Source organism: Vicia villosa, unplaced genomic scaffold (assembly GCF_029867415.1).
Source record: "Vicia villosa cultivar HV-30 ecotype Madison, WI unplaced genomic scaffold, Vvil1.0 ctg.002403F_1_1, whole genome shotgun sequence".
In the NCBI taxonomy this organism is placed as follows: Eukaryota; Viridiplantae; Streptophyta; class Magnoliopsida; order Fabales; family Fabaceae; genus Vicia; species Vicia villosa.
In genome coordinates, this window is record NW_026705919.1 from 151,225 (window position 1) to 223,313 (window position 72,089).

At 35.3% G+C, this 72,089-nt stretch overlaps 1 protein-coding gene across 3 annotated transcripts; it reads left to right on the top strand.

The window, feature by feature from the left end:
* Window positions 1-7,249: 7,249 nt before the first annotated feature.
* Window positions 7,250-32,978, top strand: LOC131638750 (nuclear-pore anchor-like). 3 transcript variants are annotated; one of them, XM_058909298.1, is made up of 48 exons: window positions 7,250-7,675; window positions 8,248-8,394; window positions 8,488-8,586; window positions 8,869-8,997; window positions 9,106-9,198; window positions 9,289-9,354; window positions 9,532-9,621; window positions 9,723-9,800; window positions 10,050-10,159; window positions 11,631-11,751; window positions 11,857-11,949; window positions 12,811-12,859; window positions 13,812-13,915; window positions 13,989-14,057; window positions 14,792-14,932; window positions 15,025-15,135; window positions 15,226-15,339; window positions 15,630-15,708; window positions 16,949-17,001; window positions 17,683-17,756; window positions 18,964-19,066; window positions 19,148-19,282; window positions 19,388-19,486; window positions 19,556-19,597; window positions 19,683-19,736; window positions 20,236-20,415; window positions 20,507-20,554; window positions 20,837-20,887; window positions 22,491-22,574; window positions 22,659-22,733; window positions 23,315-23,499; window positions 23,578-23,680; window positions 24,683-24,799; window positions 25,568-25,660; window positions 25,944-26,099; window positions 26,190-26,243; window positions 27,775-27,888; window positions 28,024-28,101; window positions 28,261-28,410; window positions 28,514-28,558; window positions 29,211-29,366; window positions 29,458-29,511; window positions 29,627-29,717; window positions 29,797-29,864; window positions 29,936-30,064; window positions 30,878-30,982; window positions 31,177-31,351; window positions 31,514-32,978. In XM_058909298.1, exons 1-48 carry the CDS (start codon window positions 7,370-7,372, stop codon window positions 32,821-32,823), a joined length of 6,180 nt encoding a protein of 2,059 aa, XP_058765281.1. In that variant the 5' UTR covers window positions 7,250-7,369; the 3' UTR covers window positions 32,824-32,978. The 3 variants fall into 3 exon arrangements, with proteins under 3 accessions (XP_058765281.1, XP_058765279.1, XP_058765280.1); XM_058909296.1 differs by having other exon boundaries at window positions 7,251-7,675; window positions 28,514-28,585; XM_058909297.1 differs by having other exon boundaries at window positions 7,251-7,675; window positions 15,031-15,135; window positions 28,514-28,585.
* The last annotated feature ends 39,111 nt before the right edge of the window (window positions 32,979-72,089 follow it).

Sequence of the window (72,089 nt, forward strand, 5' to 3'; positions counted from 1 at the left end):
CTGCTTTTTGAACTGGAGAATCCTACAACAATAATAGCAACATTGTGAGCACAATATGAGTTAGTAACAGTATAGAATAATTGAATGGCTAATTGTTTTCTACAATTGAGATGTTTGGCAAGAAATAGGTGATAAACCATGATTTTGACTCTGTAGTATATAAAGTTGATCTCACCAATGGTATTTCTAGACTTATTCAAAACATTAACAATTTGAAACTCTACTAGTGCTTGTTCAATGTTTTTGTTGAAAAGTGGCCTTGAAATCATGATAATAAATGGTAGTAATTTTGAAAAAGCGGCTTTTACATTATGATGATAGATTATACTCATTAATCATACCTTTTACATTATTTTGACGAATCTAATGATGTCTTTTTCAATAATTAGTTTTAAGTCTTAATTTTCTATAAATAACAAGGCACTTGTAATAACTTCATATACATGTTTTAAATTAGATTTGATGCTTAAGGAAAATAACAAGTTTGTTTCCAGAAATTTTATAAAGGCACTCATCAACAACAATGACTAGACATATTGCAAATAGAAAATCAAAATTAGTTAGTTTTGACTATCATTAATCTAGAGACATGAAAAGTACATATACACCCAGACCCTTCACCTAATAAGGAAATTTACTAAACCAACTAAAACATAGTCTATATACTCACTATCATTATTGAATTCCTCAAATTCTTGAGTAAATTAACAAGAGCATAATTTATTTAACATAAACTTGACTTTTCACATAAGAGGACTTTTCTTTAAATTCTCACTAAACTAACAAATAAAATGAAGAGGATTTGAACCAATGTAGATTGGTCTAGTAATTATGATAATAAAGTAAAATATATTTCTATTGTTGGTATGGTAGGGATAGGTAAAGGAACCCTTGCTAAACTCCTATACAATGATTCTGAAGTTTAATTTCATATTCATTTAACCTCATAATGCATATTTTATTTTAACTTGACAGAATCGGAGAAAAAATGGTCTTGGAAAATTCATTTCAATGCAACAAAAAGTACTATCATATATACATAACAAAGAATATATGGTATGCATTTACTTACAATTTTATCGGCAACAAATTGTGTTTCTTCCGATGTGTACTCTCCTGATGGTTTTGTTCGGCCTCTTATCCATTTCTCATGACGTTTTGGTGGAGATGGAGGTGTAGGATTATCTTCCCACTGTTAGGATTATCTTCAAAGTAAATATTTCCATAATTAAATAGTCTAAATATTAGATATTGAATAGTGCAAATATCAAATTGAATAGTGCAAACAACACACATTGAATCATGCAAATCTTTAGTATTGTAAAAGATATTTATAAATATAATTTTTTTAAATTTTTGTATAACTTAATTATATGAAAAAATAGTTATCATATTTTATCATTTATTTTTGGTTTATTTTCTAATTATTCATAATTATAAAGAATATCTTTCCAGAACAACTCATTATATTTCCATTTTATATTAGCTACATTTTCTAATATATGTGAAATTAATAAATAAATTTATCATTTAAATTAAATTAATATTCATCTTTATTTTATAAACTATTAAATAGTCAATTTAATTGTTTATAAAAAAATTTAACTCTTAAATTGTTATCTATATCATTAATAAAAAATATCACTAAATATAGACTCCATTTAAAAATATATTACGTATATAAATCAAATAATTATTTATACTATAAAAATTAATTATATTAATTTATTGAAGTATATAATTTAACATTTATAATATCTTATTCATATAAATAAATTATTATATCAATATAGTAACACTTTTTCATAATTATCCTATTTTTATATTTGCAAAAAAATATCATATTTTTATATTTGCAATTAATATTATAAATAATATCATATTTTCATATTTATGAAATAAATGTCTATAATGATAAAAATAAATAAAAAACTAAAATTTTAACGGGTTAAGTTCATCATTGATAAAAAATTGAATTTTGTTTCTTCTTTGAAAAGTTGAGTTAATTTATATATATATATATATATATATATATATATATATATATATATATATATATATATATATATATATATATATATATATATATATATATATATATATTCATTTTACTAATTATTTGAATTTTATAATAACTACTTTATAAATTAAATCGATTACATCAACTTAAACACAAATAATAATATAATGAACACGTCAGTACTCATACAAAACACACGTGTATTCATATCAAAATTCGTGCGAACTGATGGTTAACAAACCAGTACCGCATCAATACCCGTACAAACACACGAGCATATACTTTTCTTATTTATATTTGTATTACATTTTGAAAACAAAAGTGTACGTACCACACCGGTACCCGTGCCAACGCACGGGTAACACATCAGCACCGTCTGAATGCGCGGGTAACCATATCAGAATTCGTGTGAACCCTGTTATTTTATTTTTTTACAATTAAAGAAAATAAAAGGAAATATATTTATAATAGTGTATGAATCCAAATATGGGAAAATGTGTTATTTTTTAATTATTTATGTTACTAATAGCTTTGTTTTGGCATTGTTTTAATTTAATATACAATATTTTAAAAATTGCGCGTAATACAGCGGTACCCAGGCAATTGTTTCACATAAAGTTAATGATAAAAATATTGAATATTAATGGGAATATGAAGTTATTGCTCAAATTATTGAATATTAACGGGAACATGAAGCTATTAATTAAAATATTGAATATTAACACGAACATAAAGTTATTAATCAAACTATTGAATATTGACAGAAACATGAAGTTACTAATCAAAATATTGAATATTAATGGAAACATGAAATTACTGATCAAAATATTAAATATTAACAGAAATATTAAATTACTGATCAAAATATTGAATATTAACGGGAACATGAAGTTAGTGATCAAAATATTGAATATTAATGTGAACATGAAGTTACTAATCAAAATATTTAATAATAACGGGAACATAAAATTACTAATCAAAATATTGAAGAATAACATAAACATAAAATTACTGATAAAAATATTTAATAATAGTAGAACAACTTTACTATTGGTTTAAATATTTTTTTACAATAATTCCAAAACAAAAATAATATTTATAATATATATATATATATATATATATATATATATATATATATATATATATATATATATATATATATATATATATATATATATATATATATATATATATATATATTATTGATTCAAATATTTTTATATATTGAGAGAATTATAGGCACCGATTTATTATCTCTTTTAAAAAAATTATTTTATTTTTATTATATATTGGGAACCAATATATGTTTTAATCTTTCTTTCTGTCTTCATATTTATTTTTGCATATAATTTTTATTTAAATATCCTATTTAATTTTCTACAAAAAATAAACGATCTAAAACAAATGAGAGTATGACCCCGGTACCCGTGCGAAGGCACGGGTATCCCACTAGTTAATAATTATGATCACATATATAAATACATAATCGGTGAATAGATTTTACATAGTTATAATATACAATTTAGTTGTAGGTCTTTTTCACCTTTGGTCTTACTCCTAACACCTCTTATATGATACATATATACTTTTTATTTTATATTAGCTCTTATATGGTAAATACTTTCTTATTTTGTATTGTAATTTTTATTTCATTATCTTATTTATCATGTAAGTTTGAAATAATATTTGATTTATGATATAGACTAAAAGATCAAATTACTTTACTATATTCTTTATCAAAATAATTTAGTTATAATGTATTGTAATAATTCATTTAGGGGGATTTTTAATAAATTAATGATAATTTTTTAAAAAGAAATCAATTACAAACATATAACAATGTGTCTACTAAGGCGATTAAATCCATCAGTCCACGATTAAATCCATCAGTCCAAGATTATGTGTAGGTTGGAGTGTTCAACAATAAAAAATTTGATTAACAAGGATTGGGATGTCTGAATTACTCATGTGTATGGATAAAATCTTCGTGTGCAATAGTTATTTTACCTTTGCTCTCTGATGTATTAGAGTTATCATTACTAGATTTATTTATATTTAGCTTCTCTCTAGGCGTAGGCAGTAGGTCCTCCCTTTTAGATAAAAAATCATAAAGTATAAGTATATATATATATATATATATATATATATATATATATATATATATATATATATATATATATATATATATATATATATATATATATATATATATATATATATATTGTTTTCATACTGTAACTTTTTATAATTTGGTAAACTACTCCAAAAAATATTATAGTGTTAATCTTTTTCTTTTTTACCTTATAATATTATTTTATTTAACTTTATATATATTTTTTGGATATCCTTTAATATTTTTAATTTCAAAATTCTATTTTTTTAAAACTGGTCAAAAAATAATTTTATATACAGGTAAAAAAATTGAATATCAACTATAATTTTTTAAAAATTGTTATTTTATTTTTAATATACCCGTGCGAAGCACGGGTCCGCAATCTAGTTATAGTTAATATGTTACTTTCTACTAAAGTGTCCATAATACATAGAAAAGACTTGGCAAAATATCTTGGTTCACTTGTTGCCTATAAAATCTTTCCAATCATATGTAATAATATTTTTCATCATCAAAACCACTAAGATCATCTGACTATTGTAGACATTGAACCTATAAGCTCATAGATCTATATTATCCCCTTTCTGATATATCTCCTTTGGTGCATCACTGATGAAGCTTTTCATATTTGTGTCTTTGGACATCTTGAAGAACTTATAGTCTTTGAAAACACTCACATCCAAAAAGTTTGATGCTAATATCTCTTTGGTAGCAAACTCCTTGTTGAATATGTTTTCTTACTCTAAGTATGATACGTCTTCTGGGACATATGATGGAACGAAAGAACTTAATGATGCTCTAAATCTTTTTGGTGACTTAATGATGAATGAAGAACAAGAGTAGAACTCACCCAAGTTTGCCAAAACACGTCAACTAAAGAGTTAGGTGGAGAAAAGAAGAATTCAAGATGGTATTAGACGAGTGGACATCAAAATACCTCTTATATAGGTATGAGATAATCGATTATATAGCCTTATAATATATTAAGGGAATTAATCTCATTAATCCCGGTGATTAATTAATGGTGGCACGTGTGTATTAAGGTTATCATCAAATAAGCCATTAGGGTTAATCGATTATAGGGTGCAAAATTTGAATTTTCAAAAGTGCCTAATTGATTAGACCTTTAAAGTTAATAGACTATGAAGCCCTTTTTCAGCTTCTTTGGTCTTTTGGGCCTTAGATGGTACTGGGCTTGATTTTCTTTTTCTTCCTGCATCTCTTTCTCACCAAGATTGCACTTTTTTTTGTTGTTAAATATGTCATTTTTGCATGACAATCTTGCTTAATATTTAAATTTATCTCAAATAAAAAATGTTACTGATAATGAAGTAAATTCATTAAGCATATATATATATATATATATATATATATATATATATATATATATATATATATATATATATATATATATATATATATATATATATATATATATATATATAAGATCACTTGCTAGAGGTTTCAATCATATTTTTTAGATTTAATCCTTATCAAGTGTTTTATCTCAAAAAGACTAAAGATATCATGAGAAAACTCCCTCATTAAATGCAATGATGTCGAACCGTGAGAGTTGTCTCAAATATCTCACGAGAGATAAGACCATCACAACGTCTTTAACCTAAAACTTCTAAGAAGTTCCACGATCGTCAGGATCATCAGAGCCATTTTAAAAATACAGTGATAGAATACCATCAAGCATAATCTTGATCAAAAACAATCAATGCATCTTCCTTTTGCTACACTCATACTTTGCACAACTTTCTTTATATTTGAAATTAGCCCCTTTAAAGCTGGAAAGCATTGTTGCAAAACAAATTAATTTTTCAACTTTGGTACCCAAATCTTTTTAGGTCGTGGTGCATTAGTGACTTTAAGAGGTCTAGAGTTATTTCCTTTAGACCATCTCAATTCATTTAATTTTGCATAACATTAATGTTCCAGATGACCGAGTTTTTTTTACAAAAATTGCATTTAAAAGTAGAACGATTGGATTTCTCCCTAGCATGATATATATTACTAAATGATCTGTTAAGTTTATAACCTTAGCCATTTTTATTGTACGAAACTCTTTTGTTAGCAAAATTTAAAAGTTAGTTTATCTTTACCCTTAATAAATTTTCCTATGGTTTCATGTAAACTGGTTACTTCATTCCTTAAATATTCAGAGGTTTTACATTTATCCGATTTTAAAGATTGATTTCTAACATTAGATATTTCTTCACCAAGAATTTTATTGTTATTTTCAAGAAATTCAATATAATCATTAAAATCAACAATGATTTTTTCTAATTTCTCATTATCTTTATTGAGCTTAACACGTAACTTAAACATTTGCTTATAAGTTAAATTTGTTACCTCAGTGTCATTTGAAACAATGTGTATGAAAGAAGTTTCTCTTATGATTTTGAAGCACACATGCTCCTCTGGTCATATTCTCTTCTTTGAGAGGATACTTCATGAGAATCTTCTAACGTATTGTTGAGAATATTGTTAAATACATCTTTGCTGGAGTTTCTCAAGGCTATATCATCTTCATGTGAAAAAACTTCAAACGTTCTTTTTGATCTTTCAAAGCATTTACTTGATGAAGTTTCTCCATCATTTCTCCTCTTAAAGATTCTACCTAATAAAGCTTCCTTAAATTTTTTACTAGATGAATTTTCTTCAAATATTCTACTAGATGAAGCTTCTTCAAATCTTCTACCTGATGAAGCTTCTTCGAATCTTGTATTAGAGGAAGCTTCTTTATCATTTTCATCGGACGAGGACTCTTAGGATGATCGTTCAATTATAAATTAAACGCGTTCGGAGATGCATCTCTAAAAAACACCTGAATTTAAAAAAAACGTTAATTCGGAGAATTGAATTTTGGCAAACTGAAAGACACTCTCATTCATTTGCGCTTATTTTTGAAGAAAAATAGTGTATCCGAAAATACATCTTTAAAAACTAAAGACATTTTAAACTTTTCGCCATAGGTTAGGAAGAACCTATAGAGGTGGGAAAAGAAATTCCCTCCCCTTTTCGAAATCTGAAATTAAAGTGGGCCTGAAGCCCATTAACAAAAACGACTGCAAAATCGACAAAAACGCACAAATAATTTCCCCCTATGCAGAATCCCTTCATTTCGCTTCCTCTTCAAATTCTCACTACTTCCCCCGTTCCTCTAATTTCCCCACACACTCTCATTCACTATTTCTGACCAACTCTCCGATTAGGGCATCGTCGATATGCCGCTCTTCCTCTCCGACGAAGAGTTCTCCCGCCTCTCCGGCGACACCACCGCCGTAGCCGCAAAAGCCGACACCTTCATCCGCGGCCTCCTCAACGAACTCGACACCGTCCGCGCTAAAGCCGATGCCTCCGACATCAACGCTGAACAGAATTGCTCTCTCGTTGAGCAGAAGTATCTCTCCCTCTCTGCCGAGTTCTCCAAGCTCGAATCGCACGCTTCTAACCTCCAATCTTCCCTTGATCAACATCTTCGTGACCTCTCTGATGCACAAGCGAAGAATCACCAATTTCAATTACAATTGGTGCGTTTTGAAAATCTTTCGGAATTGAATTGAAACATTTTCTCTTGCTGCTAGTTATTAATTACTGTTGAGGAGGCATTGCACTTGGAAATTGTAATTAATCGTGTCGTAATTGTAGTTATCACTGTCCTGTTTTGACTAGTTTCTAGTTTTTCGAGGTTCTATATTTAAATGAAGTTTTTGATTTTTCATTTATGGTAACGTTCTATGAGCTTATATGCTATACTGACACCTCTGAAGAAAGGTGTGTCCATGTCAGTGTCGGACACCCACACCAGCACTTGTGATTACATTCAATTTATTAAGTTTTTTCAAATTATTACCAGTATCTATGTGTTAGTGTCAATGCTGTGTCGGTGTGTCAGTGTTTCATAGCTTAGATGACTTGTAATGTCAACTTATATTTGTTTTATAAACTGTTCTTTTTATATTTATTTTATCATAAGAGCATCAGGACAACTTTGTTCAAATTAGTCAAAGGTTTAGAATTTTTGCAATTGGCCGTATTCATGTGTAGAGTTTTGTGTTGCTAGTTGTTTCCATTTTGATGTGATTTGGTTATGGTTTTTTAGGTTGAGAAGGATAGAGAGATAGAGCGGTTAAGGATGGAGGTGAGCGAGCTGCACAAGTCAAAAAGGCAGTTGATTGAGTTGAATGAACAGAAGGATTTGGAGCTTAGTGAGAAGAACACAACCATCAGAAGCTATCTTGATAAGATTGTGAGTTTCTCTGCTTTTTGATGTTGTAGTTTTTTTTTTTTTTTTGGTGAATGATTTTGTATTGATGCTTGTGTTTCAATGGTGTTATTGAAGGTTCATTCGACAGAAAATGCTTCCCATAAGGAAGCACGCCTTAGTGAACTTGAGGCAGAAATGGGAAGATGCCGGGCTGCTTGCACTCGCCTTGAGCAGGTTCATTATAATATTTCTTTAATTCACCATTATATACTGCCTGAGGGGTACATAAGTACTACTTAATTCCTTAGCCGACTCTTGTTTTTTTTCCTTGTAAATGACTGACTTCTAAAGGGATTACTGCGATACAATTTAATAGTGGACATTTTAAATGAGCTGGTCTGCTTTGTTGTTAACTTCTGTTTGTGTTATGTGTTGTGCATTTACTCCTTTTGTCTTGAGTGAACACCCAACATTTCCATTTTTATCTCACTACAGCCATTTAATGCATGTGAACAGGAAAAGGAGATTGTTGAGCGGCAGAATGCTTGGCTTAATGAGGAGTTGACTGCTAAAACTAACAGTTTCTTAGAGCTGCGCAGAAAACATTCAGAATCAGAAACCGACATATCTTCTAAACTCGCAGATGTGAGTTTAATATTATATTTTAAAACTACTATGTACTGTGTAGTGTACTTTTAATTTGTTTTTATTTTTTTGTTTGATTGTAATTTGATCTTTTGTCCTCACTCTCAGGTTGAAAGACAGTTGAGTGAATGCTCTAAATCTCTGCAATGGAATAAGGATAGAGTAAGGGAGCTTGAAATGAAACTTAAATCTACGCAAGAGGTTGACAAAATTCCATTCTTTTTCTCTTGAAATGTGATGTATGATTCCTTTCATCGGAAACCCTCTGATCGAGCTTTTATACACTTGTAGGAATTAATATCAGCTAAAGATGCTGCTGCAACCAACGAAGAGCAATTATCTACTGAACTTTCAACTGTGAGTGATATGGCATACATGAACCCTTTCCAAAATATAAACCCAATTTTTTCCCTTTCAAATACTGCTATAATTTGCTTAGGCATTTGGATATAGCGGCATGACTATCTGTCTACTTTTTGTGTGGCACATTAGTGGAATTTGAATTTTATATTTTTGAATGTATAATGCTAATAGGTCAATAAGCTGAACGGGCTTTACAAAGAGAGTTCCGAGGAATTGTCAAGAAAAGCAGCGGACCTAGAGGGTGCTATAAAAGCGATGGAGGTGGAGATTGCTTTCTATTACACTCTTTTCTAGTGCGTGGAATTTATCATATTAGAGATCGAGTTCTTGAATACTTTTTGGTAATGCATGTGTTTAAGCAGTCGCACCTAAAGCAAGTTGAAGATGATTACAAAGACAGACTCGAGAAGGAATTTTCTGTTAGAAAGCAGTTTGAAAAGGTATTTTATTCTTTTGTATTGAGCAGGCTGTTGTTTGAACAGAATAGTAACTAACTTGAATGTTTCTGTTGGCTGTTATTTTTTGAAGTATATTATTATATGTTGTGCTTGAAGACGATTAGTGCTTCAACGGCATGGGGTTGCTGTTTCATTTTATTTGTGGTTACTGGGTAGATATTGGCCCAAAATTTATCTCGTGTGTGGAAATGTACATATAATCACATTTTATGTCTATTTCTTTGCTTGTAGGAGGCTGCTGATTTGAAAGAAAAGCTTGAGAAGTGTGAAGCAGAAATTGAGGCAAGCAAAAATATGAATGAACTAAGCATTCTTCCACTAAGAACCTTCTCCACTGAACCGTATGTCTCTGTTGATCTTTTTTTATGTTCTGAGGCACTTGATTATACTCATTTTCCCATCTTATTCTTGTGTGTGCTGCTTTTTGCTTAAGTAGCTGGAAATGACAAGCCTTGGGGTGTATCAGAAATAGATAGAATTTCATTCTTGAGAAACAAGAACTGAAGTTTGCAAAAATCTGCCATTTCTTTGAAATATGATGTAACTCTTAGTACATTCAAGTAACCTAGCCTTGGCGAATAACATAGTTCCCACTTCCCACTGTTGATAATATTGAGAAACAAGAACTGAAGTATGCAAAAATCTGCCATTTCTTTGAAATATGATGTAACTCTTAGTACATTCAAGTAACCTAGCCATGGCGAATAACATAGTTCCCACTTCCCACTGTTGATAACATTGAGCAATGATCATTTTCACACATATGATTGTAGTATTAGAATACAATAGGAATTATAATTTATTTTAGAAATAAGGTAGTTCAGAGGTCAAAGCTCCAATTTTAGCAGAAAAAGTGCAGGGAAATATATAAAAAACATAAATATTAAAGAACCAAACCTTCTCTGATCATCGACAACCAGCATGCTCAAAACAACCTTGAATGATTGCCTGCTTCTCCACTGCATCCCCCCCACCCCCCCTTATTTGCTTCCTTGTTACTGATTGCCCGACCCCTCACTATTCATTTCTGATGATTACCCCAGGCCTGTCACTATCATAGTTATCGAATTGAAAGGACCTGTTTGATTTTTGATTTTTAATTGTGTTTAAATTACGATTGTAATCTAATTATGGACTCTTAGACACATAATCAATACAAATAGGGTATTTTAAAGTAAAAACAAGTGACATATGCAAAAAGCACAAGCGGATATATCATATATGACCTCAAAATAATTTGAGATTCAAGTTGTAAATCTAAATTTCCAAAAAGTTGTTGGCCACAGTTTATGGGATAAATATAATTCATGCGATTAATAAGAATGTATCAAGATTCATGGCCAAAAAAGATGTGCACAAATATTTGTACCAATTTGGTTCGAAGCATTCAAATAATCTATTATGACCGAGACAATAATAAGGTTTTGTAATTCTTGGAAATTGAAAGCAGGAATATACAGAGAGTTATGTGGAACAACACAATAGGTTGGACAGTCCCTCTATGTTCAATTTTATCCCTTTGAACTTAGATACTGGTTGGTCTTCACAGTTCAGAAGAAAATTATACTTTTCCTTTTCAAATCAAGTTTTGAAATAGAGTATCTTATCAGTTTATAATCTTGATTAATAGGGATGCTTTACGAAGTAGTAGTGAAAGGTAGTGTAAATTTTCATTTTGTGCAAGACCAGTGTATGTAATTTAATCTCTCATCAATCTTGCTTATGTATTTAGTTTCGAAAACATGCTTAGTCATGTAGGCCTTTATTTTCTCCTAGGAGCATATTTCTCAGTACCTTCCTTTTTTGTTACAGGTGGCTGACATCTGTTGTAGCTGATATTACGGATGAAGGCAATAATGCGATAGTCCCAAAACTCCCTGTTGGGGTTTCTGGAACAGCATTAGCTGCATCACTTTTGCGAGATGGGTGGAGTGTGAGTTATTTGAATTTTACTTTCAATTCTTGACCTGTTTTTTCATTTGATTTGTCGAAGTTCGCACACTTAAATCTTTTTACTGTATCCTTCTACTTGTCGAAGTTGGCGAAGATGTATGCAAAATACCAAGAGGCTGTTGATGCTTTGAGACACGAACAATTGGGAAGGAAGGAGTCAGAGGCAATTTTACAACGGGTATGACTGACGTGGTCATCTTTTTATATAACATTGATAGGAGAGAATTTGGTGCAATCATCATTTATTATGTATTTCTTCATGTCTGTTTGATACTAGTTAGTTATTATGAAGAAGCATTTTGATTGAATTTGATCTATATTTTAAGAGGTTGAAATTTTGTTGAATGAGCCCATATTCCTAATTTCTACCAGCGGATTCACAGACTTAGGATAGGCCTTGGTTGTAGCAAGAAAAAGGAAACAATTCCTTGAGATTTTAGTGACTAGGCTCTTCATAAACTTGATCCAAATACATTGAATTCCCTTCTTTTCTCCTTAAGCTCGAGCTAAATGCAATACAATACATACTCTTCTTCAAATACATTTCTGTCTCCAAACTACTCCAACTACCTAACTGTAGTTAGTTATTCTGTTTACAAGGACCTCATGCTCTTTGATCTCTAGGTTCTTTCTTAGCTCTTTTCACACAACTCTTTGATCTCTAGGTTCTTGCTTAACTCTTTTCACACAACTTTCTGATGGGAGGTATAGACTAATTAATTGGGAAAGTATGCAACATCCGTTTGAATGTGATCGGTTTCATCTCACCTTCAATTTGCATTAAGACCTGAATGCAATCTTAAGGGGCCCGCAGAAGACCCATGACATGATGTTTGATGCATATTAAAAATGAAATAGAATATGTCGATTGTCCAAAATAAGCGGTGCATTTTGTGGCATTTGTTGACAGTATTGTTCACTGTTATCTATGTTTTCATTTTTTTATTCACTATCGTTATATCAAGTTTATTAATACACATTTAAACACAAATATGTATATTTAATGAAAGATACTGCAATCTTCTATGAAAATTTTCAGGTTCTATATGAGTTGGAGGAGAAAGCCGAAGCCATAGAAGATGAGAGAGGTATAACTTTTTGTTGAGTTGACTATGAGTCAGTAAATAGTATACTAGAGAAGAAGATATAATTAATTCCTGTCCACTTTTTTGTCCTTATTGTTGTGACCAGGTCCAATGAGCAATCAAAAGTTAGAACTGGATTTAAATCTTGATTCTTTTTGTTATTTTTTAATTTTTTAATTATATACTCCCTTTGGTCCTAATTATAATAAAAACTATAGAACATTAAAATACATGAAGTTAAATTTTTGTAACTTTTTGAATGTTTTAATCTCAATATACATTTGCAGGAATTTGTGAGACATTACTCCCACCAATATTAAAAAGTCAAACATTTTAAATGAGGCTAAAGATATCTCTTACATCATAAATACATTTGTAACTTTTTCTTCTAAATCGGACCAAAAGAATCTCCAATTATTTTCTATTTGATAGAAACTGAGATTCATTTTACTATAGAGTGAATTCACACACCCAAAGATGCATACTATAGAGGAAATTCTATGACTCATGAACTGATGTTTGACCTTTTCCCTTTAGGTGCACTTTTTTTTTGTTTCATAATCCTATTCAGCATTAAATGTAGAATAGATATTAGCAAAAATATAGTAACTATAAAATAAATAACTTCATTCTTGAATTGTACTTTTATATAGATAGATAGATAGGGAGCTCCAGTAATTATTAAGTTTGGTCGAACCTTTTTCTAGACAAATTTATCCTTAACAACCTAATTCTTTTCCAAAATTTATATCTACACCATAAATAAAGGAACTCCAAAGCTAATTATTAAATTTAGTTGAACATTTTTGTGTATAACTCGTAACAACACAATTGTTTTTCAAATTTAAAATTTTGCTTGCACTTGTTGTCACTGTAGACTGAATGCAAGTATTATCTTTGTCACATTCAGAGCCATACCTGTTTTTGCTAAAATAAATAATTGTCAATCATGCAGTGGAACATGAAAAAATGGCTGATGCATACTCTTTGATGAACCAAAAATTGCAAAACTCCCTCAATGAAAATTCTTACTTGGAGAAAACCACCCTGGAACTAAAGGTTTGTATACCGAAACACAGTTTTATCCACCGTTTTTTGTTGCATTTAGATTTTCTAAGTGTGGATTTTACAGGCTGACCTCAAAAGGCATGAACGTGATTATAATCTTGCTCAGACAGAAATTGACGACCTTCGAAAACAGGTAATCTGGAGTGTCCCTTTCATTTTCTGGTAGTTTACTATGTTTGTATATCCATTTCATCAAGCAGTTTGTTTTAGAGCTTAGTTTGGAGTCTTCATTATTGCTATTTTTGTTGTTGTAATAATATGCATGTTAATGTGACTGCCTAGAGGATACTACCAAGCCTATTCTACAAGGTGGGCTCGGTTACCCAAGTCAATGCGTATTACTAGTACAAACCAAAATTTCAGTCAGACCACTCAGAGTCTTTGTTTTTAGTTTATCTTTCTCCAATCTAGTCTCCTTTAATTGGATTAGGTTCCACTTGTCTTCTTTTCTCACTTGAGTTAAATTAGTCTTCTTCTCTCATGATCAAATTATCTTATTTATGCAAATTCGGTGCTTGTGGTTAATCCTAATGTTCAGTTTTTATGCATTTATGGTAAAGTGCTAACTTTCCCTGAATCCGGGATGTGATTTTGGTACAACGAAAGCTTTCTTTGGAAAGCAACAAATTTCAGCTTCAACTCAATGAAAAATTTGATTTCTAGTTCTTGCTTGGAAGGTTTTCTTCTAGTTTTTTAAGTTGTAACTTCTCATGCCAAAGTTGTTGTCTCTGGATGACAACCATTTAATTCTGTTTACTTGGCAGTGGCCATTGCCATGATTTTAACTTTACAGCCTCTGGTATGATTCAGTTTGTTGACAAACTTTCTTATATTTAAATTTATTAATTGACAATTGAATCTTTACAGGTGACAGTACTTTTGAAGGAATGCCAAGACATACAAGTTCGTTGTGGGTCTTTTGGTAATAATATTAATGCGAATGCAACTAATATTGCCTCAAGAACAAGTACAAACACTGAAGCTGAAAACGTCATATCAGAGCACCTTGTAAGTTTTTTTTTTTTTTTTGATTTTTTTTATCTTAGCTTTTGTTTCTGCATTTCATTTTTGCATGTAATAATTTCAATTTGGGAATTGAGACACAGTTAACCTTCAAGGACATAAATGGACTAGTTGAGCAGAATGTTCAACTCAGAAGTCTTGTACGCAGTCTCTCTGGACAACTTGAAAATCAGGAGGTGGAATTCAAGGTTGGATGGGAATTTTGTTTTTGCCCTCATGCTGCTGAACATAAAGGCACCTAGATTATATGGTTATCATTTTATGCAATTGAATTGCAGGACAAACTTGAAATGGAACTCAAAAAACATACTGAAGAAGCTGCTTCTAAAGTTGCGGCTGTTCTGCAGAGAGCGGAAGAGCAAGGACAGATGATTGAATCGCTTCATGCATCTGTAAGCATTTTTAGTGTTTTTGATTTTAGAATTCTGCAGGAATATTTCAGTGCAATGTTTAGAACCTTGGGAGGGGGTTGGGGTTTTCTATTAAAGAGAGGACCCTGCAGGTCCTGCTGTGATAAGAAAACCAGACTTATAGAACCCTAAATATAATTAAACTAAGTGTTGGTCTGAATGCTCCATTTTATTATGGCCCATTTGTTTTGTAGTATTCTTACTTCTTTTACTTGTTTTATTCTCGTTATTATTGCCTCAGAATTTTTACTTTCAATTCTTACTTCTTGTAGGTTGCCATGTATAAGAGGTTGTATGAGGAGGAGCATAGTCTTCATTTATCTCACACCCATTCTACAAACGCTCTTGCAGGTGACATAATTGTTTATTTGATGCCTCTGGCTCTTAAATCTGTTCCCTCCTCACCCCTTCTGGTGCAATTAATTTGATTTGGAATAGGGCTTGATGGTATTGCCAACCTTCATTCTTCATCTTTGCTAAAAAGTTGCCATTTAGTAAACAGTTTTTTTCAATAAAAGGTTCTATTTGTGTACATCCAATGTTAATAGAAGGTAACTTAAGTTTCACCATAATAAAAGCAAAAACGGGGCAAAGAAGCCTTGGTGACACGACATAGGTTTATGATACCTTATGTTTTTATAGATATCCAAGTCTTGGGGTCCTTAGATTTTCATAATTGAAACTGTGATATCTGAATGAAAGTCATAAGCAAAAACAGCTCATAATCTCTTTGGAGAACATCTCAGTTTTAATCAAGTCAATACGCCAAATTGTTGCTGCTATAACTTGTTTCTCTTTGATGTTTAGCTCATTCATGATTTCTTCAAGGGTTCTTCCATTATAAAAAAGACCCTTGTTTTAATTTTTTACTTGTTAGTGTTACTACATCTGATCCAAAATATAAGACTCTTTTGATAAATTTCCTTGTCCCTTTTTATAGGACCCCTTTTATTTTTCAACTATATTAGTTATTTCTTTACTAACACACCCTAATTATCTGACATTTCTTTTGCAACCAACCGTTAATACTATCTTTGGAATATAAACTTATTCTCTCTCTTGAAGGATAAACTTATTGAAACAAAATCATTTGTTAAAAAATTTAATAGTGCTACCAACTTACCAAGTTTCTTAATTCTTTCAATTTAGGCAACATAGTTTTATATTAACGGAAAGAGTACTATGGCACATAAAGTATTGCTGTTATATTATGAAAATTACCAGTTTGCATTGAATGTTATAGTGTAAATAAGCTTTTAGTTTTGAAAATTACCTGTTAGCATTATTAGAGTGTGTACTAGCAGTAGCATAAAGCAACTCTGCCTTATAAATATAAAGTAAGTTGCAACAGGTTTAGAGAAGTTGTTAGAATGTGTATAAGTTAATTACAATGCTGGCACTAAGTTTGTTATGCTCAATGCACACTCACTCTTTCCTTATAAATAAGGAAACTCACCTATTGTAACTAATTACAAACTATCAATAACAAAATTTCTCCCTCTCTCTCTGACTCAATGACGAAGCATTCTTCATCCTCTCTATTTTTCTATTAAGCATGTTACCTTATATTAGTTATTTCCTGAATTTTCAGCTGCTGCAGAAGTTGGAAGAAACAACGTCAAGACTTCAATTGAAAGTTCACAGGTAAAAAGATACTTTAACAATACTTGAATACAATTATAATCACATACTTCCTTTTGAGGAAAATGCTGCACAAGGTTAAGCTATTTGTAGAGGTCTTATAGATGATTTATAAATAATATGCACCTTGTAGAGTGCCTGTAGAAATCCCTGCAGCTGTGTTGCACTCGAGAAGTGGCTGTTAGCAGGGGAGGGGAGGAGACGGAATATTTTAAATGCAGAGTGTTTGGTTCAATTTTGTTGGAGAGGAGGGGAGGGAAGAGAAGGAGATTAGAATCCCTCGTAGAGTGATATTTTGTTTCCTTCGAATTTGGTTTTTTTTTTTTTTGGAAGGGAGGGGAGGGATGCTAAAATATAATTCATTATATTAACGAAATTAACCTCAATTTTTTCAAATAAAAATCCAAACTTATCCCTAAGAAAATATCAAAACTTTAGGTTTTCTATCCAATTTCTTTCTCTCTTTTTACATTGGGGTTTTCTCTTTTGCGAAAAAAAAAAGTGGAAAAAAAGATTTTTTTAAAATATTTTTTATAATACTAGGATGCGTTGAGTGTTTTAGGTTTTACTATTATTCCTTATTCATTGTATACTTCTTGTTTGAAATTATGTGATGTAACCTATCCATTTTTTTTGTTATAATAATTTGTCAGATTAGTAGTTGTAACCTTTTCATTATTATAGGAAGCTGCTAAGAAGTCTCTTGAAAAAGCTGCAGAGCGTGTAAGATGTCTTGAGGATGATTTAGCAAAGTCTAGGTAAGGTTTTACTAAATTGCTATGATTTTTTATTTTTGTTTATTATGTATTTTACTGTGTCCAGTGCCTCATAATTACTACTTAGGCCATATTGAGTTTAAGCACATCCCTTGAGATCCAGCGCAATGAGGTGCCCGAGGCTGCAATGAAAGCAGCCTAAAATTGCTGCTATAAAAGTGGCCAAATGCAGACTGCAAATGATGCGGTTTTTCAACTTACATTTTCATGCACAACTGTAGATCCTTGATATGCTCTAATACTACCTTATATTTGGGTTAACTCAACCTCACAATATTTGATTGGGGATAAACATACCCCTTCACACTTCACACGTAACACAATGAAGCAGGCTGCATTAAAAGCCCAAATTTGCCACGATTAATGAAGGTAGGAGCAGGGCTGTCTTTAAGGTGGCTATCCAACATTTTAACATTATTCCTAGTCCTAAAATTTTTATTTTTTCTGGTGAAGAAGAGATGCTAGGATTTGGAGTTCTTCTATTAGTAGAAATAGGGGGTAGAGTTTTTCCCTCTCAATATTTGGAATGCACTAAATATTAGGTGTATTTTATACGTTGTCTGGTATAGTGTCAATATTGCGTGTTAAGTGTAGCATTGCTCAATATAATATTATAATTGGCCGAAACCTAGAAATATTCTAATACTACTTAATTAAGAACAGAAAGTTATACTGGTTACTGATGGCTACTTGGTGCTTCAAATTTCCTATTATGTACATTCACTATGTAGTTCTATAGCGGGTTGCCTTATTTCACGATCAGCAACTTCTATTTATATACAATTAGGCCTCTTGTTGGTTAATAGTCTTCAAAAACTGATTTTCATTGAGTATTTCTTTTGATACATTGAATTGAATAGGAATATGTAGATGACCCAAAGAGAAACTATAGAACAGTTTCCCAGCTATCCAGTGTTTTATTTGTTCAACTAAAATAATGAACTAGTTAAACTTCCAGGTTTACATTACATGTATAATGTGTCTCTCATAGTTGTTGACGTAACAATGTTTTTAAAATTTCGGATCTTCTTTGCTAATCCCATGTTAGATATATTTAATACCCTTTTATATTAATCCTATTCTTTTGATGATTCTTTGGATAACCAAAAGTTCATGATCCTTTTACTGCCCTTGCTTTCTTTTTAGCTACATAGCTAATATCTTAGGCTGAACTTTTGCGTATTTTCAGGAGCGAGATTATTGTATTACGATCAGAGCGTGACAAAATGGAACTAGAAGCAAATTTTGTTAGAGAACGGCTCGATAGCTTTATGAAGGAATTTGATTACCAGGCAATTACTTTGTGTAATATCAAGTGTTTTGTTCATGCACCCCTGTATTGTACTAATTTATGAACTTTTTTGAGAATATAGAAAGCTGAAGCAAAAGGCATTTTAGCAAGAAATGTGGAGTTTTCTCAGCTAGTTGTCGATTACCAAAGAAAATTGCGGGAGAGTTCAGAGTCATTGAATGCTGCTGAGGAGCTCTCTCGGAGACTTTCTATGGAGGTTGAGATTTTCTTGAAGTTACATATTTTACTGGTTACATTTTTGTGAACTTTGAACAAAGATATATCCTTTCCTTGACGAACTTATTTTCTGTTGTTATTTCAGTTGTCGGCTTTAAAGAATGAAAAGGAAGTCTTATCAAATGCTGAAAAGAGAGCATCTGATGAGGTTCGCAATTTATCTGAAAGGATGTACCGCTTGCAGGTCAGGATTATTCAGTATTTAATACTTATATTTCTCAAATTTTGCATATTCTTACTCTTTCCATTGTAGGCTACATTGGGTACCATACAGAGTGCTGAAGAAGTTCGAGAGGTAGATTATTCTCCTCAATGTGTGTTTATTTATTACTTTTCCAGTGCTTACTTTATGGAAGTTCTTTCTGTTTCATAATTTGTAGGAAGCAAGAGTTGCGGAGAGGGTAAAACAAGAAGAACATTCAAAGAAATTGGAGGTGAGTTTTCTTCTTTCTTGGGAATATTCCCTATTTACCAGTGGTTATTCTCTATTTTGAGTCCCATTATTGTGGTCTGTTTCAAAGGTCTCTGCTTCTGATTTTCTGGGGAGTTGGTTTTCCAACTTTTTTCTTCTACTGGATTATCCTTTCGGTTTGTGTTCATGTTCTCCTCCAGGCTCCAGCGTGTTCATTCTCCATTGGTCGTCACTTGTCGCCGTTCTTCAACTATCTGCACATTCTTCTAAATCTATATCAAAAGATAATAAAATAAACGATGGCATTTTCTTATATCTACTATCTCTCATGCTACACAATTGTTGATTCTCAGTTATATTTATTTTATATCAATTGCTCCTATCTGTCCTATATAGCTTTTAAAACTTCCAGTATCCCCAAGTCCATGATGTATTCTTCCTTTCCTGATGTTGAACTCATGTTTTATAGTACATATTCGGCATTTCTTAATGATTTTCTTATTGCTATTGTCTTGTGTCAGAGGGAATGGGCTGAAGCCAAGAAAGAGTTACAGGAAGAGAGAGAAAATGTGCGAAGACTTACGCTTGATCGGGACCAGACCATGAAAAATTCTCTGAGACAGGTTGAGGATATGAGCAAAGAGTTAACTAATGCACTGGGTGCACTTGCATCTGCAGAATCCCGGGCTGCTGTGGCTGAGGTATTTTTTTGGTTGCTCTCTTTTGTATGCTTTATTTTTTTTGTTATTAAGTGTTCTACTTGTAAAGAAAAACACTGGTCTCTATGCACAGGCAAAACTCTCAAGTATTCAGAAACAAATGGGTTCCACAAAGGGGAAGGTTTGTTTTTATTATTATTGTTGTGAATATCTTTCTACCATGTTTCCCCTTTTCAAATATCTGAGGTTCATTTTGGTTTTTTGAGTTCCTTTTTGTTTGGAAAATGGAACCTCATTAGTTGCGGTGGAAAATGAAGACGCTTTCTTTTTCTTTGTTTCCCTCCTATGTGGGGGACTTAATTCCAACATATATTAATCGGTGTTTAGTTTGATTTTCCACTGTCGCTTTCCTGTGTTATTTTTTTCTTCTGTTAATTCTAACACCTTGTATTACTGAATACAGCTTGTCAATATGGATTCAGTGGGCGGTCCTTCCAGTTTATCTAATGACGAGGTGGGTGTACTTTTATACATCTTGATTTCACCTCTACTGCTATGCATTTGCTTGTGCTATTTCTTTATGAAATAAACCAATATTTTATGTTATTAAAGTGCATTGTGTTTAGTTGAAAATGTATTGTAGGTAAGTGACAAACCTGTTGCGTAGTCTCTTTGGGGTGTGCCTCATTCTGATTATTTGTGAATAAAATTTGGGTGACTTCCTCACTCGATGAAAAGTTAATACCTACAAATAACAATAACAGGATGTGGACTACGCATCGTTTTTTTTTTTGCAAGCTAAACGATTAATATATTTTAATGGTTGATTTTTCTATCTAGGATGAGACAGATAAAAAAACCATCAATATTATTAATCTAAACTGAAGAATTAACTGCCTGGTTATCTGAGTTATAAATATGGATTATTCAAAAATAGGAGGTATTAAATAAAAGAAAACCATACAGTAGTATTTATTTGGCAGATTCAAAACAAATTAATGTAGTATCTCAACTTCCAAGCATTCTTCCCGTGATAAATTAATTTCAACAAGCACAAGGCTTGAATTGATAAGCTTTGAGCTTGAAGGCTCTACTAAGCTACGTGTGCTTTGAGATTATGAACTTTTAGCTTCTCATGCCTTGAGCTTTAGAGGCTATTATTCATAGCTACTATGTTTTTCCATTCATTTATAGTTGTGCAGGAAGGTTATATGATTTATGCAAATATGGATTTAAAAGAAAATTGTTTCCAACACCAGAAAACTTAAGCTCATATATCAAAAATGATAATAGGTTAAAAAATGCAAGGCCTAAAAACAGTGGTTGTAGTCAGCAAAGGATACATTAATGTAAATTACTCAGGGCAAGATCATATATAACATAAATTGAGATAATAATAGATCTTTAACTATCAATAAGCCAAAGTTTGGAGATTAATATATTATTCTGTTATACATAAAGAAATGAAGATACCTCAATATTTACATGCAATGATTGATCTCTATGGCTTCATATTTTAAAACTTTCTAAAATTTCCATTTTCAACACTTCTGAAAATTATCTTTTTCTATGTTAGCTATCAATGAACATTTATAAATTCATCTCTTACACTGTTGTGCATTTAATTCTTTATAAAGAAAAAAACTCAACAATTTCCAGTGGGGATAATACTTAATTTAGAGAAAATTATTAAATGACTTCAAATAAAATAAAAAATAGCGGGGATATTTTCCCCCAGTTAGCTTAGCCGCCAACTGACCTTGGTTGTAGTGCTCTTTTGCTAAAAAAAGTTCCACTTAAGTTGACTAGACTAAGTATGGCCATAATGGTCTAAGTGATTGTTCTTGTATGGACATGAATGCTGTTGTTCTGTTTATATAGCTTGTCATCAACCAGAAAAGTCTTTGATTGTTATACTGTTGCACAAGGCTTATTATAATTGCAATGAAAGTTTTTCTGATTTATGCTTGACCTGTGTGAATTCTCCCAAGATAAAGCAAATTCAAACTCAAATCAAATGCAAAAATCAGTATAAATAAGTTCAAATGTGCTGTGCATTGGAATGTTAGGCTTGTGTTGTATTTCTGTTTGACATTTACTTTCTTAACCTGCTCTAGGTTACTGCTGAATTGCAAGCAGCAAAAGAAGAGATTGAGAAACTGAAAGAAGAAGTCCATGCTAACAAGGCGCACATGCTGCAGGTTATCATTTTATTCTTTTCAGTCATTTGATTTGATTTTAAAATTTTTATTAAACTAACTGCCAGGTTACATTTTACATTGAAGTATAAGAGCATTGCCGAGGTGAATGAAGATGCATTGAAACAAATAGAAAGTACACATGAGGACTACAAGATAGAGGTACTCTTGCATGGTTGAATCTTGAAATCTAAAACGCCATTTGTTTTTTTTTTTTCAAAATAGGCTTAATTGTATTTTTATTCCGTCTATTTTTGCTAGTGATTCTGGGCCCTAAAACATTTTAGATCAAAATTAGTTCCTCAACTTTTAAATTGATATAATCAAGTCTTTTCCATCACCTTCCTTTTTCCTAATATTAAAATTCTCAACTTCTCTCAATCTGCTCAAAATTTTCACTAATTGAATCAATGAAATTATTTTAAACCTTCTCTACTAAAAATCACACCAATCAACCCATTATATTTCACTGAAAAGTAAAATTCCCAAATTCCAGTTCTCTTCAAAACCTAATAGCACGTTTTACATAATTCTAAAAAAATTTCATTATACGATACAAATTATTTAATGACTCAACTCTCTCAATGTTCTACTACTAGGACTATATTTGCTAAACTTTTGAATTAGAGGGGCTTTGGTTAGCTTGAAAAAAACTAGAGCCACCATAATCCTACACTCCAAACTTGGAGGACTAGATGTCTAATTAAACCTACTTAATATATTTTGTTTGTGAACTCATTTAGGTTGACAATACAAAGAAAGCTCTAGAAGCTGAACTTCATTCACTTAGAGAGAAGGTTTCAGAGCTTGAAAGAGAATCTAGTTTGAAATCTGAAGAGGCGGTATCTGCAACTGCTGGAAAGGAAGAGGCTCTGACATCTGCTTTGGCTGAGATAGCAAATCTTAAAGAAGAAATTTTAACCAAAACGTACATTCTATCTTTGTACTGCATTGAAAAAATTTCCCACCTCTTTGGCTAGATGTCACTAACATTTTCTGCACACAGTTCTCAAATTTCAGAGATGGAAGTTCAGATGTCTGGTTTAAAGGAACACCTGGACAAGGAGCATCAGAAATGGCGTTCTGCTCAAACGAATTATGAAAGACAAGTTAGAACTCGTTTTTTTTCTTCTTTAGATTGTATTGGAGTTGTTAGTTTGATTTGGTTGGCTATCTTGGATACTGGACTGCTGATGCTATTTGTGGACTAATATTTAAATTCAAGTAGCTGGAAAATAATGAACCTTACTTTGGCTTTCGCTATGTTATTTTTAGTTGTACTTTTCCGCGGCTGCTTGACAATCTCAATTAGTCGTGTTCATTAATTTTGTTTCTTAAAGATCTTTGCATCGGCTATTATTTGTTATTTAGGAGTGTGGACTGCTTTCCTGCATCAATTTTTTATTTATGGGTTTCTTTTCTTTGTCTTATTCTCCAATTTTGTGTAGTCTGATCCGCTTACACTGATTTAGTTTATCCTTTTATTAGAAAAGTGTAAATAAGGTTGGTCTTCTTAATGTGCCTGTGCGTTTTTTAATTAATGTACTAATGAAATTGGGTGCAATGTGCTGTTTCTCTTAAAATATGTAAAGAAAGCTATTTTCTCTATTTGCACTCTCTTTTTTACGACCATTCGTCCATCTGTGACTCTTGGTATTGCTTAGATGTGGGTAATCTTAACTCCTTTTTCATCAAAGCTTTCGCACATAAATTCGAACTATATCATGGCATAATTACATGCAAATATCTTATTGATTATTTGGATATTTTTCCCTATGACTTCTGAGCTTTATCCTCCTATTATATGGTCCCTTTTGGATTTCTTTGTATCTGATGATTTTGCTATATTGGTGTCTTAAGTGGGTGTGGCATACCCAAAAACTAGCATCAAGTTTTATTTTTCAACTGGTCTGTTTTATTTAATTTTTGCTAATTTACCACTTTTTGTTTTCATTCTGTTTCCTGTAGAAAACTTATAATAGGGCAATAAGTTTAATCTTTCCATGACTTCTTTCTGCTGCAATTGCTTGTTTGCTCAGACAAATATTGCATCTTCGCTAGATTTGCTTTCTTTTCCCTGCTTCTAATCTTTGATGATTTGTATTTCTCAGGTTATTCTCCAGTCTGAGACTATTCAGGAGTTGACTAAAACATCTGAATTGCTAGCCTCATTGCAGGAGGAGGCATCTAAATTGCGTAAATTAACTGATGCTCAGAAAAGTGAAAATGTAAGATTTTCTATCAATTTAATATTTAAATTTACTATCTGTTTCATTTTCAATACATGAGTATACTATATTTTATTTCTTTCTCTTTTAAGTTCTAAAATTCATTGTGGTGTTTGAGACCCATGAAAGAATCTGTACGTTAAATATCAGTGTTTTTTCTCAATGAAATGTTTGAATAACAGAAATATGTGTATATCTGAACACTTGAAAATCATGATTATTATTTTTTTTTGAATCATGATTATTGATGTTCAAACTTATGGTCAACTATGTAAGTTAATGGGGTATGAGGTGCGGCATCTTGTTATATTCAATAATCATCCATTGAAAATTGAAACTCGATGTCAATTCTTTGTCCAAATAACATGACTTGTAGTTCATAGGTCAATGCTTATATTTAAGCACTTATGCTATAAGTGCTCAATTAAACTGTTTATGCTAACAGGAGCTTAGTTCGTATTTGTATTACTCTTGTTAAGATTTGTTTCACCATCAAATAATCAAATTCTGTCATTAAATAAACAAGTGTGTCATTAAATATTTGCTACCAACTAACCATTAATTTGACAAGATCTTGTAATGTGTTTTAAGGATCACGTGAATCTAAACTCCATACCGTGCGTGCCTTACATGTAAGGCTAGGCTTTTGATAGTGCTTATTGCACACTTCATATATAATCTAAATTCGTCTGTGTCTTAACATATCACTTTTCTTATTGGTTTCCTCATTGTTGTAGACCTAATTCACCATATATATTGTTTTGACAGAATGAACTAAAGGCTAAGTGGGAAGAGGAAAAGGCAAGACTTGAGAAGTCTAAGTACGATGCTGAGAAAAAATACGATGAAATTAATGAGCAGGTTTTTGAAGAATATCTTGTGACTATTTTTTATGTGTTTTAATAAAGAAAGATCCTTGTTTTTCTGGTTTACTCAATTGGATCAAGTGCGCGTGTTTAGGTGAAACTAGATGAGTATTTGACCTATAAGCCTTGAAGAGAGACCTATTTACGATATGTAATTTATATTAAGGATTATTAATACATCGAAGACATAACTATGTAGTCATCACACTTGCATTTTTGTGCTATGTTGGTTGCCACCACTTTATTTACACAATCAACTACATCAATATTTTTTTCAGAATAAAATCCTACATAGCCAACTGGAGGCGGTGCATATTCAACGGGCTGAGAAAGAGCGCAATGCTGCCGGTATTTCATCTGGAAATAGTGGTGATACATTTGGCGATGCTGGCCTTCAGAATGTTGTCAATTATCTCCGCCGTTCAAAAGAAATTGTAAATACCATTGTGTTTCTGATATTGTCTCTTTCTTACAATTATATGTTAATTTCTTGGTTTGTTAATACTATTTTTCTTCTTTCACAGGCAGAAACAGAAGTTTCATTGTTAAAACAGGAAAAGCTGAGATTACAGTCACAGGTAATATTTGTTGTACATTGACATCATTGTTATCAAATTGCCCCGCCATGGCGGTTTTTGGACTTGCCGCAATGGTAAATATCGGCCGCCATTGTGGGTTTTTCCGCAATAACGGCATCGCAAAGCGGCCGGTATGGCGGGATTTTGGCTCTCCGCCATGGACCGCCATCTGCCATTGACAACACTGATAGACATGGCAAGAAAACTTGTACTCACAGATATCAGCCAAAACTCTCCCTGTGTTTGACGGAGAAACCTGCTTTTGACTGGGTTTGCGTTTGGGTTTTCCCCAATTTTAAAAGATGTGGATGAGACGGGCAATAGGGACATTAGTACCCTCCTCGAACCCGTCCGTGCCCCCATTGATAGTTTGGAATACATTTGATAATTTAGAATATTAATTGTTTTAGTTTGCACTCTTTTATTTGAAATATGTTTAAAATTTTAGGATTATTTTAATTTATTATTTCTATTGTATCTTAATGTTCGGGAAAAATTATGGATTTAAAGTAATATACTATTTCAACTTTAAAAATTTGATTCTAATGTGGGGATGGAGGCGAGGCAGGGATACCTGAACCCGTTTGGAACGAGTTTTGGGTTCAATTATTTTTCCTCGTTTGGGTTTGGAGTGGGTAATTCGTATTTAACTAGGATTTGGGTTTGGGTACAAGGAAGGTAATGTCCGCTCCCGCCCCGGTTGCCATGCCTAGTTGTATTGTACACATGCTGTTCAATGAACAGTGTTCATTATATTTCTTATAACATGGTGTGTGCACATCAAACTTAGGTTATTTATTCCTATTTTCCTATCTCTTCCCTTACCTCCATATGATGTTGTTAATCCATGTATTGTTCTCAGTGTATCGTGTTGTCTGACTTGAGCTTTATTGTGAAACCATATTCCTGGCATTAACTGGAGAAAAGACTTGGAAAGAGTTTATGAAGAATGAGCAATCCTCGGCCCTACAAACTGGTTCCATAGGCTAAGTCTGACCATAAACCTTATTTTACATTGGAACCTAATCTGGATCAGTCGAGCCATCCACCATAATATTGTCCACTAGCCCAATTGTGCTCGAAGTAGTAGTATTGGGAATCCCAAATCCCTCGTTCATGATAGATAAAACTTGGAAAGAGTTAATAAACAATTTACCTGAACCTAACAAGTTATGGTTATCTCAGGATAATAATCTCCATTTCTAAATTCTGAGTCAATACTTAGATCGCACTATATGTATTTATAACGTTGTTACAATAAATAGATTGATTGTCTACTGAATAAATACTTACTAAGGAAGCTGTGTACTCTAAGAATACTAACAATCAATATAGAATATGAATATCTACTGGCTTACTTAGTTCTAACACTATTAATAGAAATAACTCTGTACTTGACATAATCTCTTGTATCCAATAAAAAATTTACGAATACATGGAGTGGGTGGTAGCTGTATTTGGTTTTGTGATGTTTGTGATGATTTTTTGACGCCTTTGAAATGGTATATTGTTGACTGACCTGTCTCTGCAGCTTGAGAGTGCTCTGAAGGCAGCAGAATCTGCACATGCATCTCTAGAAGCTCAGCGTGAAAAATCAAAATCATTTATGTTTACTGAAGAAGAATTCAAATCATTACAGCTTCAGGTTGATGGTCCTATTATAAGGAGCTAAATTTATTCATTATCTATGATTATTGATAATACTATAAGAACGTGACCAGTTAATGTTCTTCTAGATCGTTAATAGTTGCTTACTATGATTATCTATGGCTGCTTGTAGGCCAGGGAAATGAACTTGCTTCGTGAGAGTAATATGCAGCTCAGGGAAGAAAATAAGCACAATTTTGAGGAGTGTCAGGTATATAGATATTTATTTACTTACTTTTGGTTTTCTGATTCTGTTATTCCTTCAATATAGAAGTTCGTAGAAGTGCTGTTGATAAGTTTAAAATATGTTATCTCAGTAGTATCACATGATTCTCATGTTGCTGATAAGTTATTTGTTTATTTTTGTTAGAAATTGCGTGGATTAGCAGAAAAGGCCAGAGCTGAGATAGAGAATCTAGAGAATCATCTAAGGGAAAGAGAAATTGAGCTGGAAGGTAATAAAAATGAGATTGAAACACTAAAAGCGGAAAAGGAGCATCTCAACCACAAGGTTTCCGAGGTATTGCCTTTTGAAACGCAAGAAATGTATTACTGAGCTTTACACATTTTAAGTCCACCTTCACTGTTATTTCTAATTTATTTTATCTTTTTTTATCATCAAGTTACTTGAAAGGTGTAAAAATGTTGACGCCGAAGATTATGATCGGGTAAAGAAACTTGTAAGAGATTTGCAGGTTGTTATAGTAATTCTTATTGTTGTTCAAATTCATTTCTCTCACCCTTTGTGGTTGTCTAGCAACATAATTTTTACATGTTCCTTTTCCTCTTATACATGAAATTGTTACTCCCATGAACATACATAGCCTGTTGACCGACACTCTTCCTTTCATAAATTTTAATAACTTAAACTGTTATAAATTCCTTGTTCTTATTATTATTTTGCAAATTTTGGCGTGTTGCATTTCTTTTTACTGTTCCATTATTCCAGTTGTCGTGTTGCCTATGTTTTGACTAGTAAATTGGGATTGCTTAGTCAATTAGCAAGCTGGAACTGGTTATTTGAACGTTGCTGCCTTACAGTTTTTTTCAAAAACAACGGTGCATTTTTTTCCTTTTTGCTGGTCTAAGCTCGAATTGAGTTACAAATAGTTTTTTATTTTCTTAATTTTTTTTTTTGAAGTTATTGACACACTCACACACACTTCTTTTGTTTTCAACTTATTTATACTCTAATCGAAGAAATATATTCATTTCATTTGACTGGATAAACTAATAGATTGGAATGCTCACACACTAGTTTTATTTTCAATTTATTTATTTATACTCTAATTGAAGAAATATTTTCGTTCGAATTGTCAGGATAAACTAAAGGACAGGGATGCCCAGATTGAGGAAACTAGCAAAATTATTTCTGAAAAGCAGGAATCTCTTTCACGTCTAGAGCAAGACCTTTCAAACTGCAAATTAGAGCTTGTGGATAAAGAGAAGAGAATTAACGAGATTCTTAAAATTGAGGTCTTCAACATATTCTATTGTTTCTTTAAATGTTTGGAAAAAAGTTATTTTGTTTTGTTAACAAGCTGTTGTTATATGGTTGTTCGATCAGGCTAACCTAAAACAGGATGTGGAGAGGAATAGGAAACTGCTGGCCCACTTTAAGGTGATTCCCAATTCTTATTTAGAAAAATGACAAGCATTTTCTATTTGTAACTGTATAGTAAATTTTGTTGTTGATATTATTGGTTTCACGTTTGTTTTCATTTCCATACATACAGAAAAAGACTGATCTGTTATCAAGGGAGAAGGAAGATCTAGGGAAAGAGAATCAGCAGCTTTCTAAACAATTAGATGAAATTAAACAACAAGGTAATTGTCCATTACTTTTTTGTACCTCTTCACTATCTGTTGGTTGAATGCATACTTAATACTGGATGGTGTATATTAGGGAAAAGGTCAACGAGTGATACAACTGGTGAACAAGCAATGAATCAAGAAAAGGACACCAGAATACAGGTTAGTGGTTTAGATTGTTTCCCTGTTTTAAGGGCAAAGGTAGACAAGTGATTCAACTTTTTGTTTGCTAGATTCTGGAAAAAACACTGGAGAGAGTGAGAGCTGAATTAAATAAGGAGAAGGAAGACAAATCTATGGAGAAAAATAAACGACTGAAAAGTGAGAAGGCCATAATGGACTCTTACACCAATGTTGAGCAGGTAATTCCAACCTCACCATATTATGTTTTCTTGTCATCTGCTTGTTAGATTTCAGAGAATTAATAACTAATTCTATTTTGGAATATTCTGTTTTTCATTATTAGATTCGTTAATGGAACAGTTCACCATATTATGTTACACCAATGTGTGCAGGTTAGACTGAACTGTTCCATTAACTCTAACCTGTGCACAGTGGACAGTTGGCGCGAATATACTATACTAGCTTTTTGTTACTTATTTCTTATATTCCATATTATATTATTATTATTATTATTATTATTATTATTATTATTATTATTATTATTATTATTATTATTATTATTATTATTATTATTATTATTATTATTATTGTTATTGTTATTGTTATTGTTATTTGTTTCATGATTTTCAATTTATTTAGGTTTGAGTTTATGTATCAAGTTGCTATTATCAATAATATTCAAACTGCTATTATTTCTTTCATCTTTTTATCGAAATCCCATAACCTCAACATGATATTTTAAAGCCTGGGTTGATCTTCTGTTAGTTGTCTGGTTAAAGCCTGGTTTGATCTTCTGTTAGTAGTCTTGTGTTAGGTATTATGAGAAAATTTTGAATGTTACTTTTGCATCAAATAAACTTTATTGCTAAGGAGTTTTCACGAGTTTATGTTGACTCTCAAGTTTGATAACTTTGTGTGGTTGTTCATGTCAGCTCTCCCATTATTACTGATAATTCACTTAATGTGTACAGTTGTGGATTTACTGGCGTCTTATTTTGTTTCCTTTACTTTCTGTCAAGTCCTATCAACCATATTGGTTTATTTACTTTCAGGAGAAAAAACAGTTTACTAATGAACTCGAGAGGCATAAGGATGCTCTAAAACGATTGTTTGATGAAGTCGAAAAGCTTAAGATTATTGTTGGCAATCTTCCCGAGGTAATGATTTAAAAAAAAATGATTTATTGTGCAACTAAGCTAATTTTGAGACTGATTGTAGAACTAAAATAATTAAGTTATTTAAAAATAAAAATAAACAAAAGAAACCATTATTTTACGGGATCAAAAAGTTCAATTATCTTGAATTCATTTTTGTTTTGCTTTTGCTAATTTTTATTCTTTCTGTTGCTTAGGGAACCAATGTTGCTCAGCTTCTTTCCGGATCCAATGTAGATGACTTATCTGCTCCTTATATATCTGCTGTTGAAAATTTTGAAAAGGAAGCTCATGCAGTAATTGTTGAGTTTGGTGGCCGTGCCACTCTTGGAGATACATCAACAGTTATGGATACTTCAGCAGCTGCTACAGGTTATTTTCTGTACTGTATAATGTCGCTTACATCAAAATTGTTTGAAATGCAAGTATTTAAGAAAAGTGTACAAAGTACACGAAAAAATGCAGTTCTCAGTAATATGTTGTAATGATTCTTTTGGTTCTTGTTATACTTATGGAATAACCTCATCATGGCAGGTTCTGTGGTCCATGCTCAACCCCCTAGCATAGTACCCTTGGCGGCCCCTGTAACAAGCAGCTTACCACCCAAGGCCACTGGTGAAAGTGAGAAAAGGTTTGCACTGGCAAAATCTAGTATTGAAACCCGTAAAACTGCCAGGAGGTTAGTCAGACCGCGACTAGTAAAACCAGATGAACCTCAGGGTGACACTGAAATGTCTGATGTTGAAGGACTTGGGGGCAACAAACCTGGACCTTCTAGTGACACAGAGACCCAAAGTAATTTAGCTTCATCATCTCAACCAGTGGCTCGGAAACGTGTTGCTCCCAGCTCAACATCTGAATTACGTGAAGAATCTGTCGCTTCTGGTGAGAAGGGTTCTGATGTAGTAGCGCCCGCATTAAAGAAATCCAAAGGATCAGAGTCTCCCGAAGAGAGCGGCGAAGAACAGCCTGCTACAAACCCTGAATTCACTAGCAGTAATCCAGTTGCTGAAGAATCATTTGAAAGTGGTGAGTTACCACAAGGCCAAAATGAGGATGTCAGTGAGGCTCAAAATGATGATGAGATTGCTGTTGGGAAGGATGAAGAATCCAAAGATCCATTACACTTGGATGGTACTAGTCAAGAGGAATTAGAAGTTGAGAATCTGGATCAATCAGCGCAAACAAAAATGATTTCTGATGAGGTGCAGAGGGATCAAACTGAGGCAGACAACCAGCAATCAACCTTACCTCTCAGTAGTGAGGCAGAAGAAGGTGAGTTGTTGCCAGAAGCCGGAGATCCTGAGGGTGCTTCTGATGCACCTAACATAGAAAACCAAGAATCTCGGGAAGCAACCCCTGAACTTTCTCCAGCTAGGGGTGATGACGATGCTTTAGAGGCCGGTGAGATTAATTCACCTGAAGTTTCTGGTGATGATAAGAATGATGAAGGTGACTTAGTAGAGGATGCCGCTGACGGTTCTGATAAATTAGTTGATGCCAATGAACAAACATCAGTTGAGAGTGGTCAGGTAGCTGAGCCTGCTTCTGTTGCAAGTGAGAGTAATTTGCAGAGCAGCGTTGCAGAGAGTAGTCCCTCTAAATTACCCGTTCCAAAGCAAGTGGCGACCAGTGTCCCCTCGGAAACCGAAGAGGTAAAGCCAACGTCACCAGTTAGTGGTACGGCAACTACAACCACCATCAATTTACAAGAGCGAGCTCGGGAAAGGGCTCAATTGAGACAAGCTGCACAGTTTTCCACCACAACAAGAGCTCGTGGAAGAGCTCCCCGTGGCCGGGTTGTTCGGGGTCGTGGACGCAGACCACCATCTAACGATGCATGAATGTAATGCATCTGTAATAGAATGTTAAACAAAAATATTTGACTTTTGCATTAGGTCTTATAAACTTCCACTAGTCTGGTAAAACAGTTGATTATGAGTAGGTGTAAATCGGCAATCAATCATTATGATGTATATACAATTTTGTTTTGCACTTCTTTCTGCTTTTTAGTTTTATTACTGTGACATATCACTTTGTTGCTGAATTGATATCGATTTGCATGTTTGATATCCTCAAATGGTGATTTTATTAAATGCGCATTCCATTAATGAGATTCTCATGCTAAGTAAGTTTATTTTCATTCTATTTAAATTCTCTCTAAATTAAGGAAAACTACTATAGAAACTGTCAAAAAAAACTGAACAATATTGAATTTATTATATTTTACATATAAAATAATATAATTGATACCTAGTAATCCTAATCAACAAAAATACAGTATGAAGAAAATACTTTTTATTATCATATATAAAGAAATTAACATGTATATATTGCAAAATTTTTAATGTCTGTTTGGAAATCAAAATTTAAGAATTATTTGAATTTAAAATTATTTTGAAAAGTTATAATTACATTTTTTTCTATAAAAAATAAAATTGATATAACTATAATTTTACAAACAAATTGTACAAACAAGGTGGAATTATAAGTAAAGGAAAACTATTAACTTAAGGTTATATTTGGCTGCAAGAGGTATATTATACTGAAATTTTTGTTTATATAATGTCCTTTTTAAGATTTTCACATTTTTCAAAAAATAATTAATTATTTTGATTTCAATAATAAAATAAATGTTATTTACAGATAAATTCATAAAAAAAATAATAAATCTTATATTAATATTTTAAATGGATAAATAATTTGAGACAAATAAAAGTAAAAAATTGGACATGTGGGTATGTTTGGTTAAGGAGAGAAAGTGAGAAGAGAGAAATAAGTAAGAGAGGGTGTGAGAAGAGAGAAAGATGTGAGAAATAGAGTAGATAGATTGTTTGTTATAAGAGAAGTATAAAAGAAATAGAAGAGAGAGAAGTGTAACTATTTTGAAAAGTACAAAAATACCCTTAAATTAAAATATTAATGCAACCATTTTTATTATTTAAAATAAATTTTCTAATAACTCTTTTAAATATATAATGATTATTTTTTATCAATGTAAATTTAAATATTTATTTTTAATTTAATTAATAATTAATAATTATTTTTAAAATTAATTTTTTAAGTTAGTTATGGAATAAGCTAATAATATATACGTTTTTTTTATAAACATTAATATATACGTTTTTCTTTAGCTACAAATATATACATATATTAAAGTATTAATATGCTTTAATCAAGTTTAAATTATAAATTAGTTGAATATATAATTTAATTTTTATCATTGATTAGCAATACATAGTGAAAAGAATAAGTATCACTATACATTATTATACATTATTATACATTATTAGATAAATTGAAATAATTAGTCAGCATTGAAGCATTGATGGATGTCCATGAAATAAAGGGTATATGTGAAAAAAGAACTTAAATAATTGTTACCGTTCCTTTTCTTCTCAAATGTGCGGAGAGAGTAAAAGTGCATGGGATCCACAATATTTAATCTGTCGTCTCTATTTCTCTGATGCACCAAGGAGGAGAAAATATGTATTTCTCACGTTTCTCTCTCTTACATTTCTCTCTTCTTAAAATCACCTCAAACAAACAGACCATTAGTGCATAACAATTAATCCCTTATTATTGTGTTATATGAATGTTAAAAGTATATATTTTTAATAGATTTATTATTGAAGAGGTTTGGCAACCACATAAAGATAATAAAGATTCATAATAAGGATAATAAAGATTCATAATATGTTTTTCAACTGAAGAAATTATTGCAAGGTTCGAAACAAACTCCAATAACTTTGTATTAGATTTAGTAAATTCTTTCTGAAAATGATTTTGCAAAAGGCCAAGTGGACGCAGTTCTTATTAGAATGAAATTATTACAGTCTTTATAAGAGTTCTCATGGTTGATAAATAAATTTGAAATGATATGACCGGTGAACTTAAATTCCTTTCTTGGAACCAAAATTTATCAATGTACGAAAGGAGTCTACACTCATCGAGCAAAGTATACAAAGAAACTTGTTTCTTTTCAAGATGTTTGATTTGGTGGATTGCAAAGTAATGCTCACTTTAATGCCTCAAACATGTTTGCTTGGAAAAAATGAGTGTTCTCAAACATGTTTCACCCTCATTGTTGTGTAGCTTCTTCAATAGATTAATTAGCCACATGGCTTAACACACGCATAACGAAGCGAAAATATACTCGGCTTCAGAAGACGAGAGTGCTACCAACGATTCCTTCTTCGAACACCATGAGATTGGTGTTTCAACGAACACAGAGATGTATTCAATTGTAGACTTACAATCTTTTTTATCTCCACACTAATTGTAATCGGTGAAATCGAGCAAATTGCATTTTTTGCATGTATCTGATGCAGGAAAGAGAATTCTGCATCCAATAAACCCTTTGACATATCTTAAGCTTCTTTGGACTGCTTCCAAGTGAGAAACCTTTGATCTATCCATGAATCTACTGGCAATATCGACACTAAACTCCAAATTCGGCCGCGTATTTCACAAATAGCGCAAGGATCCAATAAACCTTCTAAATTGGGTTGGATCAACGTCTTGCTCCTCTTCATTCTTTGATAGTTGCAGCCTTGGTTCAACTGGTGTAATGGCAACATTACAATGCTCCATTTAACACTTCTTCAATATCTCAATAGCATATCTCTTTTTGATGCATAAGCAGTCATCTTTTGGACTTGTGGAACTCTATGCCAAGGAAGTATGACATGATACCAAGGTCTCTCATCTCAAATTCTTTCATAAGTTCACTCTTGAACTTTGAAATACACTATCCGTTGTTGCTGGTAGTCAAAAAATGTCTACGTATGGACAAAGAATGATCACCCCTTCACTTGTATCTGTCTTCACATAAACGCCATGTTCAGATACGTATTTCTTGAAGTCAATGTTCTTTAAGAAACCATCTATCATTTTGTTCGTAGCTCTTAGAGCTCGCTTTAAAACATATAACACTTTTCTCAAGTTGTAGAATCTTCCTTCTTGGTTTTTCACAGCAAAACTAGGGGATTGTTCTACATACACTTCTTTTTCAAGCGGACCTTTAAAAATGTGATTCTCTCATCCATTTTGATAAATGGACCAAATGTTGTTATTTGCAATACCAACAATTAGCCTTATGGTTTCAATTCTAGAAATAGGTGCAAATACCTCTTCAAATTCTATGCCTTCTCATTGCAAGAGTCCCTTCGCAACTAATCGAGCCTTATGCTTGATTATTTTACCTTTTGGATTTGCCTTCACCTTATAGACCCATCTTACACACACCTATTTTTTTCCTTCCGGTAGATCAACTAACTTCCAAGTATTATTTTTCTCAATCGATTCCATCTCCTCTTTCATAGCACAAATCCACTTTGGATCACTTAAGGCCTCTTCCGTCTTAACGGGTTTGGATTCGATCATAAGCGCAAAAAGGACGAAATCACCATCATCATTGACTTTGTTGTCACAAAAAATCTCATAATATTGGCGTCTTTGAGGCAAACCTATTTTCCTTGTTGACCTTATGACATTTCTTCATTTTAGGCTTCAACACACGACGCTTCCACACTTCCCATTTCTGCAGAATTTGAAATTTCAAACCTGTAACTGATTACAAGCTGCTGGTAACCCGTTACAAGTTGTTGGTAATCAATTTTAGCCTGCTGTTAACCGGTTACAACCTGCTCGTAACTGGTTACAACCTGTTGCAATTGCTTCAATTCGTCAACCACTAGAATGCAAAATATTAACCTTTTAGAGGTTAACCATCCTTTTGTAAACCCTATCTTGCATAGTGATAGCTCTGGGTATGGAGGGGGGGTCCTTTGAATATGGTAGCAAACCTTCTAGTTCTCATCCTGTCAAAAGTACAAATGATTCCTCCGAAGGGGACGAAAGGAGGAAATATGGTAGTCACGTTGTTAAGGTTATGAATTCCATTCCCCTCCTTCTTGTACGATCGTCAATAAATCCAAACCCAAGTGATGTTTCCCGAAGTGAACAGAGGACTCACTATTTAATTAATTCTTTTAGGGCGGTGAACGGTCGCATTCCAGCGATTGGGAGGTTAGGGATCACATTGACATGATTGGTTCAATTGTTAGAACAAGATTTGTTCTGATCAATATTCTTAGTTTTGATGATAACAAGGATATGGATTTTGTGTGAGATAATGTGGTACTCTAATACATTGCAATTTCCCTTTCAGGAAATATATAAAGAGTATGCACAAATCAGCGCTCAGAAGCTTTGTCTCAGAAGGTTCAGCATGCAACATCAGAACATGGTCTGGCAAGACATCAGAAGATGGTCAAGGAAGAATCAGAACATGGGTCTATGGAAGCATCAGAAGAACTTGAGATCAGAAGCAGAAGCACTGAAGTTCTCATGGTATCACGCTCAGAAGCACTTCAAGGTCAGAAGACAAGAAGATGCTTTGCACCAAGCTGTTTGACTCTGATGATATTCAAATATTATATTCACAAACATCAGATCAGAAGAAAGTACAAGTGGCAGGCTACGCTGACTGACAAAAGGAACGTTGGAAGCTATTAAAGGCAACGTCAGTAGACACAGCGTGAACAAGGCTCGAGGTAGTTGACAAAAGCGTGAAACATTAAATGCAATGCTGTACGGAATACGCAAAGCATTAAATGCGCCCAACGGTCATCTTCTCAAACGCCTATAAATATGAAGTTCTGATGAGAAGCAAGGTGGACGATTTGCTAACAATTAACTTGCTGAAACGCTGTTCAAATTCAAAGCTCAGAAACTTCATCTTCATCAAAGCTCACTACATTGCTGTTGTAATATATTAGTGAGATTAAGCTTAAACGTTAAGAGAAATATCACTGTTGTGATTATAGCTTTTCAGAAGCATTGTAAAACTCTTATTTGATTACATTAATTTGTAAGTAACTAGAGTGATCAAGTGTTGATCAGGATACTCTAGGAAGTCTTAGCTTGTGTCTAAGCAGTTGTAATTAGAGTGATCACGTGGTGGTCAGGATACTCTAAGAAAGTCTTAGCTTGTGTCTAAGCATTTGTTCCTGGAGTGATCAGGTTGTGATCAGGATACTCTAGAAGACTTAGTCGCGGACTAAGTGGAAAACCATTGTAATCTGTTGCGATTAGTGGATTAAATCCTCAGGTGAGGTAAATCACTCCGTGGGGGTGGACTGGAGTAGTTTAGTTAACAACTAACCAGGATAAAAATAACTGTGCATATTGTTTTTATCGTTCAAGTTTTTAGACTACACTTATTCAAACCCCCCCTTTCTAAGTGTTTTTCTATCCTTCAATTGGCATCAGAGCGCCGGTTCTAAGGTGCAAGCACTTAACCGTGTTTAGAAAAGATTCAGGAAGAGAAAAACACTTCAGTAAAAGATGGCTGGTGAATCTCAATCAAATCCAACTGCATCTACATCTGGCTCTGCTGAGCAATACAATGGTTATACTAGACCACCAATATTCGATGGTGAAAACTTTGAATATTGGAAAGATAAACTGGAAAGTTACTTTCTTGGTCTGGATGCTGATCTATGGGATCTTCTGTTGGATGGTTACAAACATCCTGTTAAAGCTACTGGTGTAAGGCTTACGAGAAGCGAAATGAATGATGATCAAAAGAAAGATTTCAAGAATCATCACAAATGCAGGACTGTTTTGCTGAATGCTATCTCTCATGCTGAGTATGAGAAGATATCTAACAGGGAAACGACCCATGACATATATGAGTCCTTGAAGATGACTCATGAAGGAAATGCTCAAGTCAAGGAGACCAAAGCTCTTTCACTAATCCAGAAGTATGAAGCCTTCAAGATGGAGGATGATGAAGACATTGAAAAGATGTTTTCAAGATTTCAAACTCTGACTGCTGGATTGAGAGTTCTCGACAAAGGCTACACCAAGGCTGATCATGTAAAGAAGATCATCAGAAGTTTGCCCAGAAGATGGGGCCCAATGGTGACTGCATTCAAGATTGCGAAGAATCTGAATGAAGTCTCTTTGGAAGAGCTTATCAGTGCCTTGAGAAGCCATGAAATTGAGCTGGACGCAAACGAGCCTCAGAAGAAAGGTAAGTCTATTGCATTAAAATCTAATATTAAAAAATGCACTAACGCTTTTCAGGCTAGAGAAGAAGGTCCTGAAGAATCAGAATCTGAAGAAGAAGATGAACTGTCCATGATCTCCAGAAGGGTAAACCAACTCTGGAAGAGCAAGCAAAGGAAGTTCAGAGGCTTCAGAAGTTCAAAGAAATTTGAACGAGGAGAATCTTCTGGTGACAGAAGATCTGACAAGAAGAAGGCTGTCTGCTATGAGTGCAATGAGCCTGGACATTACAAGAATGAGTGTCCGAAACTTCAGAAGGAGAATCCCAAGAAGAAGTTTCATAAGAAGAAAGGTCTTATGGCAACATGGGATGATTCTGAATCAGAATCAGGATCAGACTCTGAAGGAGAGCAGGCAAACTTTGCGCTGATGGCGACAGAAGATGATGGATCAGAATCTACATCAGAATCAGATTCTGAAGAGGTATTTTCTGAACTATCTAGAGAAGAGTTAGTTTCCAGTCTAACAGAGCTTCTTGAATTAAAAGCTCATCATAGTATCAAATACAGAAAGCTGAAAAAGCAATTTGAATTTGAAACTAAGAAGCTTGAGTTGGAAAATTCTGAATTAAAAGAAAAAGTTTTAAAATTATCCAATAATGTTGGATCTCCTTCTGATTCAGAAAAATCCACTCCCAGTCTGAATCATATTCTGAAAGAATATGATTTAAGTTTCAAGAAGTTCTTATCTAGAAGTATTGGCAGAAGTCAGCTAGCTTCTATGATATATGCTGTGTCTGGGAACAAGAGAGTTGGCATTGGTTATGAGGGTGAAATCCCATACAAGCTTGAATCTGTGGATGATATGAAAATATCATACAAGCCTCTGTATAACCAATTTAAATTTGGCCACTCCCATGATATTAAGCACACACCAAGAAGCATGTGACACAACCTAAGAAATATCATGGAACTCAGAATAAGAAGTATCATACTGTTCCTCCTGTTAAATATTTTGCTAAACCCAAGTTCAATCAGAACTTGAGGAGAACTAACAAGAAAGGACCCAAGAAATTGTGGGTACCTAAGGAGAAGATAATTTCTGTTGCAGATATCCTTGGCGGCAAAGAGGACAGAAAGCAAAATGTCATGGTACCTGGACTCTGGGTGCTCGCGACACATGACGGGAAGAAGGTCTACATTCCAAGACCTGGTGCTTAAACCAGGTGGAGAAGTCAAGTTTGGAGGAGATCAGAAGGGCAAAATCATTGGCTCTGGAACCATAAGTCTTGGTAACTCTCCTTCCATAACTAATGTACTTCTTGTAGAAGGATTAACGCATAACTTATTGTCCATTAGTCAATTAAGTGACAATGGTTATGATATAATCTTCAATCAAAAGTCTTGCAAGGCTGTAAGTCAGAAGGATGGCTCAATCCTATTTACAGGCAAGAGGAAGAACAACATTTATAAGATTGATCTTTCTGATCTTGAGAAGCAGAAGGTGACTTGTCTTATGTCTGTTTCTGAAGAGCAATGGGTCTGGCACAGAAGATTAGGACATGCTAGTTTGAGAAAGATTTCTCAGATTAAAAAACTAAATCTGGTCAGAGGACTCCCAAATCTGAAATACAAATCAGATGCTCTTTGTGAAGCATGTCAGAAGGGCAAGTTCTCCAGACCTGCATTCAAGTCTAAGAATGTTGTTTCTACCTCAAGGCCGTTAGAACTCTTGCACATTGATCTGTTTGGCCCAGTCAAAACAGCATCTGTCAGAGGGAAGAAATATGGATTAGTCATCGTTGATGATTATAGCCGCTGGACGTGGGTAAAGTTCTTGAAACACAAGGATGAGTCTCATTCAGTGTTCTTTGAATTCTGCACTCAGATCCAATCTGAGAAGGAGTGCAAGATCATAAAGGTCAGAAGTGATCATAGTGGTGAATTTGAGAACAAATTCTTTGAGGAGTTCTTCAAAGAAAATGGTATTGCCCATGATTTCTCTTGTCCTAGAACTCCACAGCAAAATGGAGTTGTAGAGCGAAAGAATAGGACTCTACAAGAAATGGCCAGAACCATGATCAATGAAACCCATATGGCTAAGCATTTCTGGGCAGAAGCAATAAACACTGCGTGTTATATCCAAAATAGAATCTCTATAAGACCTATTCTAAATAAGACTCCTTATGAATTGTGGAAGAACAGAAAGCCCAACATTTCTTATTTCCATCCTTTTGGATGTGTATGTTTTATTCTGAATACTAAAGATCATCTTGGTAAGTTTGATTCCAAAGCACAAAAATGTTTCCTTCTTGGATATTTTGAACGCTCTAAAGGCTACAGAGTATACAATACTGAAACATTGATTGTAGAAGAATCAATCAATATCAGGTTTGATGATAAGCTTGGTCTTGAAAAACCAAAGCAGTTTGAGAATTTTGCAGATTTTGATATTGATATATCAGAAGCAGTAGAACCAAGAAGCAAAGCTGCAGAAGCTGGCAGTCTCAGAAGCAATGGATCAGAAGATCAAGTTGCTGCATCTTTAGAGAATCTCAGGATTTCTGAAGAACCAACAATCAGAAGATCACCTAGACTTGTTTCAGCTCATTCAGAAGATGTGATCCTTGGAAAGAAAGATGATCCTATCAGAACCAAATCATTTCTTAAAAATGACAATCAGAAGCAGTGATCAGAATCAAAAGGCGTAAAGTCTTTTCATATTTTACAGCTGTCATCCATTATCTGATGGTGAACACGTGTCTGTACGGTTAGTACAAAGCGTGCAGTTGAAAAGACGCCGACCTAGGTAACTGTGTTAAATCATTTCATTTACCACGTTCTCTCACCTAACGTCACTTATCAATAAATGAAAATTGATTTCTCTTGATTCTGTAACTGTTCATTTTCTAATCTTATTGCATTTTTTTTAAATCCGTCTCTATATATTCTTTTCAAATCATCTCATATATCTTTTTCGCTCCGAGTCTCTCTTTCTTCTTGCATACTTTCTTTTGAAATCTTCTTAGTCGCTTCTAAAACCCTAACCGAAAACCCAGAATTTTGTTCTTCCTAGCTGTTCATTTTGTTTCAATGGCTGTTTCTTCATCTCAAAATGTTGGTTCATCTACTCTTCTCCATATTCAAGATGAAGTTAATCAGGAACTCACTCCAGTTGTTGCGTGCTCCATTCCTAAGGATAAATTAGAAGTTCTATGTGAACTTATGGTTGATTTTGATAACATTGAAGAACACGATTTTCATCTCAAAGAAGATATAATTTTTCAAGGATGGACTTCTTTGTTTGCTGAGTTCTGTGGACCAGTCTACCCAGATCTTGTCAAGGAATTCTGGGTACATGCAGTTGTTGCTCCAAAATCCATATTGTCTTTCGTCCATGGAAAGTTTGTGGTAGTAACTGAGAACATCTTAAGGGTGATGTTTGATCTGAAAAACCCTGAAGGAGCTTTTGAAATCGATCAAAGGGTAAATTGGAAAGATGTTTTATCTACTCTCTACCCAGACATAAATGAAACAAAGAATGTCAAGGACTTGAGAGATCTTTACAAAATCTGGACCAAGATTCTTCTTGGGTGTTTCTATCACAGGAAAGGAACACATGCTTCTGACTTCATCAACAATGAGCAAAAATACATTCTGTACTGCATTGCCACTAAGAAGAAGGTTGATGCTATCTACATTATCTTCAACCATATGTGGAAGGCTGTGAAGGAGTCCAGAAATGCCTTCAGAGAAAAAAGTTGTACCATCATTCCGTTTGGTAGAATTATCTCAAATCTTCTGGTTCATTCCAAGATTGTTGAAAACCTGGAATCTGAAGGTATTATCAAAGACCTTGCTGTCACAACTGGGGCCTGTCTGAATGCCTTCACTTTAAAGAAGATGAAAGTGATTAAGGCTATCATTAAGACTCCTCAACCTCTTGCTGGAACAAGAATCAGAAGAGAACCAGTTCTAGCTGAATTTAAAACCTTTTTCAATAGTGAGGTACCAGAAGTCAGAACTAGGTATCTGAAGTCACAAAAAGAGGATAAAAGTCTTAAAGATCAAGAGAAATGTGCTCCAATTATAGTGAATTGCAAGAAGGAAGAAAGGACCAAAAGAAAGTTTGATCATCCTGCTGCTACCACCGAGAAAGAAGTGGTCCCAGAAGAAGTCATTGCAAAAGTTGTTAAGGCTGTTTCTGTTGATTTTGTGAAGAAAAAGAAGGAAGCTGAGAAAAAGAAGAAGAAGTCAAATAACAATGCTGAGATTGTTGAAGTTGTTGAGAAGAAGAAAACCAGAAAAAGGAAGATGATTCTTCAAGAATCCGATGAAGAAAATGTTGTTCAAGAGGCTGTGAATCAACAAGAAAGTCTGGCAAATGTCAGAAGGAAAGAGATATCTAAAGGCAAAACAAAGATTGTTGAAGAGCCTAAGAATAAGAAACAAAAGAGGACTGAGGCTGTGGTCGAAGCTTTTCAGAGAGCATCCAAAGGTATATGCATTTCTGAACCTAATTCTGCTCCTGCTGATTTTTCAGAAGTTACACCAATAGCGGTTGCCCCTACCCCTGAACCAGAAAAAGCCACATCAGACCAAGCTGCTGTTGATCATGTTCTAGACCCTTCTCCTTCACCCTCAACTAACTTTGTTTCTGACCAAGCTGCTGTTGATCATGTTCTAGATATACCACCAATTCAAACTCTCTTTCCACCACATACAAATATCTCCATCTCTCAACCTCCTTCCCATGCCACCTTTGAACCTATTCCTTCTACCTCTCTAAATAACCATAGTGACTCTATTCTTCCAACCTCTGCATCACATGAACAGCTGCTCCGTGATTGCAACTACACTCCCAAGCCTCGTCCTGAAGCTGAAGTGGTAGTGTTAGATTCTGATACTGAAGCAGAATCTTCTTATAGGTTGAATAGAGAACCTCAACCGTACTTCATCCCCAACCCTGCCTTTTCAAAAACCCAACTAAAATCCCACCCCATCTACCCTATTGGTGAAATTTTTGAAAAAGTAAAGAGGAATCTCAGAAGTATCTTTGATACTCTCAGAATTGCTGAAAGTTCTGGCTTGAATGATGTTGCTATGCGGAACTTCTGGAGGATCCTACGCAGAGAATCAGATGCTCTGTTTTTAGAACTTCAGGAAGCCTGTATAGAAGCTGCCCCACGGCCTCGTGGAATTCTGAGAAGCTATGAAGACTTCTGGTTTGTTCGTCTCAGAGGAAGACATCTTTTGGAAGAGAAGCCCTTTTTGGATGAATTGGAACAAGCAAGGCTGGCTGCTGCATTAGAAGCTAATCCATGCAGGGATATTGTTATCTGGATTCCTGATTATCCAGTTCTGCTCGGGGATTTCAAAACCCTCTTTGACTTTCTGAGGGAAAACCCTTCTGAGAAAGACCCAAGCTTGGTCATTCCAGAAGTTGTTGACCCACCAGAAGTTGAAGGTCCTTCTGCTCCCAGGAATCTTGCTGCCATTCTTCAGGCACTTGAGAATGGAGATTCGGAAATTCCTGTTGCAGAATATGGAGATGCTTCTATGCAAGAAGCAGATGTAGAAGATCATGTTGCTGAATCAGTTCCTGTTGAGGAAATCCCTGCAAATGATCTATCTATGGAAGCTACAGATCACAATGCTATTCCTGTGGTTAGAAGCGGTGAAGCTTCTTCTGATGAATCTTCTCGTCTTGCAAGGACTCTGGAAGATATTCAGAAGAAACAGGATGAGCAAAGCTCAGCCAATGCTGAGTTTAGAGCTTTCATGGAGAGGCAAGATGGATACAACAATGTGGTTCAAGAGATGCTGGCTAAGATCATGTCAAGGCTAGGGCCGTCTTAGATTGAGTCTATGCTGTTTTTTTTGCTTTTTTGCTTTTGCTGCATTTGTTTTTGTGCATCGTGTCTTCCTTCTCTTCGTGTACTTCTGTACCTTGAACTTCAATGAAATCATCCTTTTTTCCTCCGTGTGTTTCTTTTTGTTTGTATCTGAATCTTTTCTGTTTTTTGATGATATGACAAAAAGGGGGAGAAAATATATGATAAATGATCTGATTAATATTATCAGTTACCGAGTAAAAAGGCTCCACATTTACTAACAGAACTTGCAAAGTTTTATGCTTTTAAGTTGTGTTGTTGCAGGAATCGAAGATTCAAGATCAACATAAGAAGCAACAAGATGAGCAACGAGATGATGAAGCAACTCTTTAGAGAATCAAGCTCTTGGATTCTTGAAGCAAGCTAAGTGCTAGGAAGCTTCAGAATCAGAAGCAAGAAGGAAGAATGATCAGAAATTCTGATAATAGAATATGATCCAAATCATTGTCTATTTGCTCTGATACATTGTCTATTGGATCTGATATATTCTATATGGCTTATATGGCTCTGATACATATTTTGTGTTCTGATACACATTTTATGTTCTAACTCATTCATGCTGACTTTTGTCGTTTAGTTTTGTTCTGTAACATTTCAGGATGTAGAGATGCTCTGATGATGCTCTGGTACATTCAACAATGTTCTGATACAATCTAGCATGAAGTGATGTAAGAAGAAATTCAAAGCTCTGAAGCTATCCGAGGAAAGCAGAAATCAGAAGCTGTGAATGTTCTAAAGATCCAGAAAACTCAAGTTCTGAAGCTGTCCTAAATGGAAGCATGAATCAGAAGCTGTGAATGTTCTGAAGATCAAAGAAATTCAAGTTCTGAAGCTGTCCTAAATGGAAGCAGGAATCAGAAGCTGTGAATGTTCTGAAGATCAAAGAAATTCAAGTTCTGAAGATGTCCTAAATGGAAGCAGGAATCAGAAGCTGTGAGTGTTCTAGGGATCTAAAGAAATTCAAGTTCTGAAGCTGTCCAATGGAAGCAGAAATCAGAAGCTATGAATTATCAGAAGACAGAAGCTTATGTGATCGTCTCTACCGAAATAATCAGGGAAGTCTTTTATTATTAAAGTTCTTCGAGTATTTATTTCAGGGGGAGATTATTCATCTCAGGGGGAGATTGTTAATCTCAGGGGGAGACATATTCACATGCTTATGATATAGCTGTGTAATTTGTCTTTAACCGTCTGCTCTTTCTGATCGCAAATTCATATCATTTATATATGTTTTTGTCATCATCAAAAAGGGGGAGATTATTAGAACAAGATTTGTTCTGATCAATATTCTTAGTTTTGATGATAACAAGGATATGAATTTTGTGTGAGATAATGTGGTACTCTAATACATTGCAATTTCCCTTTCAGGAAATATATAAATAGTATGCACAAATCAGCGCTCAGAAGCTTTGTCTCAGAAGGTTCAGCATGCAACATCAGAACATGGTCTGGCAAGACATTAGAAGATGGTCAAGGCAGAATCAGAACATGGGTCTATGGAAGCATCAGAAGAACTTGAGATCAGAAGCAGAAGCACTGAAGTTCTCATGGTATCACGCTCAGAAGCACTTCAAGGTCAGAAGACAAGAAGATGCTTTGCACCAAGCTGTTTGACTCTGATGATATTCAAATATTATATTCACAAACATCAGATCAGAAGAAAGTACAAGTGGCAGGCTACGCTGACTGACAAAAGGAACGTTGGAAGCTATTAAAGGCAACGTCAGTAGACACAGCGTGAACAAGGCTCGAGGTAGTTGACAAAAGCGTGAAACATTAAATGCAATGCTGTACGGAATACGCAAAGCATTAAATGCGCCCAACGGTCATCTTCTCAAACGCCTATAAATATGAAGTTCTGATGAGAAGCAAGGTGGACGATTTGCTAACAATTAACTTGCTGAAACGTTGTTCAAATTCAAAGCTCAGAAACTTCATCTTCATCAAAGCTCACTACATTGCTGTTGTAATATATTAGTGAGATTAGGCTTAAACGTTAAGAGAAATATCACTGTTGTGATTATAGCTTTTCAGAAGCATTGTAAAACTCTTATTTGATTACATTAATTTGTAAGTAACTAGAGTGATCAAGTGTTGATCAGGATACTCTAGGAAGTCTTAGCTTGTGTCTAAGCAGTTGTAATTAGAGTGATCACGTGGTGGTCAGGATACTCTAAGAAAGTCTTAGCTTGTGTCTAAGCATTTGTTCCTGGAGTGATCAGGTTGTGATCAGGATACTCTAGAAGACTTAGTCGCGGACTAAGTGGAAAACCATTGTAATCTGTTGCGATTAGTGGATTAAATCCTCAGGTGAGGTAAATCACTCCGTGGGGGTGGACTGGAGTAGTTTAGTTAACAACGAACCAGGATAAAAATAACTGTGCATATTGTTTTTATCGTTCAAGTTTTTAGACTACACTTATTCAAACCCCCCCTTTCTAAGTGTTTTTCTATCCTTCACAATTGTAATTGGGGCTCTAGATCAATCACATCAATTCAATTTTTCATTATTGATCTAATTAGTACCATTCACTAGTTCAATTGTTACTAAGGCTCTGGATACCAAATTGATATAGACCAACTTCATAAAACAAAATATGGCAGTAAGATATAGGACTAGCATGGTAGAAAACACCATTGTACTATTGATATACTAAAGATCAAATAGAATGAGTATGATTCTATTTTAGTAAAAGAAAAATACAAAGAAAAAAACAAAGTAAAATGATAATTTAGGCGGTTCGAGAAACCTATGAATCTTCTAGAGTAACCACTAAATTGTGCCCCCACCAATTCCCCCTCAAATACACTAATATATATATATATATATATATATATATATGTGTGTGTGTGTGTGTGTGTGTGTGTGTGTGTGTGTGTGTGTGTGTGTGTGTGTGTGTGTGTGTTTGTTTTTGGATCATACGTGATTTAAGCTTTCGTACACCGGAAAATTTAGATCAATAAATGGGGAGGGGATTATTGTGGTTAAGGAGTGGAAGAAGGATATAATGGATGTGAAAAGAGTAGGAGGTTGAATTAGAGTTTTGAAATTTATAGTGGAGCAACATATTTAATGTTATTAGTGTGTAAGTTTCATACCCCAATTTTTGACCTAAGATACCACCTCATATCATCTGCATATGCATCATTTGCATCTCTAACAAATTGCATAGCTTGTGTTTGCTACTTGTGCTCAGCAGGGTTTAATCAAGAAATCACTCATCAGTACAAGTAACAACCAATTAGGGTTTTGTTCTCCCTTCATCTCAAAAGAACTATCTTCATCAATAATCAACATTTGGTCCTCAGAGATTCACTTCAACAAACTCAACAGCTTTGAATCGACTGAATTAGGGTTTTGACTGAAGGCAGCACACTCCTGACTTTTGCTCAGAATTTGACCTAATGGCTTGGGACATGACCTCAAGACCCCAAGTGCATCATTTTGACCTAATCCATTGGCTCAAGACATCTCCTACACAAAGATTGATCAACAGTGAAATTTCAAATCCTCAAATCAGGGTTTTGAACTATCAGGGACTGAAATCAGGGATCACATTTGGGAAACCCTAAAAGTCCCCAGGAAGTCAATCAAAGGTTTCAATCATCTTCAAATAATCCCTATGACAACATCCAATGGAAATTACATCTCAATTCAAGATCTACAGTCATCAATTTCATCTGGTCGACAATTAGGGTTTTTGACCTAATTCACTGAACAACTGACTTTTTAATCAGGACATGGTGCCACAACTCAAACCATGGCTCAATATCCTCTAATGCCTCAATATTATCCATTCATACCATTACTTTGAGGAGGATATTTTGGTTCACTTGAAATCTCCAGAAACGCGATTCGTCAGAAAAAGTCAACTGTACAAGATCACCATTGACTTTTGGGGAATTTTGGTCAACCATGACTTTTGAAGTTTTGAATCATCAATATGTGATATATGAAGTCATTTGATCAAGAAAAATCAAGAAAATCAATCAAGAATCAAAAAGTCAAAGTTTGACTTTCCATACTTAGAAAATTTTCTAAGTGTTTTTCATGGTTTTTTCCAAACTTTGGAAGGGAATTTCTCAAAATTTCACCTACAAACTGAAAAAAACTTCCAACATGAAAGTTGTAGATTTTGATCCAATGAACAACTTTGTCACATATAATTTTTTTTCATAAGATCAACCATTTAAGAGATATGGAGCTTCAAAGTTGGTATCTTTTGAAAACTTCACTTAAAACTTCATTTTCTTCAAAGTTCATGGATCTTTTTCACCCACTTCCTTAAGGATCTTGAAGAAACTTTCAACTAGGGTTTTGAAGTGTGTAATATGAGCTTTCCAAAATGTCCAAGAGCATGAAAAAATATGAAGTGTAGCTATGGTTTTGAATTTTGACATTAGTGAACTTTTTCACTTGAATTCTCACCATTTTTCACTAAGTTTCAAGACTACATGACCTATAATTCAAGCAATGATGCATAGAAGCAATAATTGAGAGATATTTTCTGATTAGAAGATCAGAATGGAAGAGGATAAGAAGCTAGAGTTTTAACCATGGTTTGGTCACTTTAACCATTTTGCATTAAATGTAAAAGATTCCTTTCTATCCCTTAAGCCAAATCATCAAACTTTGAAGCAACTTGCAAGAGCCTTGTATTCAGAATCCATGGCCTATAAATATAGGTTCAAATCACTTCCAAATTCACACCAAAACCTCACAATTATAGGTTTTCTCTCTTCTTTCTTAAGTTGCAAGTTTCAAGTTTCAAAGTGAGGTAGAAATCCCAACCTCCAAACCTTTGAATTTCTGGCCAAAGTGATGGTCCTAACATCTCATAAACATCAAATGTGATGTGTTTGATCCATCCACACACCCCAAAAACACCTAAATCTCAGAATCCCTCTTTAACCACCATGTTTGCATAAAATGAGCCTTAACATATCAATTCTCATACCAAGCCATATCTGTCCAAGTTAATCATCCAAACACACTCCATATACTTCATATGAACTGTTCCAACCCTTATCCATGACCTGAAACATCAAAATCAACTAGCTTGATCCTCACTTAAGCCCTACTGCAGATCGGGTTCCACCAACTGATCAAGAGGTTTTCAATACACTCCAAGCATCCAAACATGTTCCATAAGGTCCACTGAAGGTGTTCAGATCAAGAAACAACAACTGGAACTCTTCATTTGCAGAATTCGATTCTCAGTTTTGCCATTTTTAAGGTAAGTGCTCATGAACTTCAAACTCTATTATCCATGCATCATAAATGAAATATGAACATACCATCTTGTTTCTGCACACATGAGGATCATTAACCCTCAATCAATTGCTATTTATCTTGCACATACACAATTTCATGATCAATCTCAGAATTAGGGTTCTTCACGATTTCCAGAAAATTGATGACCTTAGAGTGGAAATAAATGAAATTAAGGATCACCATCATGTTCCTTGTGAAAAACCGAGTGAGATAGACTATCTACTCGATCAAAACAATCCAGTTTCAAAGATTTTCAAAAATCAAATTAGGGTGTGTTCTTGGCGCCATTTTTTGTTCAGGAAATTCAAATGATTCATTTTAAAATATAATTAAACCAAAGCGTGTATATTACAAGCTGCGCGCGCAGCTCAGTTGGCAAGTGTTTTAGTTGGTGACCTCAAGGTCACGAGTTCAAGTCCTTATGGGACCAAACCCTTCTTTTTATCACTTATTTTCTTTGGTTTTTTACACAACTTCAACCATTAATTCAACCAATCAAATTAACTTTTTTTTTATTCATTTTTTGCACACTTCTTATTTAATATACCTATTTTGACAATATTAAAAAAAATCACAAAAAAAGATTTATTTAATATGTTTTTAATTAGGTTTAAAATGACATATTTTTAAGTGTTTTCAAATACTTTAAATATTGTTTTTTCATTTAATTTTTTAACCTAATCACTTGTAAATATTTTTGTGATCAAACCCTAATCACTTAGATCTTAATTAAGCATTACAATTTGTTTTTAACTTAATTAAGTTGACTTTTGTCAAATTCAAATCATTTTAAAACAAGCGATCACGATTCTTTTTCAAAAACGATAAACCATTTCTTTTTGATTTTCAAAAGCAACCATTGATTAAATCTATTTGATTGATCAATTGATTTTCAAAATGAAGTGGGGCCTCTCGAATATTAGAGAGTGTAAGTCCCATTTCTTTTCCTTTTGTACAGTTTTTTTCCAAAACAATAAAACTTCTTCAAAATAAAACCTTTTTAAACAATTTTCAAATCATTTTCAAAACAACAAAACTTCAAATTATCCAAAGCTTTTCAAAATACCACGGGCCTCCATGTAGGTATAAGTCCCAAGCCCCTTTTGTACATACCCATTCCTGTACATGAAATTAGGTATTTCATTGTACACACACATTTTTGTACATATCTCAATCTGTTTTTTTAACTTTGAATAACAAACCAAAAATGAAGGTTTCTTTAAATCTTCCCAAAAATATATCATGGGCCTCCATGTAGGTATAAGTCCCAAGCCCCTTTGTAAATACCTGTTTACATAGCTTTGAATAAACTCAAGTGGACTTCGCTTCGAGTATAAGTCCCGAGCCCCGTGTATACAAATGGATCATGCTTACAGGTATATTTCCTTCATAAACTCCATTATATACACACACTTTGTCATATATGTATAACTGTTCATATTTGTTCATGTACTTGTTCATGTTTGTTCGTACTTGTTCATATTTGTGATTGTGTTATATATGCTTATTCAACTTAGTGCAACACTAGGTTCCCCATAGCCTCCTATTGGGCTTCGTGCAAAGAATCTCCCTTAGCTTAGGTTAGGACATAGAGTATGGTTTCCCGGTGAAATCGCTCTAAGAGCTCAAACCAACTATACCATGCCTCCCCTTGGGCTTTGTACAAACGAGTGACCCTCCCATAGCCTCCTCTTGGGCTTACAATGCAAGGACCCTGGATTATCCCTCCCATAGCCTCCTCTTGGGCTTACAATGCAAGGACCCTCGGATAGCCTCCTCTTGGGCTTCGTACAAGGACCCACGGGCTTCTTATAAGCATCCCCAATATCCAAATCAAACACCCTAGGAGATTAGACATTTATCATCTCTATGATAGGAGTATCTCTTCTATATCATCACAAACAATCAATCAATCAAACTTTTTTGCCACAAGTCTGGCTAATCAATCAAACTTCTTTTTGCCACAAGGCTGGCTAATCAATCAAACCGTTTTGCCACCGTACTGGCTGATTAATCAAAGTTTTTGTCACAAGGCTGACTTCATTGAAACTTTTGCCACAAGGCTGGCTGATTAATCAAAACTTTTTGTCACAAAGCTGACTTCATTGAAAGTTTTTGCCACAAGGCTGGTTAAACAAACAAAAACATCTTTATCATTCTAAGCGCCATAAGTGGCATGGCCCAGGGCTTATAATGAAAAGATTTTCAAACAAAAAACAAACAGATGTATGTGATGATATAGATTAGATACATCGAACATTTAGATGACATTTGTCTCTTATTCTTTGCTTCCACTAGCATAAGTGGGAACTACGATTGCTCTGACTTTCTCAACATCCCTTTGAGAATACGTAGGCACAAGGTCGTATCCTTGGCGAGCAAAACTTCTCCCTCAAACCATTCAAACCTTAGCACCCGTAGACCCCGAGCTACAGATGCTCTGATTCCCTCTAGGGGATATGTATGCAGAGGATCGCGATGATCTTTGCGAGCATAATCAAACAAACACCTTAGGTCCCACCTATTTCACAACAGAACCTCCACCGTAACATGGAATGAAAAACAATAAAGAATCCTATAGAGTACTATAGATACGTTGGGTGCTAATACCTTCCCTTCGTATAACCAACCCTCTTACCCAAGATCTCTCCCCCCACTTTTAGGTTATTGCAGCTTTTTTCCTTTTCCTACTTTGGAAACAATAAAAAGTTTGGTCGAAACAAAGAAAAATCATTTTTTATGAGCACTCGAGCCCAAAGAAGGCATCAGGTGTCTCATCCCACAAAAAAGAGGAACAAAACGATTTTTCGCCCGCGACAGAAAAATGGCGACTTCACTGGGGACCATCTTTTTATTGTTTCCAAAGGAAGGGTTATTTCTAATTATTGTTTTTATTTTGTTACATGTGTGATTCTTTGGTTCTGTTACTTGTGTGGTTCTGTTACAAGTGATACATTATGGACAAATCCTAACCCGGATTAAGTACACATAAGAAATTAGGTGGAGGGTATAGTCATGTGCAGGCGCACGTGAGAATCCTTCCGCTCAGTGGAGGTTCCTTGTTGGTAATATATGTTTAGCATGTTTCGTAGCGAAAACATTATTGCTGCATTGAACTGTAGAAGCTGAGTTGGCCGTAGAACCCCAACCCATCCTGGCCTTATTAGGACGTGGTGCAGAAACGATCCAGGTGAAGACTTGGGTAGTTGTCATGCGGAGAACCACACTCAGACGAGTTTTTCTTGAGAATATTACTGGCTCATGAGATGAATTGTGGAAGGCCGGTAATATCCGAAAGAAAAATGTAGACTCTGACGTATCAGTAGAACATGTTGTGCAGGTGATTAACTAGAACTATCCCATTTTTGGTTCTCTGACCTCATGCTCGTGACGCTGGACCTTTGAACCTATGTGTTACCATGTTTGTGTTACCATGTTTGTGTACCATGTTTGTGTTACCATGTTCGTATTACCATGTCTGTTTTACCATGTTTGAATATGTGGCATTCATGCATCCACGCATGCATACATTCATTAGAAAACCCATCTTTTTCCATAAAAAACATGATTTTTCCAAAGATTTAGAGAAATTTTCTTTGCAAACATTAGGATTAAGTTATGGAAGAGGTAAAGAGGCATACCAAGAAATATGGTTTCAAAGCGCCTGATGTGGGAAAACTGATAGAGTTATCATCTTTTGTACAAAATCCTCCGGATTTTAGGAAAAGTTATGGAAAGCTTTTGCCTATCCTGAATACTCATGTTGATGAAGGACTTCTCAAAACTCTGGTTCAGTTCTATGATCCCGTCTACCGTTGTTTTACCTTTCCAGACTACCAGTTGGTACCGACCTTGGAAGAATATGCCAATCTTTTGGGTATTCCTGTATCTGACAAAATACCCTACAATGGTTTGGAAGCCATTCCTAAGTCACACGTCATTGCAGCAAGTATCCACTTGAAGAAATCTGAAGTAGAGAATAATTGGACTACCAAAGGAAACCTCCCGGGTTTAACTTCACACTTCCTGGTAAAGAAAGCCTTTGATTTCATCGAAACTGGTAGCATGATAGCCTTTGAAGCTGTACTAGCCTTGCTCATCTATGGGTTAGTTCTGTTTCCCAACGTCAACGACTTTGTTGATATCAATGCCATAAAGATCTTTCTGATTGGAAATCCTGTTCCGACTTTGCTTGGTGACATGTATTTCTCTGTTCATCATAGGAATCGCCAAGGCGGTGGAATCATTGTTTGTTGTGCACCTCTGTTGTTCCAATGGATTGTTTCACACTTACCTGAGTCTCCTATTTTCACGGAAAACCGAGAAGGCTTGCGTTGGCCTCGAAGACTTATGTCTCTTACTAATAATGATATCCGTTGGTATACCTTGGCTCACTGTGGTACAGAAACCATTGAAAGTTGTGGAGAGTTCGCCAACGTACCCCTCATTGGTACACAAGGAGGAATTAACTACAATCCGATTTTAGCCCGACGACAACTCGGGTATGCAAATTCAGCTAAACCCTTTGGTCTCGCAGTGGAATGCTACTTTTACAAAGAAGGGGATGATCCTCAAAGGTTGAAAACAAGAATGGTGAGAGCTTGGTACGACGTCCGATGGAAAGAAAAAGGTGAAGCGAGAAATTGCATTGCCGTGGACACCTATACCTGCTGGGTAAAGAAAAGAGCAAAGGAGTTTCAAATGCCTTATGTTTATGAAAAACCCATGTTCCCTGCAGTATCTCAATTGCCCAACATTCCCACTATGGAGGAATACCAAGACACTTTAGCCAAGATGAGGATAGAGAAAGATGCTTGGGAAGAAAAGTTTCGTAAGACCGATGTGGAAAACAGAAGGTTGAAGAAACGAGTGAAAGATCACGAAGAAACTCTTTACCGTCAAGATGGATGGCTCATGAACAAAGATGAGAAGATTCGTCAGAAAGACGCTGCAATCAAAAGGTACATCAAAGAAAGCAAGAGAAATCTTGAAGGTTCAACAAGCAACGCTCCAACTCCTGACGACTGGAAGAATGTGATTGACAAGCTGAGGACCGAAAAGGCCAAGTTGAAAGCTTATTATGGGAAAGAAATCATGAAGCTCAAGCTGCACAATGCATTTGGTTCTTCGTCTGATGAAGATGCTTAGGATTGTTTAGCTTTTTATTTATCATTTGCTTTTGTAAGGAGCTACGCTCCAATGTTGTAACATTTTCCCATTATTTCAATAAAAGAACAGTTTGTGTACTAATGTTTGCAAGGAAATAATCTTTAAAATATTTGGAAAAAATCATAAACTTTTTTTTTTGCATACATCATTCTGCATATTGAGTCTGTTGTATAGAGTCTTATCTTTTGGATCTTTCTCCATTAGATCGTCAAGCTGTCGCGTCTCAAAGTTTCTCGACCGCGCTCGCAATCAGATCACAGATACAATACTCGTTCAAGCAGAAGAAGAATAATGGAAAGTTCTGAACAAGAGAATATTGAGCTTCGTGGTACAGTGACCACTCTTCAGGAAAAATTGGAAAGTCTCACTACTCTGGTTGACTCCTTAATGGCCGCACAGAATCAGCCGCCGCCACCCAACAGTCAAGCAGCGGTAACATCTGAAGTCACTACTCCAGTCTCTACAGTTGCGTTCAGCATTCCATCTTTCTCCATGCCAGAAGGTTGGGGCACGCCTTTCAGCTTCGGTACAGGTTTCCGCCATAATGTTTCTGGGGTTCAAACATCCACAACTGAAGCGCCTGCTGCACAAAGTTCACAGTTCACTCCAAATCAGGGGGTAACTTTTTCCCAAATCACTATGGCACTTTCTCAACCCACTATGACGGTTCCGACTCCTATGGTTCACACTGTTCCTTACGGAGACAATGAGATTTATCATGATCAGGGTGATAGCACAAATCAGCGAAGCCTTGTAGGAGATCTCCAAGAACAATTCAACAAGATGCAGCTGGAAGTCAAAGCTATTCGGGGAAAAGATTTGTTTGGAAAGAATGCCCAGGAACTATGTTTGGTTCCCAGTGTACAGATACCTGCTAAGTTCAAGGTCCCAGACTTTGAGAAGTACAAAGGTAGTTCTTGTCCGCAAAGTCATCTTGTGATGTATGCCAGAAAGATGTCTACTTATGCAGATAATCATCAGTTGCTTATCCATTACTTTCAAGACAGTTTGACTGATGCCGCACTAAAGTGGTACACAGGTTTGGATAGCACCAATATTCGGACTTTCAATGACCTAGGCGAGGCCTTTGTCCGACAATACAAATACAACTCGGATATGGCTCCAGACAGAGATCAGCTTCGATCCATGGCTCAGAAAGACCATGAAGCTTTCAAAGAATATGCCCAACGATGGAGAGAAACTGCTGCTCAGATTAATCCACCGTTAAAAGAGAAAGAGATGACAAAGATCTTCTTGAATACTCTCAGTCCGTTTTATTATGAACGCATGATTGCTAGTGCTCCAAGTGATTTCACCGAAATGGTAAACATGGGGATGCGTCTAGAAGAAGGAGTCCGAACCGGACGTCTGACTAAAGAAGGTGGATCTTCAAGCGGAACCAAAAAGTTCGGAAGTGGTTTCCAAAAGAAGAAAGAACAAAGTGTTGACATGGTATCCCAAGGGAGGCCAAGAGGAAATGTCAATCGTCAGCGACAGGTTGCTTCTATCACACCAGTCGTTAACACAACACCAAATCCGGGATTCACTCCTCAGTTTCAGCAACAACAGCCTCGACAACAGGCTCAGCAGCTTAACAATAATCAGAATCGAGTACAAAGAGCTCCACAGTTCGATCCAATTCCAATGACCTACACAGAATTGTACCCTGCTTTGATTGAAAGAGGTCTTGTTCAAACTAAAGCGCCACCACCCGTACCTGAGAAACTCCCATGGTGGTACAAAGCTGAGGTCTCATGCCCTTATCATCAAGGAGCACCTGGCCATGATCTTGAGCATTGCATAGCCTTGAAATATGAAGTTCAGAGGTTGGTTAGATCAAATCTCCTCTCTTTCAGAAATTTGAATCCTAATGTGCAAGCAAATCCGTTGCCCAATCATGGAGGGCATGTTGTAAACATGGTGTATGGATGTCCTGGTCCGTACCGAGTCTATAATATCAATTACTCAAGAGCCGATTTGGTACAAATGCACGCCACTCTCTGTCGAGGGCCGAGTTTTCGCCAGCATCAATATGGTTCCTGTAGCATATGTTGTGTAGATCCTCACGGATGTTCGATTGTGAGAAGAGATCTCCAAGTTTTGCTGGATAATGGTACTATTCAGATCTACAGAAATAGGGATGAAAATGAAGTTAACATGATAGGATGTTATCCGCATGAGCTTTTAGTCTCAGATATCAACTCGGAAATGCCTACAGTTAACGTCATCGTTCCTCATTTCAACATGCCTGAGCGCATGGAAGTTACCTACAACAAGCCAAAGGTTCCTATTGCTCCTTTGATCATTTGTCTACCTGGATCTGTTCCTTATGACTCTGACAAGGCGGTTCCATACAACTACAATGCAACAATGATAAAGAATGGACAAGAAGTTCCTTTACCAACTCTTTCATCTGTCGTGAACATCGCTGATGTGAGTCGAGTAACAAGAAGTGGACGTGTGTATACTCCACTACCTCCAAAGCAACCTGTTGCTCCTGCAACCGGACAAAATCCTATCAATACACCAGTAGGGAATCCTGTGGAAACTCCTGTCAGTAATACAAACACTGATGTTGGTCAATCCAGTGGAACCAATGTCAATCCTGACTTTGATGAAATTTTGAAACTTATCAAAAGAAGTGAATATAAGATTGTGGATCAGCTTATGCAGACTCCTTCAAAAATCTCAATACTTTCATTGCTTTTAAATTCAGAAGCCCACAGGGAAGCCCTGATGAGAGTTTTGGATCAAGCTTTTGTAGATCATGATGTGACCGTTGATCACTTTGATGGGATAATAGCCAACATAACAGCTTGTAACAATTTAAGCTTCTGTGATGAAAAACTCCCCGAGGAGGGTAAAAATCACAATCTTGCTTTGCACATTTCTATGAATTGTCAGTCAGACTCTTTGTCCAATGTGTTGGTAGACACCGGATCTTCCTTGAATGTGATGCCAAAGACGACTCTTGCTCGCTTGTCTTACCAAGGAATGCCTATGAAATTCAGTGGTGTAGTTGTCAAAGCATTTGATGGATCGCGAAAATCTGTTATCGGCGAAGTCAATCTTCCCATGACAATTGGCCCACATACATTTCAAATCACCTTCCAGGTCATGGACATTCGAGCTGCTTATAGCTGTCTGTTAGGACGACCATGGATCCATGAAGCAGGGGCAGTAACTTCTACGCTCCACCAAAAGTTAAAATTTGTAACAAATGGAAAATTGGTAACAATAAGTGGAGAGCAAGCCTTGATGGTGAGCCATTTATCCAATTTCTCTTTCATCAGTGCTGATGATGTGGAAGGAACTCAGTTCCAAGGTCTCTCTTTAGAAGACGAATCTTCAAAAAAGAAAGCATCAATCTCTTCTTACAAAGAGGCAGTAAAAGTAGTGAAAGATGGAACTACCACTGGCTGGGGGCAAGTTGTGATCCCGACCAAGAATGAAACCAGAGCAGGTCTCGGATGTTCACCAACATTCTCAAACTGCACCAAGAAGGATGAAACCCTTCGTCCGATCAAAGAAACATTCATTAGTGGAGGATTCCTTAATCCAATTCCTCAAGAGGTTAATGTCCTTATCGAAGAGTGCATCGAAGAAGGTTTACCCGATCCTGAAGAAGAATGGAAATGTTATCTCAATGACTCGGGATACATATCTCAGGAAGAATCATATCCTCCTTCAGAGAAATCCAATGGCAAAGAAACTGAGCCTGTTCCTGCAGAAATCTGGGACACCTTGGGACAACCAAGTGGAAAATATGATTATATGGTGAAATATACTGCACCTAAAAGTTCAAAGATTGCGATTGAAGATATCCAACCAACTGGATGGGGAGATTCCTGTGAATATAATAGTCAACCAGAAGAGACTTATCAGCCCTGTCAATTTTCTCAGCAGCCTGAAATTACTGAAAATTTCAACTTCAATGCATCTGCCAAGATTAACAATCCTGAAGATGGTTATTATCACATAAATGCCATTTTTGAAGATGAAGGGGAAGATGGTCCCGCAGTTGACTCGGAAAGTGTCGCTGACAATGAGTCTCTTCATCCTGAAGACTGGGAAATACATCCTGAAAATTATGAAGATTGTGACTCATCTTATGCTCTTCAAGAAGTAGAAGAAGACCGTTTCAACTCTACAAAGAACAAGGTTGACAAACCAGGACCTTCAAATCCTGCTCGACCAGCGGTCAATGTCAATACTGAAGATAATTCTGAAGAGAATTTTCCTGAATACATAATACACAGAGGAGTTCGTTGCTACTGGAAAGCTGTCGACGTTCCGAATGTTGTTCGCCGCTCAAAGTAATCACCTCGCTGTTATTTTGACCTCCTGCCTTGCCCAAAGCAGAGAGATGTTTTATAGGGCTTTGCTTTTAAATGTTCCGCCCAAATAACTTTGTGTATAGGGCTTTGTTTTAAAAGTTTCCCTCTTTGTCCTGCCCAAGACAAATGAGTTTGTGTTTAGGGCTTTGTTTCAAAAATGAATCATAAATAAAGTGTCATTTTGAATTCCCTACATTGTATGTTTTATTTTTGCTTTTTCTGGAAATGGTAATCCTAAAAAACCAAAATAAAAAAAAAAACTTTTTCAAAAAAAATCTGCATACACTCTTGCATTCATAAATTTTCTGAAATAAATATAAATCACATGTGCAGATTTACTATTGATAAACCCATTGAATGCAATAACCCTATGCCCTCTCCCAACTTTGAGTTTCCTGTGTTCGAAGCCGAAGAAGAGGAAGAAGAGGAGATTCCGGACGAGATCTCTCGATTACTTAAGCACGAGGAAAGAGCCATTCTGCCTCACAAAGAGCCTTTAGAAAAGATCAACTTGGGTTCTGAAGAAGACAAAAAAGAAGTGACCATTGGATCGCTGTTTGATGCTGATGTCAAGAGTAAGTTGACAGACCTTCTCAAAGAATATGTTGACGTGTTTGCCTGGTCCTACCAAGACATGCCTGGGTTGGATACCAATATTGTTCAGCATTACTTGCCATTGAAGCCAGAATGTCCGCCAGTTAAGCAGAAATTACGAAGGACTCACCCTGATATGGCTAACAAGATCAAAGTAGAAGTTCAAAAGCAACTCGACGCAGGTTTTCTTGTCACCTCTGAGTATCCTCAATGGTTGGCCAACATAGTGCCAGTTCCAAAGAAAGATGGCAAAGTTAGAATGTGTGTTGACTACCGTGACTTGAACAAGGCCAGTCCAAAAGATGACTTTCCATTACCACATATCGACATGTTGGTTGATAACACTGCTAAGTTCAACGTCTTTTCCTTCATGGACGGGTTCTCCGGTTATAATCAGATCAAGATGGCTCCTGAAGACATGGAGAAGACATCTTTCATCACCCCATGGGGTACCTTTTGCTACAAAGTGATGCCGTTTGGATTAAAGAATGCAGGCGCAACTTACCAAAGGGCAATGACTACTCTCTTTCATGACATGATGCATAAAGAAATTGAAGTTTATGTGGACGACATGATAGCCAAGTCCAGCACAGAAGAAGAACATATTGAATACCTTTTGAAGTTGTTTCAACGACTAAGGAAATATCAGCTTCGCTTGAATCCCAACAAATGTACTTTTGGGGTTAGATCTGGAAAACTCTTGGGTTTCATTGTCAGCCAAAGAGGTATTGAAGTAGATCCCGACAAAGTCAGAGCTATTCAAGAGATGCCTGCACCAAAGACTGAAAAGCAAGTAAGAGGATTTCTCGGACGATTGAACTATATCTCCAGATTTATCTCTCAAATGACTGCTACATGTGGGCCAATTTTCAAGCTTCTCCGCAAAGATCAAGGGGTTGTATGGACTGAAGATTGCCAGAAAGCGTTCGACAGTATCAAGGAATACCTGTTAGAACCACCAATATTGATTCCTCCAGTTGAAGGGAGACCATTAATCATGTACCTTACCGTGTTGGAAGAATCCATGGGTTGTATGCTTGGACAGCAAGATGAAACCGGTAAGAAGGAGCATGCCATCTATTACTTGAGTAAGAAATTCACAGATTGTGAGCCTCGTTACTCCATGCTCGAAAAAACATGCTGTGCTTTGGCTTGGGCTTCAAAACGTCTCCGCCAGTATATGGTCAACAATACTACTTGGTTAATCTCCAAAATGGATCCGATCAAGTATGTCTTTGAAAAGCCTGCATTAACCGGAAGGATTGCCCGATGGCAAATGCTGTTATCCGAATATGACATTGAATACCGTGCTCAAAAAGCGGTCAAAGGAAGCATTCTCGCCGATCATTTGGCGCATCAACCAATTAATGAATATCAATCTCTCAAGTTTGACTTTCCTAATGAAGATGTCTTGTACTTGAAGATGAAAGATTGTGACGAACCGTTACCTGAAGAAGGTCCTGACCCTGGATCAAGATGGGGCCTAATTTTTGATGGAGCAGTAAACGCTTTTGGCAATGGAATTGGGGCAATCATCATCACTCCAAAGGGTACTCATATCCCGTTCTCTGCCAGATTACTATTTGATTGTACCAACAACATCGCAGAATATGAAGCTTGTATCATGGGTCTCGAAGAAGCCATTGACTTAAGGATCAAGATCCTAGACATATATGGAGATTCAGCCCTTGTGATCAACCAAATCAAAGACAAGTGGGAAACTTACCACCCTGGCTTGATTCCTTACAGAGATTATGCAAGACGTCTGTTGACTTTCTTCAACAAGGTTGAATTGCATCATATACCTCGAGATCAGAATCGAATGGCAGACGCCTTGGCTACTCTATCTTCCATGTTCAAAGTCAATCACTGGAATGATATGCCTACAGTCAGAATCACGCGCCTTGAAAGGCCCGCCTATGTGTTTGCAACTGAAGCAGTCATCGATGATAAACCGTGGTTCCACGACATCAAGCGCTTCCTTCAAACTCAAGAGTACCCGCTTGGGGCATCAAACAAAGATAAGAAAACTCTAAGAAGACTTTCTGGCAGTTTCTTCCTGAACGGAGATGTGCTATACAAAAGAAATTTCGACATGGTTTTGCTCAGATGCGTGGACAGACACGAAGCAGACATGTTAATGCATGAAGTGCATGAAGGGTCCTTTGGAACTCATTCAAATGGGCATGCAATGTCCAAGAAAATGTTAAGAGCAGGATACTATTGGTTGATAATGGAATCTGATTGTTACAAACACGTGAAGAGATGTCACAAGTGCCAGATCTACGCAGATAAGATCCATGTGCCACCGACTCTACTCAACGTTCTCTCATCTCCGTGGCCTTTCTCCATGTGGGGTATCGACATGATTGGAATGATCGAACCGAAAGCTTCAAACGGTCATCGTTTCATCCTGGTAGCCATTGATTACTTCACCAAATGGGTCGAAGCAGCATCTTACGCCAATGTTACAAGACAAGTGGTTGTGAGGTTTATCAAGAATAACATCATTTGCCGATATGGTGTTCCCAGCAAGATCATTACTGACAATGGTTCAAACCTGAACCACAAAATGATGAAAGAATTATGTGAGGAATTCAAGATTGAGCATCATAACTCTTCTCCTTACAGACCAAAAATGAACGGCGCCGTCGAAGCTGCCAACAAGAACGTTAAGAAGATCGTCCAGAAAATGGTCGTCACTTACAAAGACTGGCATGAAATGCTGCCATTTGCTTTACACGGGTACCGTACCTCAGTGCGTACTTCAACAGGGGCAACTCCCTTTTCTCTAGTATACGGCATGGAAGCTGTGCTCCCCGTAGAAGTGGAAATACCATCAATGAGAGTCCTCATGGAGACTAAGTTATCAGAGGCTGAATGGTGTCAAAGCAGGTACGATCAGTTGAACTTAATCGAAGAAAAACGTATGACTGCTCTATGCCATGGACAGTTATACCAAGCAAGGATGAAACAAGCCTTCAACAAAAAGGTTCGACCTCGTGAATTTCAAGAAGGCAACCTCGTGCTTAAAAAGATCTTGTCTTTTCAACCAGATTCTAGGGGCAAATGGTCTCCTAATTACGAAGGCCCGTATGTTGTCAAAAGAACATTTTCTGGCGGCGCCATGACTCTTACAACCATGGATGGTGATGAACTCCCACATCCTGTGAATGCTGATGCAGTCAAGAAATACTTTGTCTAAAAAAGAACAAAAGAACAGCTCGGTAAGTCGAAAACCCGCAAAGGGCGACTTAGGCAAAAATGAGCGTCTCGGTGGACTGAAAACCCGAAAGGGCGGTCCAGGCAAAAATTAGAGACAATAAACAGAAAAATTCATCCTGGTAGATTGAAAACCTGAAAGGGCAATCTAGGCAAAAATTAGGGATTTATGACAAAGTAACTGCATCAGTCCGTACTTCGTCACCTGAAGAGTCTGTACTTCATCAAAGGATCTTCAAACAAATCATTGCCAATCTGAAGCGACAAGCACAGTTGGAACTCAAAGTTGTTTAGGGGGAATAGTGGTTATTGCTTTCAATGTAGCCTTTTCCGCATAATTACCATTTCCAACTTTTGTAAATACTCCATGGAATCACGCCTTTAGCTGATTACCATCCTATTAAATAAATTTGAGCCTTGTGCCCATTTGTTTGCAATCTTTAATTTCTTTCAGCTTGCAAAATGACGCTTTAATTGTGTTATTCACTTTTGAAACAAAAAAGCAAAAAAATTAGTTTTAAATGAATTTACTTCACTTTTCTTTTTCAAAATAAAAGCGAAACTTTCCTTTGAGTTGTGAACAACGGAAGGAACATCAACAGCTATCTCCATAGGATGAATCAAAGATTATGATAGGAAAAGCTCTTCTATCCCCAGTGAAGAAGCCCTTCTATCCCCAGTGAAGAAGATCTTTTATCCCCAGTGAAGAAGCTCTTCTATCCCCAGTGAAGAGGATCTTTTATCCCCAGTGACGAAGATTTTCCATCTCCAGTGAAAAGGTTCTTCCATCTCAATGAGAAAAGATGTTTATCTTCCCCAGAGAAGCTAAAAGCACGCAACACCATTCATCACCTGTGTTATCTACACCGTGTTGAAGAACATTTGCCAAGTATCTGGTTGTATTGCGACGTCGGTCCCTCTCCAGTATACTTCTTTGTCTGTCAGTATTGTTAGCATGCATGCTACATTCTTGACATTCATCATTCATACATATTTGCATCATTTATGCATTCTTGCATTTTTCAATATTCACTTGTTCAGGGTATATCTATCCCAAAAAAAAAAAAGAAAAAAAAAGAAGAAAAAGGAAAAAAAGAAGAAAGAAAAAAAAAAAGAAACAAGTATGGGCGTGTCATGTCTCCAGTAGGTTGTCACCCATAAGCAGAAATAACATCCTTTCTTTCTCCAGTTCCCCACTAAGATCATTCCTCGTGGAAGAAGGTTGCTTTAGTTTCTCCTCTCAAAACAAAGGAGAAAATACCCATTCGAGTTCATTCCTCATGGGTACAAAGTCTTGTTTGACTGTCTCTTTCCAATTCATTCTTGGTTAGAACCTTGTCTTTACCAGAGATTCAAAATACCAATTCCTCAAATAGAGTCGTGAAAAAACAGACCATAAACAATAGCCTCATCATCTGAGCAGTTTATGTTTCTTTCAAAAGCTTTTTCCTCTCAAGGAAATCAATCATGAAGATCATTTGACCATCAGGGCCTTATTACTGTTCACAAGGCTGAATAACCAGTAATTTCCCTAGCAAAGTCTCCAGGATCATTTTATCACTTGGCTGATAATTGATCATGTCTTCAAAACCACTATCACAAGGCTGGTAGTCGGTAACCTTTTGTTCTGGTTATATTATTAAACATGTCTATCACCATGCTGATAGTCGGTAATATTAACCAAACTTTTGAAGCTTTTTTTTACCTTGTCAAGTCTATCACCATGCTGATAGTCGGTAACACAGTTTCATACCTTTCACCTTCGCATTATTAAACAAGTCTATCCCCATGCTGATAGTCGATAATGTCGATAGGTAAGCTTTTCTTACAAAGCTATCATTCCCAGGTGAAGCATACACTTGCTTTCCCAATAAAACGGATTCTCTTCCTAAAACGGATTGAGACATCCTTCCCAACCTCTTTTCCCCAGCGGAGTCAGTTTTGATATTCCCTCGGTAAAGATATCCTTGCATCACCCGCAATTTTGGTATCTTAGGTCCAAAATTTGCGTCTTCTGATATTTAAGTCTCTTCCACCCTATCAAAATAAAGATTTTCAATCTTCATGTCTCAGGTTGAAGAAACTTAAATAGGGGCATCTGTCATACCCCAATTTTTGACCTAAGATACCACCTCATATCATCTGCATATGCATCATTTGCATCTCTAACAAATTGCATAGCTTGTGTTTGCTACTTGTGCTCAGCAGGGTTTAATCAAGAAATCACTCATCAGTACAAGTAACAACCAATTAGGGTTTTGTTCTCCCTTCATCTCAAAAGAACTATCTTCATCAATAATCAACATTTGGTCCTCAGAGATTCACTTCAACAAACTCAACAGCTTTGAATCGACTGAATTAGGGTTTTGACTGAAGGCAGCACACTCCTGACTTTTGCTCAGAATTTGACCTAATGGCTTGGGACATGACCTCAAGACCCCAAGTGCATCATTTTGACCTAATCCATTGGCTCAAGACATCTCCTACACAAAGATTGATCAACAGTGAAATTTCAAATCCTCAGATCAGGGTTTTGAACTATCAGGGACTGAAATCAGGGATCACATTTGGGAAACCCTAAAAGTCCCCAGGAAGTCAATCAAAGGTTTCAATCATCTTCAAATAATCCCTATGACAACATCCAATGGAAATTACATCTCAATTCAAGATCTACAGTCATCAATTTCATCTGGTCGACAATTAGGGTTTTTGACCTAATTCACTGAACAACTGACTTTTTAATCAGGACATGGTGCCACAACTCAAACCATGGCTCAATATCCTCTAATGCCTCAATATTATCCATTCATACCATTACTTTGAGGAGGATATTTTGGTTCACTTGAAATCTCCAGAAACGCGATTCGTCAGAAAAAGTCAACTGTACAAGATCACCATTGACTTTTGGGGAATTTTGGTCAACCATGACTTTTGAAGTTTTGAATCATCAATATGTGATATATGAAGTCATTTGATCAAGAAAAATCAAGAAAATCAATCAAGAATCAAAAAGTCAAAGTTTGACTTTCCATACTTAGAAAATTTTCTAAGTGTTTTTCATGGTTTTTTCCAAACTTTGGAAGGGAATTTCTCAAAATTTCACCTACAAACTGAAAAAAACTTCCAACATGAAAGTTGTAGATTTTGATCCAATGAACAACTTTGTCACATATAATTTTTTTTTTCATAAGATCAACCATTTAAGAGATATGGAGCTTCAAAGTTGGTATCTTTTGAAAACTTCACTTAAAACTTCATTTTCTTCAAAGTTCATGGATCTTTTTCACCCACTTCCTTAAGGATCTTGAAGAAACTTTCAACTAGGGTTTTGAAGTGTGTAATATGAGCTTTCCAAAATGTCCAAGAGCATGAAAAAATATGAAGTGTAGCTATGGTTTTGAATTTTGACATTAGTGAACTTTTTCACTTGAATTCTCACCATTTTTCACTAAGTTTCAAGACTACATGACCTATAATTCAAGCAATGATGCATAGAAGCAATAATTGAGAGATATTTTCTGATTAGAAGATCAGAATGGAAGAGGATAAGAAGCTAGAGTTTTAACCATGGTTTGGTCACTTTAACCATTTTGCATTAAATGTAAAAGATTCCTTTCTATCCCTTAAGCCAAATCATCAAACTTTGAAGCAACTTGCAAGAGCCTTGTATTCAGAATCCATGGCCTATAAATAGAGGTTCAAATCACTTCCAAATTCACACCAAAACCTCACAATTATAGGTTTTCTCTCTTCTTTCTTAAGTTGCAAGTTTCAAGTTTCAAAGTGAGGTAGAAATCCCAACCTCCAAACCTTTGAATTTCTGGCCAAAGTGATGGTCCTAACATCTCATAAACATCAAATGTGATGTGTTTGATCCATCCACACACCCCAAAAACACCTAAATCTCAGAATCCCTCTTTAACCACCATGTTTGCATAAAATGAGCCTTAACATATCAATTCTCATACCAAGCCATATCTGTCCAAGTTAATCATCCAAACACACTCCATATACTTCATATGAACTGTTCCAACCCTTATCCATGACCTGAAACATCAAAATCAACTAGCTTGATCCTCACTTAAGCCCTACTGCAGATCGGGTTCCACCAACTGATCAAGAGGTTTTCAATACACTCCAAGCATCCAAACATGTTCCATAAGGTCCACTGAAGGTGTTCAGATCAAGAAACAACAACTGGAACTCTTCATTTGCAGAATTCGATTCTCAGTTTTGCCATTTTTAAGGTAAGTGCTCATGAACTTCAAACTCTATTATCCATGCATCATAAATGAAATATGAACATACCATCTTGTTTCTGCACACATGAGGATCATTAACCCTCAATCAATTGCTATTTATCTTGCACATACACAATTTCATGATCAATCTCAGAATTAGGGTTCTTCACGATTTCCAGAAAATTGATGACCTTAGAGTGGAAATAAATGAAATTAAGGATCACCATCATGTTCCTTGTGAAAAACCGAGTGAGATAGACTATCTACTCGATCAAAACAATCCAGTTTCAAAGATTTTCAAAAATCAAATTAGGGTGTGTTCTTGGCGCCATTTTTTGTTCAGGAAATTCAAATGATTCATTTTAAAATATAATTAAACCAAAGCGTGTATATTACAAGCTACGCGCGCAGCTCAGTTGGCAAGTGTTTTAGTTGGTGACCTCAAGGTCACGAGTTCAAGTCCTTATGGGACCAAACCCTTCTTTTTATCACTTATTTTCTTTGGTTTTTTACACAACTTCAACCATTAATTCAACCAATCAAATTAACTTTTTTTTTATTCATTTTTTGCACACTTCTTATTTAATATACCTATTTTGACAATATTAAAAAAAATCACAAAAAAAGATTTATTTAATATGTTTTTAATTAGGTTTAAAATGACATATTTTTAAGTGTTTTCAAATACTTTAAATATTGTTTTTTCATTTAATTTTTTAACCTAATCACTTGTAAATATTTTTGTGATCAAACCCTAATCACTTAGATCTTAATTAAGCATTACAATTTGTTTTTAACTTAATTAAGTTGACTTTTGTCAAATTCAAATCATTTTAAAACAAGCGATCACGATTCTTTTTCAAAAACGATAAACCATTTCTTTTTGATTTTCAAAAGCAACCATTGATTAAATCTATTTGATTGATCAATTGATTTTCAAAATGAAGTGGGGCCTCTCGAATATTAGAGAGTGTAAGTCCCATTTCTTTTCCTTTTGTACAGTTTTTTTCCAAAACAATAAAACTTCTTCAAAATAAAACCTTTTCAAACAATTTTCAAATCATTTTCAAAACAACAAAACTTCAAATTATCCAAAGCTTTTCAAAATACCACGGGCCTCCATGTAGGTATAAGTCCCAAGCCCCTTTTGTACATACCCATTCCTGTACATGAAATTAGGTATTTCATTGTACACACACATTTTTGTACATATCTCAATCTGTTTTTTTTAACTTTGAATAACAAACCAAAAATGAAGGTTTCTTTAAATCTTCCCAAAAATATACCATGGGCCTCCATGTAGGTATAAGTCCCAAGCCCCTTTGTAAATACCTGTTTACATAGCTTTGAATAAACTCAAGTGGACTTCGCTTCGAGTATAAGTCCCGAGCCCCGTGTATACAAATGGATCATGCTTACAGGTATATTTCCTTCATAAACTCCATTATATACACACACTTTGTCATATATGTATAACTGTTCATATTTGTTCATGTACTTGTTCATGTTTGTTCGTACTTGTTCATATTTGTGATTGTGTTATATATGCTTATTCAACTTAGTGCAACACTAGGTTCCCCATAGCCTCCTATTGGGCTTCGTGCAAAGAATCTCCCTTAGCTTAGGTTAGGACATAGAGTATGGTTTCCCGGTGAAATCGCTCTAAGAGCTCAAACCAACTATACCATGCCTCCCCTTGGGCTTTGTACAAACGAGTGACCCTCCCATAGCCTCCTCTTGGGCTTACAATGCAAGGACCCTGGATTGTCCCTCCCATAGCCTCCTCTTGGGCTTACAATGCAAGGACCCTCGGATAGCCTCCTCTTGGGCTTCTTACAAGGACCCACGGGCTTCTTATAAGCATCCCCAATATCCAAATCAAACACCCTAGGAGATTAGACATTTATCATCTCTATGATAGGAGTATCTCTTCTATATCATCACAAACAATCAATCAATCAAACTTTTTTGCCACAAGTCTGGCTAATCAATCAAACTTCTTTTTGCCACAAGGCTGGCTAATCAATCAAACCGTTTTGCCATCGTACTGGCTGATTAATCAAAGTTTTTGTCACAAGGCTGACTTCATTGAAACTTTTGCCACAAGGCTGGCTGATTAATCAAAACTTTTTGTCACAAAGCTGACTTCATTGAAAGTTTTTGCCACAAGGCTGGTTAAACAAACAAAAACATCTTTATCATTCTAAGCGCCATAAGTGGCATGGCCCAGGGCTTATAATGAAAAGATTTTCAAACAAAAAACAAACAGATGTATGTGATGATATAGATTAGATACATCGAACATTTAGATGACATTTGTCTCTTATTCTTTGCTTCCACTAGCATAAGTGGGAACTACGATTGCTCTGACTTTCTCAACATCCCTTTGAGAATACGTAGGCACAAGGTCGTATCCTTGGCGAGCAAAACTTCTCCCTCAAACCATTCAAACCTTAGCACCCGTAGACCCCGAGCTACAGATGCTCTGATTCCCTCTAGGGGATATGTATGCAGAGGATCGCGATGATCTTTGCGAGCATAATCAAACAAACACCTTAGGTCCCACCTATTTCACAACAGAACCTCCACCGTAACATGGAATGAAAAACAATAAAGAATCCTATAGAGTACTATAGATACGTTGGGTGCTAATACCTTCCCTTCGTATAACCAACCCTCTTACCCAAGATCTCTCCCCCCACTTTTAGGTTATTGCAGCTTTTTTCCTTTTCCTACTTTGGAAACAATAAAAAGTTTGGTCGAAACAAAGAAAAATCATTTTTTATGAGCACTCGAGCCCAAAGAAGGCATCAGGTGTCTCATCCCACAAAAAAGAGGAACAAAACGATTTTTCGCCCGCGACAGTAAGCATCTCAGGTAGGGTTAGTAGAACACCTTAAGGTAAATTTTGGGAGGATTTAGAAGGTTTACTTAAGGATATATCGCAATCAGAAAAGCTTTTCTTAGGAGGGGATCTGAATGGGCATGTAGGTAGCGTGGCAAGAGGTTGTGAGAGTGTTCATGGAAGGTTTGGTTAAGGGAGGTGAATGCGGAGAGTAACTCCATCTCGGAGTTTTCATTGGCTTTAGATCTTACTATATAAAATACATGATTTAGGAAAATATATGAACATCTTATCACATATAAAAGTAGGGTGACATGTTCGAAGATAGATTTATTTCTTATTAAGAAGTCAGAAAAGTAGAGAGTTTGACTACCCAATATAGAGTTTTGGTTATGCATGTAAGAATTAAATGGAGAGAAAAGAGAAGAAGTCATATGGTAGCGCCACGAATCAAGTGGTGGCATTTGAAGGGTGAAAAACAAGAAAATTTCCAACTCAAGATTTTGGAGGAAGGGTTTGGACAACCACAAGGAAATGAAAATGATATGTGGAATAAGATGGTTCAAGAGATTAGAAAAGTGGCTAAAGAGACGTTGGGTGAAGCAAGAGATTTTAGACTTAGGGATAAAGAATCATGAAGGTGGAGAAAGTGTCTAGAGTAAATTTAAAGTAAGAAAGACGATTATAAAGAGTGGTGTAGGTGTAAAAATTGCGAAAAATTACAAAAAAGCTAAGAGTGATACCAAGAAGGCGGTGAGTGAAGCAATAACCCAACCGTTTGGCGGATTATACCAATCTCTAGGAACTAAGGAGGGAGAAAAATCTATATATAGGCTTGCTAAAGAAAGAGAAAGAAATACTAGATATTCAGATCAAGTGAAGTGTGTTGAAGATGAAGAGGGAAAAGTCTTAGTTCATGAAAAAGATATAAAGGATAAGTGGTAGACGTATTTTTACAGTTTATTTAATGAAGGATATCATATCTCACCAGACTCTAGAAGACTCGACATTAGAGAAGATGACCGGAACTATAATTACTATCATTGGATTTAGAAATAGGAGATAAAAGAAGCATTGAAAAGAATGAGTAGCAATAAGGCGGTTGGTCCAGACAACAAACCTATTGAAGTGTGGAAAATTATTAGAGATAGAGGTATTGAATGGCTCACTAAACTCTTAAATAAAATTATGAGGTCAAAATGCATGCCAGATGAATGGAGAAGAAACACTTTAGTTCCAATCTATAAGAACAAGGGGGGTATACAAAATTGTGCAAATCATAAGGGGATTAAGCTTATGATTCATACCATGAAGTTATGGGAAAGAGTGATTGAACGAAGATTAAGAAAAGAGACTCAAGTCACTAAGAATCAAATTGGTTTTATGCCGAGAAGGTAGACCATGGAAGCGATTTATTTATTATGGCGTGTGATGGAGCAATATTGGATGGACCAACAAGACCTGCACTTAATTTTTATTGATTTGAAAAAGAAATAAAATAGAGTTCATAAAGAGATT

Bases quoted from the DNA above. Each gene is read 5' to 3' on its own strand.
- LOC131638750 (XM_058909296.1), top strand. From the start codon at position 7,370: ATGCCGCTCTTCCTCTCCGACGAAGAGTTCTCCCGCCTCTCCGGCGAC. The intron at 19,283-19,387 runs GTTGAGATTTTC...TTGTTATTTCAG, and splicing joins CTCGGAGACTTTCTATGGAG to TTGTCGGCTTTAAAGAATGA. The intron at 29,718-29,796 runs GTAATTGTCCAT...GGTGTATATTAG, and splicing joins AGATGAAATTAAACAACAAG to GGAAAAGGTCAACGAGTGAT.